The sequence below is a fragment of the Mytilus trossulus genome, chromosome 9 (genome assembly GCF_036588685.1).
Source record: "Mytilus trossulus isolate FHL-02 chromosome 9, PNRI_Mtr1.1.1.hap1, whole genome shotgun sequence".
NCBI lineage: Eukaryota > Metazoa > Mollusca > Bivalvia > Mytilida > Mytilidae > Mytilus > Mytilus trossulus.
The window spans coordinates 65,083,271-65,155,359 of NC_086381.1; the positions used below are offsets into that span (position 1 = coordinate 65,083,271).

The 72,089-nt window shown below is 31.9% G+C and overlaps 3 protein-coding genes across 4 annotated transcripts; all 3 read right to left on the bottom strand.

Moving 5' to 3' along the window:
* Positions 1-22,572: 22,572 nt before the first annotated feature.
* Positions 22,573-28,802, bottom strand: LOC134684856 (toll-like receptor 4). Its single transcript, XM_063544167.1, has 2 exons — positions 28,775-28,802; positions 22,573-27,411 (listed from the first exon to the last, which is right to left on the bottom strand). The coding sequence occupies exons 1-2, from the start codon at positions 28,800-28,802 to the stop codon at positions 24,839-24,841; spliced, it is 2,601 nt and encodes an 866-aa protein (XP_063400237.1). The 3' UTR covers positions 22,573-24,838.
* A 6,951-nt stretch (positions 28,803-35,753) lies between these two features.
* On the bottom strand, positions 35,754-49,075 carry LOC134683248 (toll-like receptor 4). 2 transcript variants are annotated; one of them, XM_063542423.1, is made up of 2 exons: positions 48,970-49,075; positions 35,754-39,099 (listed from the first exon to the last, which is right to left on the bottom strand). In XM_063542423.1, exon 2 carries the CDS (start codon positions 39,077-39,079, stop codon positions 36,521-36,523), a length of 2,559 nt encoding a protein of 852 aa, XP_063398493.1. In that variant the 5' UTR covers positions 39,080-39,099; positions 48,970-49,075; the 3' UTR covers positions 35,754-36,520. The 2 variants fall into 2 exon arrangements, with proteins under 2 accessions (XP_063398493.1, XP_063398492.1); XM_063542422.1 differs by lacking the exon at positions 48,970-49,075 and adding an exon at positions 41,112-41,210.
* A 2,282-nt stretch (positions 49,076-51,357) lies between these two features.
* LOC134684139 (leucine-rich repeat and transmembrane domain-containing protein 2-like) lies at positions 51,358-54,996 on the bottom strand. Its single transcript, XM_063543421.1, has 2 exons — positions 54,866-54,996; positions 51,358-54,204 (listed from the first exon to the last, which is right to left on the bottom strand). Exons 1-2 carry the CDS (start codon positions 54,867-54,869, stop codon positions 53,651-53,653), a joined length of 558 nt encoding a protein of 185 aa, XP_063399491.1. The 5' UTR covers positions 54,870-54,996; the 3' UTR covers positions 51,358-53,650.
* Between the last annotated feature and the right edge of the window lie 17,093 nt (positions 54,997-72,089).

Here is a 72,089-nt window from a genome sequence, read left to right on the forward strand (position 1 = left end):
GAGGGTTACACTGCCTTCAGATATGATCTTTTTTGTCTTTCCATCAAGGGCTTGAATTAAATCTTTTAGGCACTATAAAAAATAAGCGTTTGTTTTCACATCACGACATTTTAATGACTTTTCCTTGAGCTGCTTTGTTCTCGAAAAAAAGGAAAAGATGTGGTAAAATTACCAATGAGATAACCCTCCACAAGAGACCAACTGTAAGTTCAGCTGCTCTTAGAATTACATGATACAGTTGTTAAAGTTTTAGCAAAACATCAAGACAAAGAACAGGAACGTTATAAGGTAAATAAAAACAAATTAACGAAAATTCAGTATATCGTATTGTTTATGCAGGTTTTTTAATTAATAGATATAGGAATATGTGGTGTGAGTGCCAATGAGACAACTCTCCATCCAAATAACAATTTAAAAAGTAAACCATTATAGGTTAAAGTACGGCCTTCAACACGGAGCCTTGGCTCACACCGAACAACAAGCTATAAAGGGCCCCAAAATTACTAGTGTAAACCCATTCAAACGGGAAAACCAACGGTCTAATCTATATAAACAAAACGAGAAACGAGAAACACGTATATATTACATAAACAAACGACAACTACTGTACATCAGATTCCTGACTTAGGACAGGTGCAAACATTTGCAGCGGGATTAAACGTTTTAATGGATCCAAACCTTCTCCATTTTTCTAAAACAATAGCATAACATCACAACATAGAAAAAACATACGATAAAATATCAATTGGCAGACTGAACTCAATCAAAAAACGTATGATTACACAATTAAGCATATTCTGAATATGCTCGCGATCAACTTAAAACTTGTATCTATCAGCTTTTTATCCATTGGATCATACTTGAAATATGAAATACCATTATGTTATGACTGTTCATGACGTCTGTACACAAACTAATTTGAATATATACTATTTGGTATTTTAGGCCCGGAGATAAAGATTGACTTATAGGTTGTAAAACATATTCAACTAGCTCCAAGTTACTGCAGGTACTTCGATCTAGGTACTACATGTAGTGCCTATGACTTTCGTATCAGTTGTTAATTAGGTGCCTTAAACAGATCCTTTTGAGTTAAGCTTTTTGCCAATGTCTTTTTTATCTTATTTTCCATGTTCTGATGCCAAAGATCGGTATCGAAATACATGTAGTAGGAAGGTTCAACACTCACAAATATGTATAACCCCTCATGTGTTTGTCATAAATCAGGATCATATAGTTGATTGTTTGTCAATGTTTTAGTACAGACATATTTGTAAATTGCTTTATTGTTAATTAGTTTGTAAGTTTTCTTGCTTTAACTTATATACATTTAAGGTCATGAACCGTTGTAGTTTACTAATAAGTTTTTCTTATTGTTGCAGGTATTACAGTTGAGTGTAATTGCTGGGATCCACTTTAATTTAAATCGTATTGACAATTCTCTCATTGACAACCATATATGCAGACAACATATCTATATTCATACAAAAAACACTCTAAACAATTCAAACATTAACTACGTTTTATATACATGATTATGAGATATGGTTTACATGTTTATATGTATTACCGACACAATAAGTACATGTGACTTTTGTGCGTATATCCTGTTTACGATTACATAGATAAAGAGAAAATATGTTATCCAATAAAACTTTCGAAAATTTGAAAAAAAATTACACGTTGACAAAGGATCTAGTATTCTTTAAAAATATTCCTTGCATTTTATGTTTGTAAATTAATAAAAGAAAATGCACTTTTTGTTTAGTGGAAGACTTCACTTAGTACTCTCATAACAATAGAATGTTAAGTTTAAAAAACAACATGGAAAAGTCTCATACAGACCTTTGATACTCAAAGATGTAAAGGCATTTTGTCTCTGTTAAATGACAAATCAATAATCATTAAAAAATAATAAAGTTGTTATTTCAGTCCAGGACAATTACCTCTTGACACATGGGTTCTACTGCGCATGTGAATTCATTTCTTTCATTAAATTCAAGCACAGGTGCGTGGAATTTACTACGATATATTACAGTTTCTACAATCGGATCTTCACAAAAATGCCAGACATACAGGTGGATTATTCAGTGGATTATTGTTCTAACTTTACTTTATTAAATGTTAAATTAAACTTATTTGCTTCAATTATCATATGTTCCAGACTACAAGTATTACAAGTAGTATAATACAAGTCATTTCACATAATTACTGTTACTTACATAATAAGTTTCATAAAAAATACAGAATATTAAACAGTATGTTTTATTTATATACCAATTAAAAACATACATCCAAATATCTTACATGTCTATAACACAATAAAATAGTCACAATAAAATACATGTACCCTAGTCTTCGTACTCTACACATTGGTACAAAAATAAACCAATGTAAACAGATATTGAACGAGTCTGAGAAAGATAACTCAAACTTGTCACACGATGTAAGTAGATAATACTATCGTATTTCTTTTTTATATCATATACAACTTTATGTTTGGTAGGATTATTTTAATAGTTATAACAAATGTTTCTTTTAACCATGATGTTGTTTTCTATATTTTCATGATATACATACAAATGTAAGACTTCCGATAGTATAAAACATGGAAAGGTCATTGTTTTTACTCAGGTATACCGGGCGTCTGTATAACCAAATTGTCATTCTGATAAAACGAGATTAATTTGTTTTTGTAAGTAAACCAACAGAGTAAAGATGACTGTATCGTATTTGGCACAACTTTTTGGAATTTTGGGTCCTCCATGCTCTTCAACTTTGTATTTGTTTGGCTTTCAAACTATTTTGATCTGAGCGTCACTGATGAGTCTTATGTAGACGAAACTCGCGTCTGGCGTATAAAATTATAATCCTGGTACATTTGATAACTATTTACACCACTGGGTCGATGCCACTGCTGGTGGACGTTGTTTCGTCCCCGAGAGTATCACCAGCCCAGTAGTCAGCACTTCGGTGTTGACATGAATATCAATTATATGGTCATTTTTATAAATTTTCTGTGTACAAAACTTTGAATTTTTCGAAAAACTAAGGATTTTCTTACCCCAGGAGTAAATAACCTTAGTCGTATTTGGCACAACTTTTTGGAATTTTGAGTCCTCAATGCTCTTCAACTATGTAATTGTTTGGCTTTCAAACTATTTTGATCTGAGCGTCACTGATGAGTCTAATGTAGACGAAACTCGCGTCTGGCGTATAAAATTATAATCCTGGTACTTTTGATAACTATTTACACCACTGGGTCGATGCCACTGCTGGTGGACGTTTTGTTCCCGAGGGTATCACCAGCCCAGTAGTCAGCACTTCGGTTTTGACATGAATATCAATTATATGGTCATTTTTATAAATTTTCTGTGTACAAAACTTTGAATTTTTCGAAAAACTAAGGATTTTCTTACCCCAGGAGTAGATAACCTTAGCCGTATTTGGCACAACTTTTTGGAATTTTGGGTCCTCAATGCTTTTCAACTTTGTATTTGTTTGGCTTTCAAACTATTTTGATCTGAGCGTCACTGATGAGTCTTATGTAGACGAAACGCGCGTCTGGCGTATACAATTATAAATCCTGGTACTTTTGATAACTATTATAGAAAAAAAAAATCATAGATTACAAGGGTTAATTATATAACACTTGGGTAGCCAATTTCCACGTTGTATAATCTAATATTTGATTTCAAATCACAGCCAACGCATGTTGTTTAGTTTGTTTAGATTGTTTGACATTTTTTGGTTGTCTTCGAACTATTAACGGAAATCTTTAAAATTCATATTTTCCTGTTTTTCATCTATTTGTGAAATTTGATATCTGATTTCTATCAGTTACTTTTTTTGGAGAGAGGGGGTGGTGTGGATGTGAAAGCGAGAAGGATTAATGCATAAAGTTTTTTCCGTCAAAAATCAATAAACATTCGACAAATTGATCTGTGTTTGACTGTTTAATCTTTCTCCAATATATTTTACCGTGTGAAATAGTATTTTTTGTTATGTTGGTCCATTTTTGTGTCATCGATGTATTTAGTACGTTTTCCTTAACATACAACTCACTCGGCTTTCTTATAACTATACTTTAACACAGAGGTTTCACGTTGTTCGAAGCTTATGCGTTTATTCCATTTATTTTGTTATTTTCAATTTGGACGTTTCTCGATGAATAAGAGTGATAATTATAATAATGTAGACTTGTGTCTATCTGTTATATGATATGATTTGCTGTTTCTGCTTTAATTCTGTTATTTGTGTGCTGTTCCATTGACGAACAATGCGTTCTATCGTATTATCCAGAAGTCTAAGATTATGAAAATCACATGTTCTTTATCATTTAAAAAATATAATTAGTGGAGCCAAGTAAAAACAAAATAATATTCAATACAAACTAGATGATTCTAATTTATCATTTTATTCCACGACGCATCCGAAAATTCGTTCGTTGAAATACTATAATGACCACGTTCACTTTTATGGACAGGTGTTTTGCTGAAAAACAAAACGTAATAAAGATAAAACTCAATATATTAACCCACATAATTAAAGTACTTTTAAATGAAATAAAATACCATGTGTACAAAGGGAAATGAAATTTCAATGTACCAAAATGCTTGGGCAACATAACCAAACTGAAATGTAATGATACAACAAAAGATGTTTATATAAATAAAAATAATTCAAAAACTACATTATTGATGATCAACTTGACGAATGCCACATGCTGATGGGGATCTGCCTACCCTGCAGAAGCACATGATATCATTAATAGTTTTTGATAGAGTTGATATTGATCAGTTCTAAATATTTTGTAGACTTTTATTGGTTTTTTTTGTTGTTTGAGTTCACCATGTGTCTGTCGTATGTCGCCTGTTGTGTGTCTTTTGTCGTCGTCATATGTTGTTGTCTTTGACAATTATGTTCTCTGAAACTACTAGGCAAAGTTTAATAAAACTTTAATAGAATCATCATTCTGGGTATCTAGTTTAAAATATTTGTCTAATAACTTTGTCTGGCAACTAAAATCTTGGATATAGCTTAAAATTGAAAATAGTGATAAAATGCAAGTTTGGTTATTTATCTTGATACCATTTTAATAAGAGAAAATCTGACTAGAGAAACAGTGCAGAATGTTTGGATCTACCTTCTCTAAGTCTTATCATTACTTATAAAAGAGGGACGAAAGATACCAAAGGGATAGTCAAACTTATAAATCTAAAACAAACTGACAACGCCATGGCTAAAAATGAAAAAGACAAACAGAAAAACAATAGTACACATGACACAACATAGAAAACTAAAGAATAAACAACACAAACATTACCAAAAACTAGGGGTGATCTCAGATGCTCCGGAAGGGTTAGCAGATCTTGCTCCACATGTGGCAACCGTCGTGTTGCTTATGTTATAAAGGAGCAAGTGTCCTTATGAGACCATAACAATAAGCTTGAAATTAAGACGTTACAAATCTCGAGTGTGCAATAATAGATTTAGTTTTAAAAAATAATCAAAAGATTTGATGTGTTATAGATCTAGATAATATGTAAAAAAGATCACATTTTATTCAATCGTCTTTTAACATCTTTCATCAAAAGAGCCGAAAGAAAGTACTAAAATATTAAACATTTGCAAGCAACCTACAGCTAAAGTGTAGCTGGGTATTTAGTTTTTTTCGTTACAAATACAAAGTTAAGTAACTGGTGCGTGCTTCAATGAATTGTTGAACCTTTTCTTATTGTTTTTTTTTCTATTTTTCCGTATTTGATTTTTCTTTGAGTTCGTTATTTTTTGATTTTTTTTTGGCAAATAATATTTTTAAAAGAAATAGAACAAAAGGAATAGTTAAAATCCGGTTTCCAGGGCCACTTTATGAATGCATATCCAATTTTAATTTGTTCAAACATTCATTTATAGTCGCCGTCACGTAAAATTGGCACCATGATTTTCGTCAAAATTTTCTTGAATATCGACCGCGTTTACTCGAGATCATGTTTTTCAATTAGCGGAATAAAAATCCTATCCAAATATATACTACTGTCCTACATGTTATTGTGTTTGCACTGTATAATCCTGACCTTCACATTTTTCAAGATTGTTTTCATTGTAAAACCGCCATCTTGGTTTCTATGAGGATCCCTTTCTACATAACATTCGTTACTCTCCGGTAATATCATTGTCATTGATGATACGATTTCCCGCGCTTTTTACATAAAGATGACGCACAGCTCCGAGAGACACAAGAAAATTGAGAGCACGTGGACTCCACGGCAACACTTCCGGTAATAACAATGTCGGATTCCACCATACAAAATAATCTTAGATTTTGTGAAGGTCAGGATTATACAGTGCAAACACAATAAAAGGTAGGACAGTAATATATATTTGGATTGGATTTTTATCCCGCTAATAGACCACTTTCGAGTTCATCCGTCACCGGAAAAAACTCGTCAATTATACGCGCCTTTATCATCGTCATTTGTGCGTTTAGGTGCGTCGTCACTTCCTTCCAATGTTGAGCGAGTGGTTGGAAAACTATAATTCTATATTGTACGAATTATTCGACAAATTGAATTTTCAAAATTGACAATCAACACTGCTGTCATTAGGGAAATGTCAGTAAGTACTTACAGAGCAACCATTATTTCTAGTTTATCCTGCACAAAGACGATCACTAAGACGCTTGATGAACGTAAATAGTGCAGGGATACAGGCGAGCCCCTCGATCTGGTAAATGACGTCATAAAGGCGTGTATAATTGACGAGTTTTTGCCGGTGACGGATGAACTCGAAAGTGGTCTATTGAAAAACATAATCTCGAGTAAACGCGGTCGATATTTAAGAAAATTTTGACAAAAAACATGGTGCCAATTTTACGTGACGGCGACTATAAATATTAAACGCATTACATCTTTTGTATGAGAATGATGCAGACTTTTGGAAAACAACACAAAAACAATATATCCAAGAATATGCAAGTGTTCCTCATTAATCGAAACAGCAATACCAACAACAATAAGTAAATGAATATATACATGATATAGATATAGACATTAAATATAAAATCTAAACATCAAGACAAGATCTATTAATAAATCAACTTTCCTTCATCTACAGTTGACACCTTCTTGCAGTGTTTGTCCTGTAATAACGAAAACGGTCAGTAAGACAAGACCGCATATATCACATTTTTAGTTGTCTTCCTTAATAACTTATTGCCCTTACACTGATAATATTGTCCTTTCTTTTGTTTTGGACAGAAACTACAAGAGATAGAGATAAACTATAAGGGAAAGAGAAAAAATATATGAGAAAGAGAGAAAGTATAAATAGATGAATGACAATGAAAACAAAAGAGATTTAAGTCATGATTTATATTCTAGTCGACAATGTTCGAAAGTGTCCAATGTTCACGATGAAATTCGCTTACGTAAATTATCTCATCAAAGATACCAGAATAGATAGAGCAAAACTGTAAAAGATATAGAGAAACTATAAGAGAAAGAGGGAAACTACAAGAAATAGAGATAAACTATAAGCGAAAGAGAAAAACTATAAGAGAAAGAGAAAAACTATAAGAGAAAGAGAGAAAGTATAACGATGAATGACAATGATTACAAAAAAAAATTTTTAGTCATGCTTTATATTCTAGTCAACAATATTTGAAGAGTTCATTGTTGATGATTAATCTGGCTTACATGAGCGAGACAGCCTTCTTAGAGCAACACGTTTACGTGAGCGACACAGTCTTTTTCGAGCAACTCGTTTACGTGAGCGACACTGCCTTTTGAAGCATTTCTGAATTTTTTTGGTGCAATTTTTTCAGCATCTCGTAAATTTTTGAAAACTTTAAATTTTCTTTAAAGAGGCAAATTTTACTTTCACCAGTATAGTTTTTACCAACTAAATAAGAAAATGGTTTGAAAGTGTAAATCGGTTATAGATATATAACTATCTCTAAGAATTGAGAATGAATAATTTACTTTTATAAAGGCGGACTACTTGAAAGGTAAATTTAAACTCAGTCATCGAAGACAGAATGATAAGGCACTGACATTTAAAACAACTCAGTAATCGAAAAAAAAATGTCAATGCCCTAGCGATAAAAAACAACTGAGTAATCGAAGAGAGAATGTCAAGACCCTGGCAATAAAAAACGAAACGACAACCAACAGTAAAAAAAACACACAGTTTTAAAGAAAGCCACCCAATACAAAGGGTGAGCTCATGTTCTCTAAATCTGGACCCTTCGTGCTTTTTATATTACATTAGTTAACATTTTAGGATAAGTCTTGTCCATTAAAGGGAAACTTCGCAAAAAAATCAAAAATTGATAATATGTCCATTCTGTATAAAAATGCTCAAATTTATAGATATTAAAGTTTTATTCCGCTAAATAAGAGATCACCATCGATTTTAAATTTTGAGTATCAGTTCTCTGCTCTCCGCCATCTTGTCACCTTCTCCGATGAAAAATCCCGATATGTCTATAAACCACAAAGGAACAAAACTACAGTAATCGATGTAGTCGTAATTGCGTGTCGATATCTTGTCGATCGTACGGTTGTTTTATCTGACTGACTAACTTGAAACGGAAAATGGTCTTATATTTTTAAATAACCATATAGTCTGTTATTTTTAAACTGATAATATTGTAATTAGTTAAAAAGTCAAAGTTCAAATCATAAATAAGTGTTCCGTGGAAATTGTTTTCGAAAATCTAATTCGTTCATAATTCTTTCAAGTAATAAACTTTATTTAAATAAATTCGGATCTTCCCTCATCTGATCACCAGCATGGCTAAAGGTATTACTCCCAAAGGTATTGGAAGGGGTGTAAGGTGACACGTCCAGGTATTCAAACGATTTCCTGTCCGGCGGGCTTGCAAGTTCATGCATCGTTTCACTTCTGTAGGTATTGATCAGTGTACACGACCGTTACTTATAACTTTCCATTTTGAACTATCAGGTGCATGTATAATATACATTTTTGTCTTGCGTGTACGAAAGTGATATAATATACTAGTCATTAATGAACTCATACGCTTGTTTATAAATAACATTTCTGGTGTAAAGAATATTATTTATAAAAAAAAAATAATACAAATAAAAAAATTGAAGAAATACAAATCTATTTACATATTTTTCCTAGGGTTAATTTGGGAAATTGTAATATATCCTCGTTGTCAATTGTTTAGGACAGATTGGAACATACCAGAATTATTGATTTAAAAAAAATGTGCGCACTTGTCGACGATTCGTGTATACATACGCCTGGGTAGAAAGTTACGGAACTATAGTCAGTAGCGCAATTTAAAATATGTATACATGTATACATTGAACATAATAAAGAAACATACATTTTGTGTAAATTGTGGTAAAAGTTTTGTAAATAGACTAGTCTACGTATGCCAACAGTATGTAAACGAATTCGATAGACTATTGTATACCAAAAGAAGAAGAAGAAAAAAAAAAAAGAAACAATTTGATTTAAATACAGGTCAATTTATAACTTGCTTTGGTTCATCGAAGTTAAGAACATAGTAAACTCACAGATTTATATATCAATTAGATTGTTCACGAATAAAGGACGAAATTCGTCATCATCACAATTGTTCCAACATTCATGTAAAATACATGCAACTGGACGTACACTAATAATCCCCAAGGGATGTGAATATTTTCTAGGAAAACTATTGAGTATCAATTTCGGGATTTATTTTCTTTCTTGATATTCAATGACAGCAATTTAAAGAATAAACTGCTTGTCGGAAATTTGTCCGCTTTAGGGGTATTCTTGCAAGTTGAACAGACTTATAATAACATTCAAAAATAGGGAAAGATAACATTAAATTCGTTGTCTTTTAATTTTAAACATCGTTGGTCAAATAGGTATTTAAGTATATATATACGTTGGGAGACAACAATTATTATAGTAGTCTCAGATTTTTATAAGAACGTTCCCGATTATGAATAAATTTGGTTGACGTTTTTCACACTTGAAAAGAATATCTATTCGTAATTTTTTGATTCCATTCCAATACAAAAGTATTTTTTTCTTTATTCGTACATATTATATTCCCCTTCGGTAGAGTTATCTTCAGATAGTTTCATATATTAATTAATACATGGCTTTCAAAAGTCTAAATGTAAGTGTTCTCGTACATTTTTTCGCCTAATAAAGACAAATAAAAATGATTTAGTAAAGCTATTTCTAATTTCTAAGTTCCCCTTTTTTGTGAGACATAATCAAGGACAAGACTTGTATATCATTTCATTCTGACATCTGAATTAAGTTTCCCGTCTTGAACCGAAAATTGTGTATTTCTTAGTTAATTAACTTATTTGAATTCAAATAAATAATTGCACCAAATATAATTAAATAATTCCACGGCGACCAATTTTTATTTGTCACCAACTTGAATATGTATTTTTAATGTGTGTATTAAATGCTCCCACTGATCCAAATAGACAGTCACACCTGGCAAGGTGTGTCCTAGAGGCGTGGTTAAATACCGAAGTGCAAATAACAATTTACCTTTCAACAAGCCATCTACGAGTATTGCCACAGAACCGTGAATACACACATCGTATAAACCTAGTCATAGCAGAGATAGTAAAAGGTCAATAATAATACACCAACATATTGTCTTTGCAGATTATTGTACTTTAATTTGTTCACCTTATCAAGGATTTTGTGACCTTATCAGTCCGAAAATGCATTTATTAAAAATAAATTTATAACTTTTTGTGTTGTCTACAAAAATAATTCGAATATATACGTTTAACATAGATAATTTATCTCACGAATGAGTACAATTGAACGTCTGTGCGTTTTATCTTCTTATTATCGGATGGTTATTAGATAAAGCATAAGTCATCGGCGCGCTTACGATTACGTTAAAATATGATTAAAAACCAAGATTTTTAATGATTGTATTTTAAATCCCGGCATGCAAAAATCAGGAGAAAACGTCACGACCTACAGGAAGTAGTTGATATTTTTTCATTAATTATTGAATTTCTCCTTTACTACTGCACATATAGCGATAAAACTTTGTGAATATATATATTATGTCATAATGAACATATTTAAACCATAAGTAAAAAATCGTGAATTTTCCCTTTAAACACGATGATGATAAGTCTCATTTTTTTAGCATACTGTTAATCAGTCTTATCAATTAAATGTACTGATGATCAGTCTCATTTATCGAACACACTGAGTATTAGTCTTATTCAGTAAACAAACTTAATGTGGTCCTTTATTGAGGATATATACCGTCGTTTCCTCAAAGATACCCTTGATCAAAGTATAACTACATATCCAAGAATTAAAAATAAACAAATCAGTTATATAGTATGTTTTATTTCAATATCTTTCATCATGTTTATGATTTAGGGTACTTTCATTAAATCCGATTGATTGGAAAAAAGCAAAATAATATTACTCTAAGACTCTTTTTAGGTTATACATAATTACATGTGTAACGGTAAACAAGTGACTTAGGTTCAATAGGATACAACAAGTATTCAGTTATATCAAAAGGTTTTTCAAATGTAATGTTTCTACTAACCCTTGGTAATTCACAAATAAATACATTCTCGATACTACAGGCATCATCATCTCACACAAATATTATTTTTATATGTTTGATTTGTATATCAATACAGTGGTTGTTTTGAAAAGGAGAAGATGATAAAAAAAAAGGGGAAATCAAGTTTTTATTTTGATAAAAATGATGAATAACGTATAAAAACAACTATGCAGCGCTTAATTGATTTTGTTGATGAGAAAAGTATGTCAAAGGTAAAAGATAAGAACAAACATAAATGAGCTAAAAAAAAACTATAATGTATGAAGGATAAAACATTTTTCTTTTGGTATTTGTAAACAAGTTATTTTTTAAATTTGTTTTTGTCTCATCTAAATTTATTTTGTCAATACAGTATTACCTTAGTTTGCAAGTAATAAACTCTCGAACTTAAATCAAACAGCTTTTTGGTTATCAAGTCTTGTTCGAAATGGAGTTTAGACTTTGCATACATATTTTTGTTTCGTGTTCACTGTCTGAATGTTTCCATAATTCATTTTATCCTGGTCATATTACATCGTTCTTCCAATCGATCATTCACTTCATTATCTTAAAAGAGAGACAAAAGGTACAAGAGGGACAGTCAAACTCATTGATCACAAATAAACTGACAACACCATGATCAAAACGTAAAAGACAAACAATAGTACACAAGACACAACATAGAGAACTAAAAGCTTAACAACACAAACCCCACGAAAAAAATTGGGTGATCTAAGGTGCTCCAGAAGGGTAAGCAGATCCTGCTCCACATGTGGCACCTGTTATGTTGAATTATGAATAAACAATTGGCTGCTTCATAATCTAAAGCATCATGAGTAATTTTATTGTTCGTACCCCAAAATGAAAATAACGTTACGTAATTGGTTGAATTTCTATTTAAAACTAATTACAACGTTTTGGTGTACGCTTTTGAAAATATTACCAAGAATACATTAGATTCTGAAACGGTCAATGTATCTATAGTCAGTTAGAAGGTGAATATCTAAGTAAGAACACTTTTAAATGTTTTACTAAATATAAAAGGAAACATGATCAGTTATTTAAATATAATTGTATGAAATTTCACGCAGTCAGTTAACAACTACCTGCTAACTTGTATTATGTTTTTGATCCGTGAGATTGGACACGTTTTCTTATTCAATAATGTATAACTTGTTCAATACGGAAGTTAACAAAATAATGTGAATAATTTCACATTTCGATAAGTTGTTTATAAATTTCATCTGCTTTGTATCCAATTTCCATTATCTTAATGATTGAGTCTTGTGGTACATATATACCATTGAGAATAGAAATGGGGAATGTGTCAAAGTGACAACAACCCGACCATAAAAGCAGACAACAGTCGAAGGTCATCATTGGGTCTTCCATGTAGCAAGGAACTCCCGCACCCGGAGGAGTCCTTCAGCTGGTCACTAAACAAATATGCATACTAGGTCAGTGATAATGAACGTCATACAACACTCCGGGTCATGAACTTAATACTAAACTCCAAGCATTCGGAGTAAAAACATGAATGAAGGTTTAGATTGTGTGAATGTGGAGGGTACTGGTACCGTTCATTTATTATTTTTCAACAGTTTAGAATTTTCTATATTCTTTATATGTTGCTCTATTATTCTCTTTTCTGTTAACTCCATATATGCTCTCATGCCGAATTTATAGATCTATATTTATATAATCTATGTTTAATAATAAAAAAAAATATTTTGTCGAATTTGAATGAATGCTTATATTAAACAATCAAAACCACTTACATTGGGAGGAGTTTAACACCGATCAAAACGTTTACCTTAAACTTACAACAACTTTTGATAGTGCAATCAAGCGATAATACCAGCAAACATCTAGATAAAAGTATTCCTTCGTTTTCGTACAAATACGGCTTGTGTATTTTTATAATTTATCAAATAGAAAAAAAGAATGGTTTTTATCATTCTTACATATATTGATTTATTTTGGAGAAGCAATTTTGTTCGATTATGTTTGTTTTGAATTGACAATAAGTGTCGATTGAAAACAAACTTTACCATGTTTACGACAACTTTCGGATTGTGAATCTTTTATTTTATATCTGACTTTCATAGTAGAGGGTTGCTGCTTACAAATAGTTATTTGACCAAGAGTTCCAAGCGAGGAAGATGAAATAATCCCTTCGTCAATTTTAGAGACGACATCACAAGAAGGTTGATCGTTATCAAATGTCTGTTCACAGATTACGACGAAAATCACTGCCCTTTAGCCGAATGTATGAAAGTACTCAACTGTATCTGAGGGAACAACAGTAGTCACCTGTATCTAAGTGTATTAAAGTACTCCACTTTATCTGAGTGTACAAAAGTTCTCACCTGTATCTGGGCGTATGAAAGTACTCAACCAAATATGAGTGAACAAAAATAGTCAACTGTTTCTGGGCATATGAAAGTACTCAATTGCATCTGAGTGTACAAAAGTAGTCACCTATATCTGGGTGTATGAAAGTACTCAACTGTATCTGAGTGTAAAAAAGTAGTAATCTGTTTCTAATTGTATTAAAGTACTCCACTTAATCAGAGTGTACAAAAGTTCTCACCTGTATATGATAGTATGGAATTACTCAAATGAATCTGAGTGTACAAAAGCAGTCACCTTTATCTGGGCGTATGAAAGTACTCAACTGTATTTGAGTGTAAACTAGAGGCTCTCAAGAGCCTGTGTCGCTCACCTGTTACTGTATTTACTGATGTCGGTCATCTTGGTTGGTAGGTGGGGTCATTAGACACTTTTTTTAAATAGATACCCTAGTAATGATTGTGGCCAAGTTTGTTTAAATTTGGCCCATAGATTCAGAAAAGATGATTTTTGTACAAGTTACAAAAATGACGAAAAGTTGTTCAATATTGACTATAAAGGGCAATAACTCCAAAAGGGGTCCTCTAACAATTTTGATCATGCTGACTTATTTGTAGATCTTACTTTGCTGAACAGTATTGCTGTTTACAGTTTATCTCTATCTATAATAGTATTCAAGATAATAACCAAAAACTGCAAAATTTCCTTAAAATTAACAATTTTAGGGCAGCAACCCAACAACGAGTTGTTGGATTCATCTGAAAATTTGTGAGGGGAAAGATCTTATTCTAATGGACATTTAAATCTTGAACGATTTGCCCTAAATGTCTTAGTTTCAAAGATATAATTCAAAAACTGCATTTTACCGCTATGTTCTAATTTTAGCCATGTCTGCCATTTTGTTTGGTAGGCGGGGTCATAGGACACATTTTTTAAACTATATACCACAATGATAATTGTGGCCAAGTTTGGTTAAATTTGGCCATGTAGTTTCAGAGAAGAAGATTTTTGTACAAGTAACAAAAAATGACGAAAAGTTGTTAAAAATTGGCTATAAAGGGCAATAACTCCTTAAGGGGTTGACTGACAATTTTGGTCATGTTGACTTATTTGTAGGTCTTACTTTGCTGAGCATTATTGCTGTTACAGTTTATCTCTATCTATAATAGTATTCAAGATAATAGCCAAAAACTGCAAAATTTCCTTAAAATAACCAATTCAGGGGCAGCAACCCAACAACAGGTTGTCCCATTCGTCTGAAAATTTCAGGGCAGATAGATCTTGACCTGATCAACAATTTTACCCCATGTCAGATTTGCTCTAAATGTTTTGGTTTTAAAGATATAAGCCAAAATATACATTTTACCCCTGTGTTCTATTTTTAGCCATGGCGGCCATCTTGGTTGGATGGCCAGGTCACCGGACACATTTTTAAAACTAAATACCCCAAGGATGATTGTGGCCAAGTTTGGTTAAATTTGGCCATGTAGTTTCAGAGAAGAAGATTTTTGTACAAGTAACAAAAAATGACGAAAAGTTGTTAAAAATTGACTATAAAGGGCAATAACTCCTTAAGCGGTTGACTGACAATTTTGGTCATGTTGACTTATTTGTAGGTCTTACTTTGCTGAGCATTATTGCTGTTACAGTTTATCTCTATCTATAATAGTATTCAAGATAATAGCCAAAAACTGCAAAATTTCCTTAAAATAACCAATTCAGGGGCAGCAACCCAACAACAAGTTGTCCCATTCGTCTGAAAATTTCAGGGCAGATAGATCTTGACCTGATCAACAATTTTACCCCATGTCAGATTTGCTCTAAATGTTTTGGTTTTAAAGATATAAGCCAAAATATACATTTTACCCCTGTGTTCTATTTTTAGCCATGGCGGCCATCTTGGTTTGATGGCCAGGTCACCGGACACATTTTTAAAACTAAATACCCCAAGGATGATTGTGGCCAAGTTTGGTTAAATTTGGCCCAGTAGTTTCAGAGAAGAAGATTTTTGTACAAGTAACAAAAAATGACGAAAAGTTGTTAAAAATTGACTATAAAGGACAATAACTCCTTAAGGGGTTGATTGACAATTTTGGTCATGTTGACTTATTTGTAGGTCTTACTTTGCTGAGCATTATTGTTGTTACAGTTTATCTCTATCTATAATAGTATTCAAGATAATAGCCAAAAACTGCAAAATTTCCTTAAAATAACCAATTCAGGGGCAGCAACCCAACAACAAGTTGTCCCATTCGTCTGAAAATTTCAGGGCAGATAGATCTTGACCTGATCAACAATTTTACCCCATGTCAGATTTGCTCTAAATGTTTTGGTTTTAAAGATATAAGCCAAAATATACATTTTACCCCTGTGTTCTATTTTTAGCCATGGCGGCCATCTTGGTTGGATGGCCAGGTCACCGGACACATTTTTAAAACTAAATACCCCAAGGATGATTTTGGCCAAGTTTGGTTAAATTTGGCCCAGTAGTTTCAGAGAAGAAGATTTTTGTACAAGTAACAAAAAATGACGAAAAGTTGTTAAAAATTGACTATAAAGGGCAATAACTCCTTAAGGGGTTGACTGACAATTTTGGTCATGTTGACTTATTTGTAGGTCTTACTTTGCTGAGCATTATTGCTGTTACAGTTTATCTCTATCTATAATAGTATTCAAGATAATAGCCAAAAACTGCAAAATTTCCTTAAAATAACCAATTCAGGGGCAGCAACCCAACAACAAGTTGTCCCATTCGTCTGAAAATTTCAGGGCAGATAGATCTTGACCTGATCAACAATTTTACCCCATGTCAGATTTGCTCTAAATGTTTTGGTTTTAAAGATATAAGCCAAAATATACATTTTACCCCTGTGTTCTATTTTTAGCCATGGCGGCCATCTTGGTTGGATGGCCAGGTCACCGGACACATTTTTAAAACTAGATACCCCAAGGATGATTGTGGCCAAGTTTGGTTAAATTTGGCCCAGTAGTTTCAGAGGAGAAGATTTTTGTAAAAGTTTACGGACGACGGACGACAGACGACGGACGCAGGACGACGGACGACGGACGCCAAGTGATGAGAAAAGCTCACTTGACCTTTCAGGTCAGGTGAGCTAAAAAAGTAGTAATCTGTATCTAATTGTATTAAAGTACTCCACTTTATCAGTGTATACAAAAGTACTCACCTGTATATGGGCGTATGTTATTACTCAAATGTATCTGAGTGTACAAAAGTAGTCACCTATATCGGTGTTTATTAAAGTACTAAATTATATATGAGTGTAAAAAAAGTACTCAACTCTATATGAGTGTAAAAATGTACTCACCTGTATCGGGATGTGTACAAGTACGTATATATACCCGACCACGTCCGTTGCTTTTCCTTTTTGAATGGTTTAACACTAGCAATGTTCTTGTTCTTTTATAGCGTGGTGTTCGCTGTAAGCCAAGGCTCCGTGTTTAAAGACCTACTTTGATATATAATGGTTTACTTTAAACAAATTATTACTTTGATGGAAAGTTGTCTCATCTTCTTATATCTATAAATCTTTAACCTTTCCCCTTATGAATAACTGCTTTCCAGTCCTCCAACTGAACGATCTATATTTATGAATATAGAAAAAATATATACACATTTCTGACGTCAAAAGACATTTACATCTTATTTATTTGTGTTCTAAACATTTTTTTTAGTAGTCATTGAAGAAATGAATTTAAAACAAGCGATACGGATTGTTATTTTGCACTAAGAAAAGTTCGCGTATTTATACGATCGGTTACTAGCCAAAAACGGAAGTCAAATCTCTGTGGCAACAATACATCGGAATACCCTCACGATCATCGCGATGTAAAAGAGCGTCTACGCGGCGAGCTGATTATGTTCATAGATATATCAATTAACCAACGGGAAAAGTCTTTGATATCCAAAAAGAACTGTTTTCCTTCCCAATATCTCTATGTTAATAATAAAGTCATTTTCTGTTTGACAAGATTTTTGATTTTCGTTTTATCTGACGTGGTCCAATTTATAGTCTGAGGCTACTCAGTTGGTGTCTTCAAAGTTCGGGATATCATCATTTGTACATTTTAATTTGTTTGAATTATTGATTTTACCATTTGACTATTTATTGTGATTTGGAGCTGTATTGGATTGGATTGTTTGAATGAATGTTTCTTTTAAGTAATGATATTTTTGTCTATTTCGATATTACCAAGGTGGATAGGGTATAGCAGTGTGACCAGAATATTATAATCTAATAGGTCGGTAGACGTATTTGCAACCGCATTTGAATTCCATCATTGCACCATCACTTCAAATAGAATTATGAAAAATAGGATGTGGTATGATTGCCAATGAGACAACTGTCCACGAGAGACCAAAATACCACACAAACATTAACAACTATAGGTCACCGTACACGGCCTTCAATAATGAGCAAAGCCCGTACCACATAGTCAGCTTTAAACGGCCCCGATAAGACAATGTAATACAATTCAAACGAGAAAACTAACGGCCTGATATATATATAAAAAAAATGAACGAAAAACAAATATGTAACACATAAACAAACGACAACAATTGAATAACAGGCTCCTGACTTCGGACAGGCACATACACAAATAATGTCGTGGGGTTAAACATGTTAGTTCGTCGGTTAAGCTATGTGATTGAAAACAATAGACTGCACAGATTATTAACACTTTCAACTATCAATAGGGTCAAGAAACATGTTTGAAATGATAAGTTCATGTATGCGTAATTTTGTTACAGTTGCTAAATTTTAGTGATATTGATTCTAAAACATTAAACTGGTCATGATCTACGTTAAAACTTTGTGAATTATATTTGCAGCTTTCTTGATATGCATTGTGACGTGTACTCGTATTCATTTTATATTAGAAAAGTATCGCATTCATACATTTTTTATATTAAAAAATCATCGCTATGGTATAAGATAAATATAGCATTGATGTCATAAAATATAGCAGTTTCCTTGACTTATAGGTGATTTTGGCTTAGCAAACAATTGAATTCATCTCAATTGCATTCCACTGAATTTGCTACATGATATTTATAGAATGTGTACATCTGCAAATGATAAATCATGCATTTATGTTTCCTTTATTCAACAATTCAATTTTCTCGTTTAAAAACACCTTGCTTGTTATTACATAAAATAATTCATGGAAATTACACACCAGACGTATGTCGTGTTAAATGTCACCCTGTTTTAAGAAAACAGTCATTACTTTATACCGAGAAATCTGCCTTTCTTCGTACAAATGCTAACATTCGTCTGAAATTTCCCACAATGCAACTCGTTGATATAAGACAATATCGCTCGTTGATATAAGAAAAGTTTTTTATCGAATCGCTTATCCATAGACTGGTAAAGGCCATTTGTTTACCTATTGTAATTGTTCTTTTTTATAACAGAACATGTTCACTGGTTTGAAAGTGATAACCGTATCTGGAATTACGAATATCCCAATATGGCGACGGCAGATATAGGTAAAATCTTCACAGTCATTTTTCTCAAATGTAGCATGTTCTCATTCTTTAATACCATAATGCCGATTATCTTTTTTCCGAGTTACGACTATCATTCCGAATTTTTCAACGGCACTTTTCAAAGAGCTCAAATTATTCCAGTGCACCGTCACGATTCAAATATGATGTAATTATATAGAAAAACCTTGCAGCTGAGTAACTATTGACAAAAACATGTTTTATTTGAGAAAATTGACTGTACAGATTTTACCTCTATCTGACGTCGCCATATTGGGATAGTCGTTATTCCATTTACGGTTATCACTGACTGGCATGAAAATACGGATTTTTTGTGTTATTAAAATTTGCTGTTACAAAATGATAGAAATTATTATAAATTAAGGAATGTATCTCCCTCGTGCAAAACTCTGATTTCTTTCATGGATTTGGCTATACATTTTTTTGACCTTTTGCATTATAGCTCTTCATCTTTTATATAAGCTTTGGATTTCAAATATTTTGGCCACGAGCATCACTGAAGATACATGTATTGTCGAAATGCGCATCTGGTGCAAGAAAATTAGTATCGTTAATTTTATTTATATCAGTGATTTAAGAGTAAGGTTATATATTTTTTTCTAAAACCATACGGTTATGTAAAATGGTTACGACTACGACTCTTGGTATTTATTTATAAAGTTGTCTTATCGCCGAAGAACATATCAAGTTTCAATAATTTAAAAACAAATTATAACGTCTCAATGTAGGCTTATTGTATGCAAAGAGTGCAGTTAGTTGTATTGTAATTCATTTCAAAATGTGAAGGCTTTGTTGAATTTAAATGAAAGAATAACAAAATCGGATGAACGATACAACGCAATCTTTTCAATTGACAACCTGTTATGTTTTGAACCGAGTTTATTCACGCGTTATATCGGTATCCAGATCTTATATATTTATAACCTGTTCAAGGACAAAGTTTAAAGTCATTTTGTACTCATTTCTGTTTTCACATAAAAGAGATGTATAAGTGGCTTTATAAATATTTAAGATACCAAAAGAATAGAATCATGAATCATGATATATACGCGAACATTTTGATGATTTTTACTCATTATTACCAAAAACATTTTGTTTATCATGCTTTGTCTTATATTTTTTGTTTACTCCTTATTCAAAACTCATCATTGTCCTGTCTCTTGTTCATATAAAGCATGTCTGCTTTAATTTAAACACAAAAAAGTTCTTTAATTCTATTGAATTCTATTTGTAGATCATGTTTATTGTACTACACTGGTTTCATTTATTATGTTGATACCGCTTTTTGCTGATTATAAAAATATTGCAATTTTGTCTATAAAACTGTAATTAGTTGAATATTTAAATGCAATGTTAATTTGAAGATGTACTTAGTTGAAATTAAAAAATCTATAATCCAGAATGGATATAATAAGTTGAAAGAGCATTAGTAAAGGAACAACATAAGATAAAAATTGTGATATGTTATTGAGCATCTTTTTGAGATATTTGATTTATTTTTTTTATTAATTGCAGGAACAGGGTAACTCGGTCTCTTTCCTCAGTCAGGATCTGATGGTCAGTAGTTTGTTGATGTGTTTCATAAGTGTTTCTCGTTTCTCTGTTGGTTTTTTCGTTTGAATGGTTTTACACTAGTCTTGTAATTTTTTGGTCCTTTATGGCTTGCTGTTCGGTGCACGTGTGAGCTCCATGGGGAAACCGTACCTGGGCCTATAATGGTTGACTTTTTATAAATCGTGAATTGAATGCAGAGTTCTCTCATTAACACTCATACCACATGTTTCTATATCTTTTTAACCTCATATTTGTATTGGAATTATTTTAATCTCAAATAAAATTTGGTAAAATACTTTTATGAGTTATTGATGTCTTATATAAAAAGAAAATGGGCAAAACATCTTACCCTGTATTAATGGAGAAAAAAACAAGGAGTCAAAACCTCGGACACATTTCCCAAACCTCACTTATGTACATCCTTAAAACGAACACATTTGTTACTTTATTTTACCAACGCACTGTCCTTTTAAACAATCTCATGTCTCTTCTTTCTTTTGTGATTTTTTAACTTAAAGGAGGGATAAAGGTAAAAACAGACGAAGATAGTATAAAGGAACATTGCTACTGACTACACAAGAAATTGGTTTATCTATTCTATATATCTATAACTGTGAAGCTAGCATACCATAATCAATGAGGCATTGTTTCATACATCTTCCTACTCACCTGAGACCCTACCTCTCCTTTGTCTGAAGGAATTTTACTTAGAATTGCTTCAATCCAAGAATAACTTTCATGGTTGAGTGTGCTTACACGTATCAATGCAATATACAGTTATATAATATAATGTTAAAGACAAGGCAGTTGTTATCTTATAGTTCGTTTTTCTGTGTGTTGCATTGTCCTTTTCGTTTTTTTTGCACTTCAGTGTTTCTGTTGTTTCGTTGTTTTATATTAGTTAATGTGTTTATTTCAGTGTCAGTTTGTAACTCGGATTTGTTTTCTCTCGATCGATTTCTAACTTTTGAACAGCGGTATACTACTCTATACATTTAAGATTTAGACCTTTGACGTTCAACATTTCGTACGGCTAACATGGTGTTTTTTCAAATCCGATGGGTTTTTGTTTTGGTTTTGCATCTCTCGTTGATCCATCAAAAAAGCCAAACAGTTAATTTGAAAATGAGAAAATATTGTATGATTGCAAATGAGACACATATCCACCAAAGTTCAAATTAATTCGTTGAAGCAATTATTTGCTAAACACTATAAAGCGTAGTCGGTTATAAAAAGCCATTACATGAGAAATATGAAAAATTCTAAATTTTCTAAAATCTAAAAACAATTAAGAAAAGTTAACTTGCAATGTTTGTTGACGGTAAATGTTATGCGAAAGCAACTGAACACAAATGTAACCTAACTTATTTTCAATGTCGTTTTTTTATTAGCTTTGCCTGAATATACAAATAATCTCTCCAAACTAGACAGAAATCACCTAGATCTCATCAAGCCTTTCTTGAAGGATGATACACCGCACCATTGAATTAAGAAGGTATGAAAGTCAAACAAAAACACAAATCTATGTTATATTTTATATGTAACATGAGCACACATGATAATAAGATAATGTTACAGATAATATGAATTTGGTGAAAATGTTTTTTTAACATCTCTAACATTAGGAAATACGGAAAACTTTTTTTTCAAGGCAATTGATGTTAACCGTTTAGCTAGCAGAAATAAATGTCTTAACATTTTATGTTATCTAGTTCAGTTGTACACCAATAAGAAGGTGCAAGTCATTTAAAGTAGCTTATATCAAGCAACTTATGAATTATCCATGTTTACTTATTCAAAAGGCTAGTCTAAGTAGATAGGAGTAGTACTTATTAAACACAGTATATAAAAAATATGGTAAACACCATCTATTCTAAATAAAGATAACGAAAAGTCTAGGTTATTTACAAAATGTAGGTCTTGAGTTCAAGTTGTCAGCTTTGAATATTTAAAGACAACGGAAATGCATATGATAAGTGTTTTCCGGATCCACTTGCATACATTTCAAACTTTACAGAATATGTAATATGAAAAATATTCTCGATTGTATAACACTATTGTAAGTGGCAAAAATTCCCAAAGTAGAATAAATTACAAGTGACGCCTCAACTTTTTATTTCTATTATCCTCCATTTTAATGTTGTTTCGTTATTCTCCGATTATATTTAATGCGTTTCCCTCAGTCTTAGTTTGTTATCCCGATTTTGTTTTTTGTCCATTGATTAATGAGTTTGGAACAGCGGTATACTACTGTTGCCTTTATTTATCCTACTAATTTTAAATTTAAACTTTATATTTTATCTTTTTCAAAAACAATTGCTATTGCTTTAATATGACAAAGTATGACAAAATATATTAGATTATCCCATTATCGATTAACATGTTAACTAACAACTGTTCCATTATTCGTCGGATTAAATACGCATTAAGATTATTCCTTCGTTACTCAAAAATATCCTTTGTATTGGTATGGTATTACTGTTTTTTTATTCTATACCTGAATTAAACTGAAGGAATAGTTATAAGGTAAATGTTAAACAAAACAGCTTTAAGTAAATGATCATAAAACAAAAATAAAAACACCAACTGTTCAAGGTCATTCATACCTTCTACAGTTATAGCTGGTGACAATTGTTTTCAAAAATGGTAACATATCTTTAAAAGAAAACATACCGACTTTTAACTGCTAACTTACTTTAGTAAGATGTAACGAATTTTGCTGGTTTAGGGTAAAAGAACTTATTAAAATTTACCACACTGTGTTTTTTTGGAAAAAAAAGGCTTCAGACGGAAAATCGAAAATAGGGATATCTTTGATACAAAACGATTGAACGATACTGGTACAGCTCTAAAGTTCTACTGTCTAAGAAAAGTACATGTAATTAAACAAAAGTGTTGGTTTTCTTGATATTGTTAACATAAAAATATACAAAATAAGACGATAATAAAGCAATAAAAACAAAACAAATCTTTGCATTGTACCTATTTTGAATATCATTGGAGCAAGAAAAAAAATTAACAATCAAGATAATAAGCGATTCGAAAAATCAAAACAAAAGTATGCTAACATTAAAATTACAAATTCTAGAAAATACGCTTTTCCTTTTATATTATCATCATTTAACGCATGGCTCTTTTTTATAATTAAAACGTTCACACTTTTCTCCCAATTTTCAAAGACCTGTTCTATAAGGTCTATCTAACGTGAAGACTGCTTGTCAATAGTGTAGGCATAGGTAGGTATGTGCATATTTCGACCGGGCATTGATAGAAACTTATACATTATCCATTGCTATACAAAAATCAATAAAACAATACCAATAAACGGACATTTCTAATTTGTAATCCAGCGTTAGTAGATCATTCTGTAAGTATATTGTTACTATACTAAGATTTGTCTAGTATGTAGCATAGCAGGTGGTTCACGTGATATACCAACTTATGTTAAGATCTGCCTTATTGTTGTGAACAAATGATATCATCATGTACAACCTATATAAATGATGGAGAAAAACGAAAGTTTGGTTAGTCTCTGATTCTAATTTAAACTCTACGCGGAACTTTAGAGCACTCAATATAGTACGTGTTATATACATATATTTGGTTAGTATAGCGAAATTATAACACACATGGTTTACTTTCTAGAAATAGAAATTCGTACTTCATATTTGCTAAAGCAATGATAGTAGATCTAGTTCAGAAGAACTTATAATCTTATTACATATTATTGACAAAACATTTAATGTAACACACTTAAAAGCCAAATGCATGCTGGAAGTCCGTGTATATAATTAACTATACGTATTGTCAAATAGAGGACATATTTACTAGTAGGATTCGATTGCCTTTTGAAGCTGTTCCCAAAAGACAACATCGCCGTACTCATCATTTGGATACTCAATATATGATTGACAATGAACCAGTTCCAGTATTTTAAGTGGAAGATCGCAAGCAGACATTTTCTCGTAAAATACTAGGAAAAGGATGTTCTCACAATTGCGTTCATAGATACTCTCCATTTTAGCCATATTATATTCGAACATACACCAGTACGAAGCTAAATAACTTGCAGACATTATGACAATAGTTTTTCGGCTGTTATGAATTGCGGATGTGATATTAGTAGCAATGTCATTTCCGGGTAGAAAATTCCGCCTATGCAAGCACAACTGAATGTTACCGTTTTTCTCTAGATTATTGAGAAGATTATGGTGGACAAATGTATCATCCTCATTTGCATATGACACGAAAGCATCATACATGTATAGTCGTTCATCTTTGTTGTCGGAATTATGTTCGGGGTCCCTCCATTTGACCTTGACCATGTAGTAAAGATAGCGTAGTTTCCATCTGTATCGGTAAATCATACCACCACAAAGTATAAAGATAAACATCAATATTCCCGTCGTTACTCCAATTATTAAACTTTCATATGACATACATTCCTTTTGCAGTGTTTCGTAAACTTCTCTAGGGTTTCGAAAAAGACTGAGTGTGTTTGTTGATGTTTTACATTCGTATTTTTCCAAACGGAGAAAATTAGTCGGTGTGTTTACTATCCATTTGACGAAAGACAGAGAATCACAATTGCAAACAAGATTATTTCCACTAAGATCAATAGTGAGATTGTTATTCTCTTTGGCAACCGAGTCCAACTCATTCATGGCATACTGACTCAGAATTGATATTCTATTATTCTTTACATTCAAAAACATGAGCTTTCTCATATGAGATATTTTAAAGTTGATGTCATCAATCATATTTTCACTGAGGTCTAATCTTTCCAAATTGTGTTGCTCTTTAAATAAAAGATTTGGTATATTTGCTATTTTATTTTTTGAAAGATTAATGTACTCGACATTGTAGAGGTTCTGAAATAATTCTCCGTCGACATCCGTAGGTAGAACGAGACCTAATAGATTGTTTTGAAGCAGTAAGCATCTTAAATTAATGAAATCTTGATTGAAAAAAATCTTTGAAATATTAGAACAAAAGTTTGCTGAAAGGTCTAAATCAGTCAATTTTCTTATATTCGTTACTGGACCTGTCCATGTATGCAAGACATTATCACTTAGACTTAAATAGTTTAACTCATTTGCCTTGAAACCTATGTTGGGTATTTCAGAGTTCAGGTTGTTAGACTTACATATAAATTTTTTCAGCTTTTCGGGCACAGGAAAAAATGTAGATTTCTTTTTCCACTTTTCAAAAAATGGACGTTCATAAAAAAACAAGTTGTTAATTGAATTAATTGTAACAGTCTCTTCTGTAAGAGGACATTCCTCTATATAAGAGTTAAACACATTATGAGGAGAAAAATTATCCGAAATTTCTAGTGATGTAATTGGCAGATCCTTCAATTCAATCACATATTCTCCAAAAGAAAACATGTTGTCGCCTAAATCCGCACTTGTTAAGGACGGAGGCAAATATTTTACTGTACCGGATTCTATTCTCTGAATACGGTTTCCAGCGGCCTCAAATCTAACAAGTGATGTGTTTTTTAAACTCCAAATATGAGAGGTATTCAGTACTGTAGGCATTCCGAAAATACTGTGAATATTGTTTACTTTAAGGATTTTAACTGCCGAGTGTTGCAAATCAGTGGTTATATTTTCAAGCGTTTCGAATCTCAAACATGTATTTAAAGACACATCAAGTTCGGATATATTTCTTAATATCTTAAACGTTCCTTTAAAAATATGTTGTATTTTGCATTTGGATATATTTAAATGAGTTATTTGAGGCAAGTACAAAAATGTTTTCTCTGTTAATATAGGCATTTTGCAATTTCCTGTAATACCAGATAGATCTATACCTGTTAGTCTTTTTAAATTTGAAAATTTCTCATCGAGAATTGCAATTTTGTCTGCAATATAATCTATTGACAGTAATTCGAGGGACCGAAGTTTCCATAAGTCTGGCACAAATGAGGTGATGACATTTCTTTTTATATTCAAGCTTTTCAAGTTCTCCAGAAAATAAAAAGCTGAAAGTTCAAACGACTTGTTTTCATATTTCAAATCATTGTTGCCTAGATTCAACGAAATCAAATTTTGGAGTCCTTTGAACGAGGTCTTTCTTAAATAGCTTATTCTATTAAAAGACAAATCCAAAGTCTTTAGTTTAGAACTGTCTTTGAAAATCCCATCTTCTATTCTACTGATATTATTGTTTTGGAGAAACAAATTTTGAAGATTGTGTGGTAGCTTAGGTATACGAAGTAGATCTTTTCCTGAACAATCTGCTATTATATTTTGTGAACGAGGAACGTTTTGGCATCGACAAGAACTAGCGAAGTGACATGCTTTCCATTCCTGTATCTCATGGGGTATTACATGTTTGCACCTAGTTACTAATACACAGACAGGAACTAGGATGTAAGGAAGGTTGATATTCCCTGCAGAGAAAATATACAGTTATTATATTTCAGACTTACTTAGAAATGAAATGGAATTGGCCGTTTCAGATTATAATGGACTATGGGTACTATGATTGTTCGTACCCCAAAATAAAAATAACGTCACGACATTGGTTGAATTGTTTGTACGTTTTCAGCCAATTACGACGTAGTGGTGTACATTTTTGAAAATATTACTACGTATGCATTAGATTCTGAAATGGCGGATTGCTCAATGATGGGAAATAATCTGAAAACTAATTCAATGAAAAAAGGAAGATAAACTAAATCGTTCATAGAATTTGTGCTAATTAGATAATGTTCCACCTTGCTGTTGTTGGATTATGTATTATTTCAGTTAATATACCTCATTAAAGATACAAGGCTTATAGTTGGTTACCAGAGACGTGCGGTTCGTCTGTATAACCTCATTGGTAGCAAAATCGGATACAAAGTTGAAGAGCACAAGAAATCAAAATTTCGAAAAGTTGTGCCTTATACGAATATAGAAATATATGAAAGTGTTAGAATATCCACATATTTTGAAAAAATCGACATTTTTTAAACTCTGGACTTAAGGAAAAAGAACACACTAATGATATTTCAAATAAATTAAGTGTTGACAACTTGGCAGATGGCGATGAAACGTTCACCAGAAGTGACATCTAACCAATTTCGTTCTGAAGTGTTTTTGATCTATGTCCTAGAACATTGTCTGTTGCTGTCAGATCTTTAATAAGCGACGTTAATTTTATTTTAATCTTTTTTTCTAGAATTGGTGCCATTTACAGCTTGATCAACTGTATTATTTACATCTAGTTAATAGTATGTCATCTCTTGACCTCTAGATATCCTTTGTCATTGGGTTGCTATCTCAAGATTACACTTCATTTCCATTCATTTCGTAGATGTCGACATGCCATCTTTAATTGCAGTTGTCAAACCTAATAGCGCGGGTTTATGCAGTTGTGAAGCAAATATACAAAGACAACCTAAATGTCAAAACCAAATTAATTAAATTCGTATTTGGACAATACAAATAATATTTAGAACCGACAGTCATTGACAAGGTATTAAACTATAAAGACAAAAACATTCATTTCAAAATTAGATTAAATGTGTTTTATGCACTGTACTTTTTTTGTGGCCGAGCACATTTGATTTGACTAACTCCTGCATAACCGAGTATCTTTGTGCTGCGTTATTATCGCTGTGTCCAGTTAAATAGTTTTTAGGGTATTAACCTTTACCAAATTGTTTCGTGTGTTTCCTTGATGCGGAGTTAAACTTATTATGCAAGTTCTAACCTGAATGTAAGTATATTTAAGTACTCACTTGCATCTAAGTGAATGAAGGTACTCACCTGTATCTGAGAATATGACAGTACTCATTTGTATCTGAATGCTACTTGAGTTTACCGTTTTTAATATTGATCTCAATTGAATAAAGTTTCAGCATTGAATACCACCATTAATTAAATTCAATTGTTTCATACGAAATTAGTTAAGTCTTTCTCACCATGATGAGATTTTCTAAAAATAAACAAATAAATACTTACACATGATACCAGTATCCAAAGAATAACAAAATAATACGAACACTTCTATAGTTATATAAAGTTACCAAACCCGGAACAAGATGTTTAACTTGATATATTATATAAAATGATTGGTCATGAATTTTCCACAGTTCAAAGTTCACAAACACTGCGTAAATAATGCGCATTTAAAACGTTATTTATAATTTAATAATGAATTTAGGTTATAGTCTTCTAATATCTAAGTGGAGTCATTTGAGATGACTACATCTAATTTACATAGAAGTAATAAACAATTAATTATCTTTTCTCTTGTTCTAAACTGCACAATTGATATTGAAAACATAGAAAAAGTGTCAATATCTCAAATTTCATGATGCAGTAACACAATCAGAACATGTTTTATAGTTTTTGATTAGGAACGCAAATTGATACACTATCACTGCTTTGTATGGCAATATGACTCGCTGTAACACTAGTAGTCTGTATTTATCAGGTAATAAAAAGGTTATCAAAGGTACCAGGATTATAATCTAATACGCCAGACGCGCGTTTCGTCTACATTAGACTCACCAGTAACGCTCATATCAAAATAGTTATAAAGCCAAATGTTTTGCTGATATGATAACACATCTATGCAAGTATGACCTATACAAACTTAGTAGACAATTGTTTTTATCTTATTGAAGACAGTAAATTTACCTGAAGATGTATTTTGTCGTTCGGTTGCTGTATCATTACGCAAACCATATGTATCTTCTTAGTCGTATATATAGAAATCAGTTTTCCGCCTCCATTCTTAGTTGTCGAAATTGAATCGCTCTGGTTTAACTAGCTGTGATTTTTTTTTTACAAAATCAAGACAAATAACGTCGTCAAAATTAAAAACAACTACTCTCAATAACAAGCAAAACTCATTTTGAAAGAAGTCAATCGGATGCATCGTGAACTATGCACATCTCAATATGCATGTATCGCCAGCTGGTAAGCTTCTGCGAAAAGATACAAAGGCAGAAATTATCAAAAGAAAAAAAAATGAAGCTGTTGGTAGTTGGACAGTTACTTTTTATATAACTTGTACAAAAGATGGTCAAGTCAGGGATAGGGCGTGTGAACGTGAATTGATTTGGAAATAAAACAATTTGAACCCTTACTCATCTCTCTGTCCATTAGGAGAACGTCTTGTTTAATCGTCAACGTATTTATCAATCATTGTTATTTCTACAGCAATAAATGGCCCTTAAATACCCCTGTTCTACAGTTTCAAAAATGTAAAGTCACTGGGAATTAAAAAAAAATGAAGTTTACTAGGGTCATTTCATTTTATATTTTGATCGTTATGCTTTTTTATTCTTTTTTGATACAGTCAAAAAGACGTGCAGAATGGGTTCAATAGTCCAATAGCAAAAAAATCCAACAGTTTTTTTGTTTCATTCTGTAATTACAGAGCCTGTAATTGGATATAGTTGTTGTCTGATACATACATTCCCTGTAGTTATTGTTTTATAATTTACAGCAAAGCCGTTGATTAACTTGTTATAATGTGGGTTTTTTTTCATTGATCATGACGGAACCTTTTAAAGTGTACCTTTTGTTATTGATTTTGTTAATTTTAAAAGGCCAGTCAGTGATGTAAAGATGATTTTACCTACTTTCATTGGGGTTTTTTCAATTGTTCTCAGATTTCCAATCATCATTCACAATTTAAATTGAAATAATCTGAAAACATTATCTCAGTGTATGAAAGGATGCGTTTAGTTGAATTACTATACATTTCAACATGTGAATGCATTGTTGAATTAAACTCAAAAATCTGCAGGTAATTAACCACGAATAAAGTCCTTATTCTAGATATAATTTGTGTTTAAGTTGTATAATTTGGTGTTTTGTTTTCCTTTTTCTGTGGGGAAGGATGATTTATAAATTTTTAACGGCATTCATTAAGTTTTCAACCCAGGTTCAACCAACTATTTTCAAACAAAAATTCAATGCCTTATTAAAGTGAAAAAACTAATTTTTTTTCATCGGTGCCGTTCGTTAATATAGTGGAGCATCGATTCTGTTAGATTTTGAGGTCTTCTTCGCTTTTGAATTTACCATCACGGTTTGAATTTTTGTAATACTTTTCAATCATTTGCAGAATTTTAAGTCCGTTTTTCTTTAATTCTTTTTACTTTAAAATCAATCAAAATTATGTTTTCAAACGTGCTTGTTGTCACAATTTGTTGTTGTTTTATCAGGAGTGCAGCAAAGTCATTCTGTTCCAATAATTACCCCATTTTCACCTAAAATAATAGATATGTGATTAATAATCATGCAATCTTAATCAGCACAAATAGCCTAAACGGATTTTCGAGATTAAAAAGACAAATCTCTTTATGATTAGGATCATTGAAAATCAAACTGATGTATTGAATTCCGGCCCGTGTTTGATTAAATTGGTTGTCAACTCATTATTCATTTGTTAATTCAGGAAGGGGTTTAATAATTTCTTTGAAATGTTGGTATACTGTTGGGCAAAGATAACAAAATAACCCGGTCTACCAACGTTCGTCCAATATTTGATAAGTTGTTGTTTTTTAAACGTCCAGTGGCAATTAGTTCATGTATATTAAGGATGAAAACAAATTGAGTTTAAATATAAGAGGTAGGTTCTGTTATAGAGGCGTCCGGGATAAGGGTCGGAGAAATTAAGTATGCCACGAGAAATGAGGGTAAATTAGATAAAGACAGAAATGTAGCCTTGAAACTGGTCACCAACGAAAGTTTAACTGCTGTTTGAGGGGAGACCAATGGTGACCATACTTATATTTTATTCAGCAGTCACCCTTAGGGAGTTGATATTTGTGTATAAGTTTGGAACGTACCAGTCGACTATAATACATTTGTCAACAATTATTTTTATATGATACCTTTTTTGGCATTCGGTTGTGTACCAGTTTGTACAACATACCTACATGCCATTGAAGTTTTGAATTTCAGAAATGTCACATCTGTATAGAATTTGTCGCCACATAAGATAGTCAGCAGTGGTTTGGTGTAAAAAAAAAATTGACGAAGCATTTTGTGTTAACTGCAGAGAACACCATTTTTAATCAAACGGTACCAGGAAGCACAAAATGAAACCAACTGTTGATTATTAGAAATCAGCTTGATCAAAATTCAAAAGGCAAATTTTGTGCTTACCATTATTAGATATATCAGATAGTGTGTAAATCCACAACCAACTTCGATTCTAGAACATAAATTTCAACTACCAGGAACACATGTTGGTGCGAAGTACAGACACATCGTATCGGTCACCATTATATCTAAAGTATCGATTAAGTCGTTTATCGTAAATACATCATTTGAATCAGTATGTGTGTCCCACGTGCGGAGTGCGCGGGTGATACAAATGAAGTAAAGAAAAATTCATAGTGCACAGTTTTCAGTCTCTTCTGTAACATGTTTTTTTACTCTGGATTCAATATTTGTGGATGCAAATTGAGGCGGATCATGGGATGATTGTTATTTCGTGGATATGTGATACATGTCTATTAAATTATATGTCGTTGATTATTTTATTCAAAGTAAACTTAACCCAAGAAGTTTATGAATATTGTTAACAAAAATAATGTTTTTTTTTCATTTTTTGCCAGGGCACTGTAAATTTCTTCCACTTATAAGTTTTAAAATTCTCTTGGCTTTAATTCTGTGGTTTATATGTTTTAAACGGACTAGTATATTATTCATTTATGTGTTTCTCTGTGATTTTTCGTCAGCTTAAAGTATTGCACTAAACTGACAATCGACAATATATATATATTTGATACAAAATGATCGATTGCTATTCAATTTCATTTTTTATTTGATCTTTGAACCTCGATGGCATGACCATATTCCGAACTGGCATTAGTTTGCATTTACACATAATCTTCAGCTACTGAGAAAGATAAATATAGCAATACCAATAAAGGTACTTGACTAATTTATTGTAACAAAATAGTAGGTGAAGATTTAACTAGTTTGTATCATAACATGCTACCAACGGGTTAGAAGTCTCGTTCGAATATCTGCCTAATAGTTTTGAACGAATGAAGATCATCTTAATATACCAACATAAATAATGGAAAAAAACTAAAATAATTGTTAATCTTTTATTCAAATTTTAACTCTGTATATCACGGTATGTATCTAGCTTTATATACATGTATGTGGTTAGTATGACGAAAGTGAAGCACAGATGGTTTACTGACATGAAAAGTAAATCAAGTATTTATATTTTCTAAAGCAATAGATTATTTTTATCAGACGCAGTAATAATATTTACATATTGTCTCTAAACAAAACATCCAATTAAACACAAATGAAAACCCAAATGCATACCGGAAGTCCGTGTACATAATTAAAGATACATGACGTTAAATAGAGCACACATTCACTAGTAAAATTTGATTGCCCTTATAAGCTGTTCATAAAAGACAACGTCACCGACCTCATCATTTAGATACTCACTATATAATTATAAAGAACAAGTTTCAGTATTTGAAGTAGAAGATCGCAAGCAGACGTACTACACAATAATAAATAAAAAGAAAAGATGTCAATAAATGTTTCTATTTCTTTAGTTACTATATAACATCAGCTATTTTCGATGTAGGGTTGACAGTCTTATTTACAAAACAATTAAGCAAATTGTGATAAGTATATATTACATATGTTACCCCGATTTTGTTTTTTGTCCATGTATTTATGAGTTTTGAACAGCGGTATACTACTGTTGCCTTTATTTACATCAATGGTACCGCACCCAACACGCATTTAATGTCTGTTGGGTGCTGCTTGAGGAGAAACTATTTGATAATCAACCGTTTAGGAGCTAATAAAGCCAAGTCGCCATTTTAGAATTCTGGTAAATATTTCCAAAAGTGTACACCAAAACGTGTTGATTGGTTTAAAACGTGATAATAAAATAGAAATTAAACCAATGTCGTTACGTAGTTTTTATTTTAGTGTACGAACAATGAGATGAATCATAGTCCTCTAGATACTGAAAATGCAAGAATTACGTAGTCCCTTACGTATTTTTAAATCAAGACAGATAATTATAGCTGTGCATGAGGAGCTCATATTCCTTATATGTATAACCTCTATAATCACAAAATATCCGTTCTCAAATGCGAGTTCCAAAGTACTGGCTTCCGGGAAAATAGACTTTGTACCCTGCAGAAAACATGTAGATCACAGTCTATCAAAATAAGTCAGTACAAACATCGGGAAGTTGGAAAATATTTGTTTAATCCAATACTGTAAGTTATAAAAGAGGGACGAAAGATACCAAAGGGACAGTCAAATGATGTCAACAAGTCCTCGAGTATTTTTCATGTTTTTAATAGACCTAAACATTGTTAGGAGTTTTAATAGACACCAGCTACACATTGTTGTGTGTTTTAATGATTCATCAAGGTTTATTAAAATAAATTAATTCTGACATAAACGAGCAATATATAATGGAATTCATAATTAATCGAAATACAATTGAAAGTTTTTTTAAAGATGTATTACCATCTTATCTTAATCCTATACCTGTATATAAAGTTTTCACAATTCATTATCAGCATCTAAAGCATAATATTTTGTTTTTGTTCAAGGAAATGGACTTTACACTTTACATACATATATTTTTTTATTTTACTGTGCACTATCTGAATGTTTGCAAAGATTTATCTCACCCTGGTCAAAAGCACAATATTATTTCATTCATCTAACCAATCATTCACTTCATTATCTTAAATTCTGAATAAACAGTTGTTTCATAGACAGTTTGACGATAAATATCTAAGTGAGTGCATTTTAAATAGTTTTACTAAATGTAAAAGGAAACATGATCAGTTATTTAAATATAATTTGTATGAAATTACACGAAATCTGTTAACACCTTGCTGACTTGTATTGTGTTTTAGATCTGCGAGATTGGACACGTTTTCAATTTCAATAATGCATCACCCGTTCAATGCGGAAGATAACCGAAATAATGTGAATAGTTTTCCATTTCGATATGTTGTTTATAAATTTCATCTGCTTCATATCCGATTTCCATTATCCTAATGATTGATTCTGGTGATATATAAATAATAGTATTCGAGGTAAAAACATGCATGAAGCTCTAGATTGAGTGAATGTTGAGGGTACTGGTATCGTTCATTTATTTTTTTCAACAGTTTAAACTGCTCTACTATTCCTTTTCTGTAAACTCCATATATGCTCTCATGCATAATTTATAGAATTATATTTGTTATGCCTATAAATTAAAAGTATTTTGTCAATGCTTACCCGAATATCAATGAATTATAACATAAATCAACCAAAACCACTTTCATTGGGAGGAATTTCACAACGATCAGTTTTATCTAAAACTTCCCGAAGTGCTGACTACTGTAAAACAAATCTATGAATTATTTGTAAAAGCATGATATGCCTTTTCTTTTATTTTTCAATGTCGATTTTTTTATGAAAGACTTGTCTAAGTATTGTCCATATAACAAAATGTGCTGTTAAAAATCAACAACCTACAAACCCCTTATCCATCTTCCTCTTTAACATATTTAAAAGATGGATTTTTTAAGAAGATTGTTTTGTTAGCAGCCAAAATTTGCATCATTTCATGTTTAAATATTTTTACTTTTGAGTAAAGTTGCAATCCAACGAATTTTGGAACAAGTCATCTTCTAAGTATAATAAAATGCCAGCCAACTGAAATTGTTTTAACTTAAATACTTACTCCTTATCTTTATGATGTACGTATTTGAAATAAAAAAAAATCTAAATCAAAATTGATTTTATAAGTCAAAACTATTTAGTTAAGGAACACAATAAGCTAAAAATATTAAAATGTGTCAGTAGTACACTCAGTTGGAACTTAATTTGTAGACAACGAACTTCAATGGATCAAAGGGGGATTCCTGTGATGCAGGGCTAATAACACATATTTCTAAAATTAACTAACAAGATATATAATAGTGTATCATCAAAAATCACAACATCGAATAATTTTCAACCTTATTTGTATTACCTACTAATTTTGCATATAGCCAATAAATAAAATATTTTATCTTTTCAAACATTATTGAAATATGACTTGTCTTTTGAACTTTGAAAACAAAGAAATGTATAGAGTGAGAACTTTCAGAATATTCATAGTTTTGAAACAGTGAATACATGTATCATCAAATCGAAATAACATATATGACGGAGAAAAAAATCAAATTTGGTTACTCTCTTATTCAACTTTCAACTGTACTCGATTGTTTAAAAGCAATGGGTAAATTACGTTTTATATAGTATTTACATATACATGATACATTTTGTAAGCACAGTGAATTTTTAACGGTTGACTTACTGAAAAAGGGAATTTGTAATACATTTTTGATTAAGCAATTATAGTTAATCTATTTCAGAAGAAGCTATATTCTTATTTACATATTATTTAAACAAAACAAGTTATGCAACACACCTAATAAGCTAAATGGATGCCGGAGGTCCTTGCATATAATTCAAGATATGTGGCGCCAAATAGAGGATATATATCTACTAATAAGATTTGATTGCCTTTTGAAGCTGTTCCCAAAAAACGACATCGCCGTACTCATCATTTGGATACTCAATATATGATTGACAATGAACTAGTTCTAGTATTTTAAGTGGAAGATCGCAAGCAGACATTTGCTCGTAAAATACCAGGAAAAGGATGTTCTCACAATCGCGTTCATAGATACTCTCCATTTTAGCCATATTATATTCGAACATACACCAGTACGAAGCTAAATAATTTGCAGACATTATGACAATAGTTTTCCGGCTGTTATGAATTGCGGATGTAATATTGGTGGCGATGTCATTACCAGGTAGGAAATTACGCCTATGCAAGCACAACTGAATTCCACCATTTTTTTCCAGATTATTGAGAAGTTTATGGTGGACAAATGTGTCATCCTCATTTGCATATGACACGAACGCATCATACATGTATTGTCGTTCATCTTTGTCGTCTAAACGAGTTTCGGGGTCATGCCATTTGACTTTGACCATGTAGTAAAGATAGCGTAGTTTCCATCTATATCTGTACACCATACCACAACAAAGTATAAAAATAAACATCAAAATTCCTGTCGTTAATCCAATTATTAAGCCTTCATATGACATACATTCCTTTTGTATTGTTTTAAAAACTTCTCTAGGGTTTTGCAAAAGAATGATGTTGTTTTGTGATGTTTTACATTCGTATTCTTCCCGATGATGAAGAAGGGTTGGTGTATGAATCATCCATTTGACGAAAGACTGAGAATCACAATTACATACAAGATTATTTTCTGCAAGGTCAATAGTAAGATTTTTATTAGTTTTGGCAATCGAGTCCAACTCGATCATGGCATATTGACTTAATGCAGATATTATATTATTCCGTAAATTCAAAGACGTGAGTTTTTTCATATGAGAGAGTTCAAAGTTAATATCCTTAATCATGTTTCCACTGAGGTCCAATCTTTCTAAATTGTGTTGCCTTCGAAATAACATTTTTGGTATATTCGTTATTTTATTTTTAGAAAGATTGATGTACACGACGTTATGGAGGTTCTGAAATATTTCTCCGTTGACATCCGTTGGTAAAACAAGTCCTAGAAGATTATTTTGTAGCAGTAAACATCTTAAATTGATGAAATCTGAACTAAAGAATGTTTTTGAAACATTAGAACAAAAGTTTACCGAAAGGTCCAAATGTGTCAGCTTTTTTACATTCGTTATTGGACCGGTCCATGTATGCAAGATATTATCACTCAAATCTATATTTTCTATTTTATTTTCAGTAAAACTCAAGTTTGGTAGTTCAAATTTTACGTTGCTAGACCTCAGCGAAACCTTTATCAGATTCCTTGGCATTGGAAAAACAAACTTACCAGATCTATTTTTAAACAGTTCCAAAATTGGGAGTACTGTATATAACCAATTGGTTTCAGAATTGACGGTAATATCTTCTTCCTTAATAGGACATTTTTCTACATAGGATGAGAATATATCATAAGGAGAAGTATTGTCAGACATTTCCAGTGATGCAATTGGCATATTTGTTAGATCAATCAGATATTTACCTGCAGAAAGCATGTTCTTCCTTATATCTACACTTTTAAATGTTTCGGGTAAATATTTAATTGCTCCGGATTCTATTGTCTGGATACGGTTCCCGGCGGCTTCCAGTCTAACAATTGACGTATTCTGTAAACTCCAAATGTGAGAAGTTTTCAGGACTGTAGTCTTTTCCAAAAGACCATGAATATAGTTAACTTTCAAGATTTCAATAGCCGAATGTTGCAAATCGGTGGTAATATTTTCAAGCGCTTCGAATCGTAAACATGTGTTTAAAGAAACGTCAATTTCCAATATATTTCTCAATAACTTAAACGTTCCTTTGAAAAGATATTGTATTTTGCATTTGGATAAGTTCAAATGAGTTATTTGATGCAAGAACAAGAAGGTTTTCTCTGTTAGTATAGTCAATTTGCAATTACCAGTTAAGCCAGATAGATCTACTCTTTTAAGGTTTTTAAGATAGCTAAATTTCTCATCGAGAATTGCAATTTTGTCTGCAATATAATCTATTGACAGCGATTCTAGTGATCGTAATTTCCATAAATCTGGCACGAATGATGTACGGATATTTCTTTTCAAATTCAAGTGTTTTAAGTTCTCCAGGAAATGAAAGGCTGAATATTCAAACGACCAGTTTTCAAATTTCAAATCATTGTTGCTAAGATTTAAAGAGAGTAAATTTGAGAGTCCTTTGAACGAGTTTTTTCGTATTTGACTTATCTTATTAAAAGACAAATCCAAAGTCGTCATTAAAGAGTTTCCTACGAAAATCCCATCTTGTATTATACTGATATTATTATTTCGGAGAGATAACTCTTGAATATTGCTTGGAAACACAGGTATACGAAGTAGATCTTTGCCTGAACAATCTGCGATAAGATTTCGTGAACCAGGAACGTCTTTGCATAGACAGCAACTGTCGAATTGACATGCTTTCCATTCTTTAATATCATGGAGGATTGCATGTTTGCAACTGCTTAGTAAAACAAAAGCGGTAACTAACATGTAAGGATGGTTGATGTTCCCTGCAGAGATAATATGCAGTTTATATGCAGTCAATTTCAAACTTACAAATGTACTAAGAAAGATGCACTGTTAACAAAAAACATGCAATTGCTTAAGCATGTTACGTAGGGAAATACGAATACTAATTTCCTAAAAGTAAGCAATATAAACTAAATTATTCATAAAATTAATGCAAATCACAGTTCGCAAAATTGTTGAACTCGGTGACTGAAGAATGATTCCTTTTTCAGTCGTAAAAAGATAACATTTTGTAAAAATGTCAATGGTAATCAATAGAAAAAAGGTCATAACTGTTGAATATATGAGTTTGAGGTGTATGCTCCAATATAGTAAGGTAGGAAGTTTTTGCTTATGAGATGATTTCCCAATTTGTTGTAAATTGTATTTTATTTCAGTTATGATTTTAAAAATACCTCATCATAGATATATACCAGGCTAATATAGACCAATTTCAACTTACCTACTTTTGACTCCAAAATTTTGCCTTTTTTCGACAGAATACATTTTTCTGTGGCGGAAAAAGCAAGAGCCACATAAATTAGTAATGTCGAGAGTTTAATCGCTACAAGTTTGAGGGTTTAATGCTGTAGATGCATGATATAATCATCGGAAAACAGTAAACATTCCACAGAATCTGCGAAGATTATATATTTGATTTTACCTCTTTGTGTCGCTCGTTGTTGACCGAGTATCAAGATGTCCTACCACAGAGTAGTCAATCTGTCGAAAAAATATAGAATCCGGCCGTCAAAGGTCGGTAATATGAAAATGGTATATTGGTTACTCGGGACGTGCGTTTCGTCTGAATCAGATTCATCAGCTGCACTCGAATCAATTGTAGCGAAATAGGATACAAAGTGAAGAGCTGAAATATCCATCAGTCTTAAACGACCAAGAAACTATATGCCAAAGATTAGAAAAATCTGTTCTAAATGGGTTCATAATCTCGTTAAAGCCAAATACCACAAATTAAATGGCTGACCAATGATGACCTATAGCTTCGTTATTATCATTGAGCTTTATAAGTATTACCTATTTGATTTGTGCATATTGTTGACGAGGTGTCAAACTCATTTTGAACGGAAATGAGGAATGTATCAAAGAGACAACCCGACTAAAAATAAATCAGCGGGGACCACCAATGAATCTTTAGTACAATGAGAAAATCCCGCACCCAGGACATGCTTCAGTTCCCTCAAACAAAAATATATACTAGTTCAGTGATATAAAACGACATAATAAACTCCGAAATAGTAAAATCAAAAATCATACAAGACTAACAAAGGCTAGAGTCTTCAGACTTGGGAAGGGCGCAAAAATGTTGCAGTTTTAAACATGTTTTTGAGATCTAAACCCTCCACATATACCTCTAGCCAAAATAGAAAAATATAAACGTGCCCACTTGTATCTGAGTGTATGAATGTTCTCACCTGTATCCGGGTGTATGAACGTACTCACCTGTATCTGAGTGTATAAAAGTACTCACTTGTATCAAGGTGTATAAGAGTACTCACCTAGCTGTATATGAATGTATGAAAGTATTCAACTCTAGATGAGTGTATTAAAGTATTCAACTGCATCTGAGTGTATTAAAGTACTCACCTGTATCCGGGTGTATGAACGTACTCACCTGTATCTTGGTGTATAGAAATACTATCCTGTATCTGAGTGTATGAAATTACTAACTTGTATCTGAGTGTATGAAAGTACTTACCTTTATCTGAGGGTATGCAAGTACTCAACTGTATCTGAGTTGTATGAGATAACTCACTTCTATCTGAGTGTATGTAAGTACTCATTTGTATCTGAGTGTATGAAAGTACTTACCTTTATCTGAGGGTATGCAAGTACTCAACTGTATCTGAGTTGTATGAGATAACTCACTTCTATCTGAGTGTATGTAATTACTTATTTGTATCTGAGTGTATGAAAGTACTCACTTCTATCTGATTGTATAAAACTAATTCATTCTTTCTCAATATGATATGATTTGGTAAAAATATATACTTACACATCTTTTTAGCATCCAAAGAAAAAATCAAATAAAGACGCACAATGCTATAGTTAGTATAAAGTTACCAAACCCGGAACAAGATGTTGTAACTTAATATGTATATGAAATGATTGGTCATGAATTTTCCACAGTTTAAAGTTCACGAACACTGTTAAATAATGCGTATATAAAACGTTATTTATAATCTAAAAATAAAAATAAGTTGAAGGCTTCTCATATTAAGTGGCGTTATTTACGACGACTTGAGATGACTGCATCTGATTTACATAGAGGTAATAAGTAATGAATTATCGTTTCTCTATTCTAAACAAAACAATTGCTATTGAAAAATAGGAATAGTGCCATTATCTAAAATTTCATGATGCAGTAACATCATCAGGATCGGATCTAAGTGTCTATTTTGTTGGCAAATTGATACATTTCGACTGCTTTGTATGGCAATATGGATCGCTGTATTACTAGTAGCCTTTTTATTCGGGTTAAATGACCAAAACCTGAATGCTTCTGCTTTTACAAAAGATAGGAAGGAAGAAAGTATCAAAAGAGAAAAATGTAACGTTTTGGAGCTTGACTGTAACTAGTCATATTACTGTGTGCTTTACTTGCAAAAAAATGTCTTGTTACGTAAAGGGCGTATGAACGTGAACAGATTTAGAAATACAACAATTTGAAACCTTACTCGTCTGTCTGGCCATTTGGAGAACGGCTTGTTAAATCATCAAAGTATTTCTCGAAAACTTGTTTTTTCTAGAGTTATAAACGGCCCTTAAATACCCCTATCCCACGCTTTAAAAAATATAAAGGCACTAGAAAAAATTCAAATTAGAAATGAAGTTTTAAGGACATAATATTACCAGGACCCTTTCATTTTGTATATTGTTTACTTGATTGTTATGTTTATTGATTTTGATACAGCTGAAAATGCGTACAGAATGGGTCAATTAGTCCGACAACAAAATGATCCAAAAGCTCTTTGTTTCATTGGTTTAACAAGTCATTCTATAAATGCGTTTCCAATGTCAAGAGCCTGCAATTTGGTATGGTTTTTTGTCGGATACATATGTTTCCTGTTGTTATTGTTTTTGAATTTACTGCAAATTCGTTGGTTTACTCGTTGTTTTCACAATTATTATCATGATGGAACTTTTTCAAGTGTATCGTATGGTATTGTTCTTTTTATGTTTTTAAGGCCAGTCAGTGATGTAAAGATGATTTTACCTACGTTCCTTGGTTTTTTTTTCAATTGTTCTCATATTGCCAATCATCATTCAAAATTTAAACAGAAATAATTCGATTTAAAGGGCTTGACTGTTAAATCACGTTATCAGAGGAAGACAAGACTTGCTACAGTTCATGCACAGGTCAATGTAACGCGCATGTCTTAATTCGATTACACGGCATATCAATTTTACCAGCTAAAGCACTCCTCACAATATTTTGAATGCATGGTCTGCTAGGAAGTAACTATATATATCTAAGGTCAGATTGTTGAGTTTATTGTACGCATAATTAATGTAAATACTTATCTTAATAATTTTTCAATTTCAACTGATTATTGCTTAATTAATTTCAAATCGGTCACATTCAATTTGGTAATTTATAAATTATTGGACAATTTACTAATGCAAAGGTTTATTTATAGTATACAAATCTTTGTCTAAAGTTTTTATAATACGAGCGAATTTATTTTAATTTATTTTTATGATTGTATAATACATTTTTGATTCGCATAATTTTTAATTCCAGTTATATTGATATTTTTGTACCTTTTTATCGAGGTATTAAATATGAAAACTAGGTTCCAGGTATTTTTATTCAATTTACATCTCGTAATGCAGATTAAAATGGTAATAATCCATTATCAGGTATGTTTAACTATTATTTAATAATGGGGTTGTCTTGTGAGACATTAACACCATCAAATGCAATAAATTAATTTATGGTACCATTTATTGTTCTTTAGCGTGTTTAAGACAGCAGTAAATCGTAAATTATATTTCAAAGGTCAGCATCCGTTTAAAGAAACTAGTTGATAAAATTTGACACGGCAGCTACAGTAATGTCTTTATAACCGATTTTTTTTCAGTCAGCCAAATTGCGTTGCACATATACAGCGACATATAATACAATATGTCTCTGATATTTATATTTAATATTTATTTCAAATAATATTCATTCATATTTTGAAGTAATGTCTTTATAACCGATTGTTTTTTCGGTTATCCAAATTTCATTGCACACATTTTGATATTTATTTAGTGTATACAATCAAGGATTTGTATAGTCGTATATTATTTTTATATTTGTTCATATTGACATTTATTGTAAGAGTTTATGATGCCTGAGAAGTAAAGGCGATAAAAGAGGTGTTATAATTGGGGTAAAAAAACCGGCTTTAGCCACCTGTGAGGTCAAAATAGCTACGCATCGGAAACAGAAACTGAAAATGTGTTATCTAGGATTATTTCATTCATCAGCAGGACCATTTTTATGTATGTCAGTCAGAGAAGTGGCAGTATATAGTTATCAAAAGTACCAGGATTATAAGTATGCCTTATCTAAATACATCAATAAAAAGGTACTTCTTTTATTCTTTAATTTTAATGTATCTAATTCAGTACATGACATTGTTAGCTTTAGCATTGATTTGAGTAGTAACATTTCGAGCATAATAAGAAAACAATTCTAAATGGCGGATACTATATTGATCCGGATTGCTTTTTACTATGAAAGACCATACCACGAATAAGAATAAGATTGATTTAGTTAATTGGTTTCTTATCTATATATCTCACCCCGATTAGAAAACATTTCAATATTGATATATTTTATAATTACACTGAGAAGGTATAGTCCCGCAAGTAATTTTATATTCAGTGCATATTTTTAGTATGTGTATATATCACGAAGGAATTTTTACATTTTTCTCATTGTATCACTCTGACCACAAGTATACCTAAATTTGATTTATTTTCAACGCATCTTTATAAAAGAGAGAATTATTTCACTAATTTCAGAAACTAAATCTGCACTACTTGTGCGAAATATATATATATATATATAAAAAAATAAATGGTATCTCGCAGCTATATAAAAATTCATCAACAAAATATCAATGATATCGTAAGTTAACTGATGCATTTTATATCAGATATTTATTTGACAACCAATTTGAATTAGGCAAGAGAGCAAAGAAGACTTGGAGCTAGCAGGGTTCAGGTCATAAGTTAGAAACGAGCTGTTTCGGTTAAGGAAAGCAATTTCACAGTCTTGTAATTGGGAACCAGTTGTTTTAGATCTATGGATATTATTCATGTACCATGATCACAACAAATCATTCATGCCCTGTCTGTATTATGTATAAATAATGTGATCAAAACTAAGGTCTTGCAAAGGGTAAACCGTCATTAATCACAAAGCTTTTTTGCGCACGTTTTAATCGTGCCCAGAAAAAATAAAATGCTACATGTAATGGACAAGATAATCAAATGTTGATTTTCAAATATTTACATAAGCTGAAAATAGTATTGTCATGTGTTTGCCGTTCAAGTCACGAATCTTTATTGTTTTTTCTGGGTTTGTTTAAACTAGCTTTATTGGATTTTTCATATGAGTGGAACTAGTAGCTATTAATCCGGGATCCACTTGCGCATTTTTAACTTTAAAGTTTCCATTAGCCTCAAATTTTTGAAAATTGATCAGCAAGGCAAGATATTTTTACTACTTTACTTGGAAAAAGGCTTCGTTGTTTTGTGTCTGTCATATTTGTTTTTCGTAAACTGATTTGTTATAAATTAGGCCGTTAGTTTTCTCGATTGAAATGTTTTATATTTTCCATGTCGGGACCTCTAATAGCAGACTATACGGTATGGGTTTTTCTCATTGTTGAAAGCCGTAAGGTTGACTATATTTGCTTACATTTACTTCATTTGTACTTTCAAGTGGATAGTTGTCTCACTGGCAATTATAATCTTTTAATTAACACTAATAACGAATAGAGCAGAAATAGTATACACTTCTTCAAGTTACGTTTACAAACTTTATTACCAGATGCGTAGATCTCTGATAAAATTATCGTCTGAAAATTGTTGATATAAATTTACAACTTTAGCGAGTTTTTGTCTGGGTTAATGGTTTTCTTTAATCTGATGTATATCATTACAGAGGTCAAGAAAAGTTCAAATAAGTTAGGTGATGAATTGATTTTATTGCTTTGTAGTTTAGATATTAAAGTTGCGTATATATCTCAGACTATAAAATTGCTAATTAGTACGATTTTGTTATCTGAAAGAGAAACAACGTAATTGGGTTAAATACTGTGAACAGTTATACATGGAATTTTATGTATATACGTTTATTAGAGAATACTAGTTTTTGTAAGCAGTCATAACTGATTTGGCATAATAATCGTTGTCGAACGCCATACTCATGATATGCAATAAAACAAAAACAAAACAAAACAAAACAAAAACAAAACAAAACAAAACAAAACAAAAACAAAACAAAAAACAAAAACAAAATTAAACAAACAAAACAAAATATTACACGATACCAGTTTTAATGCCGTATTGACGAGCGCCCCTAAGACGGCTAATTTTCCATCGGCTATTTTTAGAGTCAAATTTTGGGGTTCTTAACTGCACCTCAGTTTTAAAAGTTTTTGTCTGGGCAACACGATTTATTAACTAGTTTGAATTGACTTTGAACATGCTTTCAGTAACTGCGAGTACTCTTAGGTGGGTACTTGATGTCTTTAGTCTATTTGTTAGTTGTGTATTGTGTTTTGTGTCTAGCTAATGAGTCAAACCTACCTCAACTTTGTTTTATTTTGTGTTGTAAACCGATGTCCCCGGTTACGGTAGGGATTAATTCTCACAAACTTGTCGTGTGTCGCAGTCTTTTATACTTGTTGTACGTTTAAAATGATTTATACTTAAATATGGCTTTGTTTTCTTGTTTGCCGGGACCCTTTGTTGCTATTATACTGTATGGACTATGTTTAATTGGTGAATGCTGTACGGTGGTATATAGCTGTTTACGACCACGCTATTAAGTTTAAAAACAGTTCATGTCAGATCTTCTAGTTATATATTTTCTGATAGTAAAAGTAGAATTCAGCCAATGGTAATATAAAAAGTATCAACCATATATCTGATTACAAACATTCATATAACAGTTGGCAAGTCAAATATTTTTATCTGTTATCATATCAATTTTATTTATGTTTCTATATTGTAAATTACCAATCTAGAGCTGATTATTGATTGATTGTCAATTTAAGATATTTCATGTTTCCAAAAGCGTGCTTGGAAAGTTGGGTTTTCAATCACCAGAACTTCGTTGTTGCTCGGAAGTTTGTAGTTACTTATGGTTGTGTTCTCATACATTTTCGTATCACAATTTTTTAGCAAGGTCAAAGTGTTATGGGACACTTTAAGTAAAGAGATAAACTAATCGTATGCTCATTTTTGAAGGGCCCTGCAATATTTAGTAATCCACTAAAATGAACATGACATCGGACAACCGTTCTGTACAATAGGTCCTAACTTATAAGCGATATTAATTTTCTCCAAGATTTGTAACCGTAGTCAAATTTGCTTTGTTCAAATGTTACCACGATTGCAATACAAGCACAATATTCCAAATAAGTGATTGAACCAAACTACAGTGAGAAGGAATATGTTATTTGTCAGATTTGAAAGCTATCTAATTTTATACAAGTTACAAGTTACAATTTTAATTTATGCTATTTATTATCTATTTTCATCTATTTATTGTCTATCAAACGGCGAACTAGGTTATTGGCTTCGGGAATCTGTTAGCTAGTAGTTACTGCGGTCAGATTCTTGTTATTACACAATATAACAATCAGAGTTATCTATTAAATCGACTCTCAATATATGGTACTGGTTGGCGGTAACAAGTTCCAAAACATTCTTTGTGAAATGAGTGTTTTTGAACTTGTTTAGTGGCGGACTTTATAGGCTGCACCAGTACCGATGAACTTGATTTATCACTGAATTATCATTTTATTTAGAACATTAATCCATGTTATCTTTATTTTCACCTCAAACGAAATTTCTCATGTTGATTTTGGACATCTGTTGCCAGGGTTCAATTCAGCACCCTATTATTTCAAAATTTTCATTTCACTTTAGTTTTTATTTGAATTTTGAATTTTATTTATCTATTTTATTTGCATTTTATTTACGGTTGCCCAAAGACCCTTTGTTTGTGGGTTGGTAACCGACAGAAGCCATGATCTTACTTCGCCAATAAAATATATTTTGACTTTAATAACGTCTTCTCTCTTATAATTCGATTTAAAGGGCTTGACCGTTAAATCACGTTATCAGAGGAAGACAAGACTTGCTACAGTTCATGCACAGGTCAATGTAACGCGCATGTCTTAATTCGATTACACGGCATATCAATTTTACCAGCTAAAGCACTCCTCACAATATTTTGAATGCATGGTCTGCTAGGAAGTAACTATATATATCTAAGGTCAGATTGTTGAGTTTATTGTACGCATAATTAATGTAAACCCACCCATCCCTCCTCTTATATTTTTTCGATACTGCTGTTTTATGTCTTATTTTACAGATTTCTGCTTGTTTTTAACCTCAACATAGAACTCCTGTCACGGCTTCTGGATTTACAACACTTCGCCAGTCTATGAACACAATTAACCACATTATGCCGTCCATCTGACGAGTGATAACGGATTAACAGTCATAGTGAACCGATAAATAATGTTATGACAGTCTTTTAGAAGAGTTCATCACTAGGGCGGACTTTATAGGCTGCACCAGTACCGATGAACTTGATTTATCACTGAATTATTATTTTATTTAGAACATTAATCCATGTTATCTTTATTTTCACCTCAAACGAAATTTCTCATGTTGATTTTGGACATCTGTTGCCAGGTTCAATTCAGCACCCTATTATTTCAAAACGTTCATTTCATTTTAGTTTTTATTTGAATTTTGAATTTTATTTATCTATTTTATTTGCATTTTATTTACGGTTGCCCAAAGACCCTTTGTTTGTGGGTTGGTAACCGACAGAAGCCATGATCTTACTTCGCCAATAAAATATATTTTGACTTTAATAACGTCTTCTCTCTTATAATCTTAAAACAATACATCAGTGTAGATTAGTTGTGGTTAGTTGAATTACTATACATTTCAAGATATGAATGTATTGTTGAATATAACTGAAAGATCTGCAGGCGATTAACCACGAATAAAGTCCGTATTCTATATATAATTTGTGTTTATCTGGGGAGAGGAATTGATTGATAAATGTGTAACGGCGTTCATTTATTTTTCAACCCAGGTTCAACCCACAATTTCCAAAAAAAAAATACCAATACCTTGCTAAAGGTAAAAGACGATTGTTTTTCATCCGTGCCGTCCGTTAGTAAAGTGGACCGTCGATTTTGTTAGATTTTGTTGACTTCTCCTATTTTGAATTTGACATGACGATCTGTAATTTGTGTATACTTTACAATAATTTGCAGGGTTTTAAGTCCGTTTTCCTTTGATTTTTGACTTTTTCATCAATCACAATAATATTATGTTTTTAAACGTGTTATGTAGTCACAATTTGTAGTTGTTTTCTTAAACGTGCATCAAAGTCATTCTGTTTCCATAATAACCCCATATTGACCTTAAATTATAGATCTGTAACTACTAAAAATGCTATCTAAAATCAGCAAAAAATAGCCTAAACAGAGTTTTGAGATTAAAAACACAAAATTCTGTCTGATTTGGATCAGTAAAAATCAAACCTAGGTATTGAATACCGGCCCGTGTTACACATTTAAGCATATACTTGTATATCTCACCTGGTATTACTATTGGTTAAATTGGTTGTAAAGTGTCTTATTTTACATTCGAGATAAAGACGTCGTTCATATTCAATTACAAGTAATCCATTTGCATTGCAACTATTTTCTTCTAAATCACCAAAATAAGATCTGTTTTAAAACGGTTTTAAGTTTTGCGTTAGATCGGTATTTAAATCTAATATATATTACCTGTTCAAGGACGAAGTGTAAAGTCATTTTGTAATAATTGTTGTTTCCACATCAATGGATTTTTATACATATTTATGATATCAACAGAACAGAAATCTTAATCATAACATGCACGAATTCATGTCTTATGTATTTTATAACCCAATTTTTCTTCGTTCTTTATTTCTTTGCACATTGCCTTTTTTCTTTATTTCTTTATTGTTTTTTTGTTTTGTTTTATATCGTTACTCCGTCAAGTCATTATTCCTTTTGTAGCATACACAAATATTTCTGCTGTAATAAAACACATAAACGGGGCGGAGTTGTATAGTTAAATTAAAATTATAAGTCACGGAAAAATAAAATAAAAAATATACAGAATTTGCATTTATCACCGATTGGTTATAGTTGGGTATTTGCAAACAATTTACACATCGTGAAATATGTGCTTAGATTCAGTGTGTAAATAAAAATACTACAAAAAGATTCACGAAAGTAAAAGAGAAAAATAAAAACAATTCCAATTTATTGAGGGTTACATTTCTGGAAAGGGTTTGATAATTTCATTGAAACGTTGGTATAATGTTTGAAGAAGATAACAAAATAAACCGGTCTACCAACATTCGTCCAATATTTGTGATTGATTGTTGGTTGCTAAACGTCCTGTGGCAAATAGTTCATACATATTCAGGACGAGAACAAATTGAAAATAGATATGATAGGTAGGTTCTGTAATAGAGACGTCCAGGATTAGTTTTGGAGAAATTTAGAATGCCACGAGACATTAGAGATATTGGATAGAGATATAAATGTAGCCTTGCAACTGGTCACCTACAATACCACAAATAGTTGTTGAAAGGGTTATTAAACGAACTTGGCACTCTCTTAACAAGAGGCATCGGATTTAACGTACCCATTCTGATAGTAAGTGGATGCACATTTGTACATCCCACACGGCCAAACTAAAGCCACACTTGGGCGAAGGTTTTACGGCTGTTTGGTTGAAGACCAATGGTGACCATACTTTAATTCATCAGTCACCCTTTGGAAGTCGATATTTGTGTATCAGTTTGGAACGTACCTTCGCCACATTAGACAGTCATCAGTGGTTTGGTGTTTAAAATTTGACGAATGATCGTGTGTTGACTAAAGGGAACACCGCTGTTAAGCAAAAGGTACCAGAAAGCACAATATTAAACCAACTGTTGATTATTAAAAATCACCGTGATAAGAAATCAATAGGCCAAATATGTGCTTACCATTAAAAGATATATCAGATAGTTTGCCAATGTACAACCAACCTCGATTCTAAAACATAAATTTCAACTACCACTAAAACATGTTGGAGCTTAGTACAGACACAGACACATCGTATCGGTCACCATAATATATAAAGTATCGTTTTCAGTCGTTCTTCGTTAACAAATCTTTTGAATCAGTATGTGTGTCACACGCGCGGGGTGCGTGGATAATACAAATGAAGAAATGAAGACAGTATACCGCTCATTCTTCAGTTTCTTCTGTTGCAATGCGGTCTACTCTAGATGCATTTCTTTGGTGGATACAAAATGATGTGGGTTATGGAATTATTGTTAATTATTTCGTGGATACGTGATACAAGTCTATAAAATTATATTTCGTTGATTATTTAATGTTAACTTAAACCCAACAAATCCATGAATATCGTTGTCAAAAATGATGTTGATTTTTTCAATTTTTTGCCATGGCACTGTAAAAAAAATTTCACTTATGAGTTTGAAAATTCTCTTGGCTTCTTATTCTGCGGTTTATATGTTTTAAATGGACTAATATATTATTCCTTTATGCGTTTCTCTGTGATGTTTTGTCAACTAAAGATATCACACTAAACAGACATTCTAGAAAATGGATATACATGTATTTCATACTAAATGATCGATTGCTATTCAAATCATTATTTATTTGTTCTTTGAACCTCGATGGTATATCAACATTCCGATCTGGCATTAGTGTGCATTTACACATGATCTTCAACTACTGAGAACGATCAATTTAACAATACCAATAAAGGTCCTTATCTTATTTATTGACAAAAGTTAGTAGATTAAGATTTAACTAGTTTGTATCATAACAGGGTACCAACGTGATATAAATCACGTTCGAATATCTGCCTAATAGTTTTGAACAAATGAAGATCATCTTATTTTACTAACATAAATGATGGGGAAAAAAACTAAATATTTGCTAATCTTTTATTCAAATTAAAACTCTTTCAAGCACGGTATGTTTTTAGTTTTATATACATGTATGTGGTTAGTATGGCAAAATTGTAACACAAATGGTTAACTGACATGAAAAGGAAATCATTAATTTATTTTTATCATATTTAGATATTGTCTCTAAACAAAACATCTAATTAAACACAAATAAAAACTCAAAGAAGACCGGAAGTCCTTGTACATAATTAACGATACATGGCGTTAAATAGAGGACATATTCACTAGTAAGATTTGATTGCCCTTATAAGCTGTTCCCAAAAGACAACGTCACCGTACTCATCATTTGGATACTCAATATATGATTGACAATGAACCAGTTCCGATATTTGAAGTGGAAGATCACAAGCAGAAATTTGCTCGTAAAATACTAGGAAAAGAATGTTCTCACAATTACGTTCATATATACTCTCCATTTTAGCCATATTATATTCGAACATACACCAGTACGAAGCTAAATAGTTTGAAGACATTATGACAATTGTTTTGCGGCTATTATGAATTGCGGATGTTATGTTCGTGGCGATGTCATTACCAGGAAGGAAATTACGCCTATGCAAGCACAATTGAACCCCACCATTTTTCTCTAATTTGTGAAGAAGTGTTTTGTGGACAAATGTATGATCTTCGTTGGCATATGACACGAACGCATCATACATATATAGTTTTTCATCTTTGTTGACGGATTTATGTTCGGGGTCATGCCATTTCACTTTGACCATGTAGTAAAAATAGCGTACTTTCCATCTATATCTGTAAACAATACCACCACAAAGTATAAAAATAAACGTTAAAATAACTGTCGTTACTCCAATTATTAAACCTTCATATGACATACATTCCTTTTGTATTGTTTCGTAAATTTCGCTTGGGTTTCGAAGAAGACTGATCGAGTTTTGTGATGTCTTACACTCGTATTCTTCACGATTATGAAGATAAGTAGGTGTGTGAATTATCCATTTGACGAAAGACAGAGAATCACAATTGCATACAAGATTATTTCCACTAAGATCAACGGTTAGATTTGTGTTCATATTGGCTATTGAGTCCAATCCGTTGATGGCATATTTACTCAGCATAGATATTCTATTTTTTCTTAAATTCAAAAACATGAGCTTTTTCATATGAGAAATTTTAAATTTATATCATCAATAATATTTTCAATGAGGTCTAATCTTTCTAGATGTGCTTGCTTTTTAAATAACAGATATGGTATATTTGATATTTTATTTTTTGAGAGATTAATGTGAACTACGTTCTGAAGATTCTGCAATATTTCTCCATAGACATCCATTGGTAGAATGAGTCCCAACAGATTATTTTGTAGTAATAAATATCTTAAGTTGATAAAATCTTCGCTGAAAAATATCTTTGAAACATTAGAACAAAAATTCGACGATAAGTCTAATACTGTCATGTTATTTACATTTGTTATAGGGCCTGTCCATGTGTGCAAGATATTGTCACTAAAATTAAGATTTGTTAATTCATTCGTAATAAATCCGAATTTTGGTATTTCAAATTTCAATTTGCTTGACGTAAGTGATATTTTTCTTAGTTTTCTTGGTACTGGCAGTCGGGCAACAAAATGATCAAATTTTTTTTAATGGAAATCAAAGCGTGAACGTAAATTGGACAACCAGTTATTTTCGGAATTCATTGTAAAAGTATCTGATTGAGAATCACATGTCTCTATGTAGCTTGTGAGAACATTATGTGAAAAGGAAATTTCTGAAATATCTAAAGATGTTATTGGTAGTCTAACTAAATCAAAAAGATATTTGCCGAAGGAAAAAGCGTTGTCCCTTACATTCACACTTTCAAATGATTTCGGAAAGTACTTCGCGGCCCCATATTCTACTCTTTGAATACGGTTTCCAGCGGCTTCAAATCTAGCAAGAGATGTGTTTCTTAAATTCCGAATGTGGGAAGTCTTCAGTAGTGTGCTCATTTCGTAAGTACTATGAATGTAGTTTACTTTAAGAATTTTGATTGCGGTATATTGTAAATCTGTGGTTATATTTTCAAGCCCCGCGAACCTCAAACAAGTATAAAAAGAGACATCAAGCTCCGAAATATTTTTCAAACTTTCAAAAGTTCCTTTGTAGATATATTGTATTTTGCATTTAGACAGATTGATATGGGTTAATTGAGAAAGAGACAAGAAGGTTGCCTCTGTAAGTATGTGCATTGTGCAATTACCAGTAGAACCGGATAGATCTAAGCTTCTTAAGTGTTTCAAATGTATAAAATTGTCAGAAAGAACTGCAATTTTGTCCGATACATAATCTATTGACAGTAATTCTAATGTCCGAAGTCTCCATAAATCTGGCAAGAATAAAAGTGTGGAAATTGTTTTTCATATTCAAAATCTGCAAGTTCTCCAAAACATGAAAGGCAGAACTTTCAAACGACATTTTTTCATATTTCAAATTGTTGGCACTGAGATCTAACGAAAGTAAATTTTTGAGTCCTTTAAATGTTTTTTTGCGTATTTTACTTAGTCTATTGAAAGACAGATCCAAAAACTTCAATAAATAATTTCCTTCGAAAATCCCATCTTGTATTGTACTGATTGCATTATTTTGCAGCGATAAATCTTGAAGATTGTTTTGTAATCTAGGTATACGAAGTAGATTCTTGTTGGAACAATCCGCTACAAGTTCTTCTGAATCATGAATATTTTTGCAAATACATGAACTAGCGAACTGACATTCTGTCCATTCCTTCATCTCACAGACTTTGTTGTTGTCACAACTAGCTTGGAGTATAAAAGCAGCAACCAGGAAATACGAACGTTTGATGGCCCCTGCAGAGAAAATATGCATAATTATGATGTTCAATTGACTTAAATAAATGTGATGCGTTAATAATGAATGAATTGATATGCGTTACGAAAGAAAATAAGCTAGAAAATATTTGAATGCAAATTTTTAAGCTAAACTAGTTAATTTTTGTAGTAAATATCGTTAGCTTTTTGTCTTGTATGCCTTCTGAGCTTAGGTATATTATCGTATATTTTTATATATTACTTTCCATTTCGCTTTGATTTTGTAATTCATCTTTTTTATCAAAATTGCTCATCAAAGATTCAAGCCTAGCTTTGTTATTCTCTGTTCAATTTATTCTCACGATTTTTCTTGTTCCGTGACATTAAGAGCATGTCAAAAACATAGTCACTTATCATTAATTTGTTGCAAACAAAATTTGACTTCTAGATGTCTTATCTTCTTAGGAATGTTGTTTCAAGAACATGTTTCTCTTGTTTCCATTTAGTATAGAAATTTAGCCAAACTCCATCGTAGTTGTAGAGATTAAGACAGCTATGAACGAATCATTCCTTTACAATTTAACATGTTTTAAATGTTCATTTTGTACAGAGTTATCTCCCTGTATTGTTGTCTACCACCATATTTAAGGTTGGCATATTACGAGTTTGTTTTTAATCAGATAGCATATATTGTACTTACACATTGTCAGGTTTACTGAAAATACCAACAAGAAAGAAAATTCAACAAACGATTCCGTGGAAAGAATAAAGTGACTAAACTCGGAAGTACTAATCCATATGAAAATAAACTGTTTAAAAAGTCCAACTTTGTAAGGGTTAGAATGTCGAACCACACCATTATTTTATTTATTATTATTACTTTTACTGTTGAGTCTGTTTTTGTTATATCAACTTTACGTAAGTCTTCATTTATGTATGCCGTCATACGACAAAATTATTTTTATGTCTACCTGTGCGAATTTCAAACGCGCATTTTTAAACCAGTAATGAAACCTTCTATCATTATGGGTAGACTTTACATAGATAAATTCAGCCGTATAAGAAAAGCAAAATGAGAATGTTAAATTAATGTATGTCTTTTTGTGCTTCTTTGTTACATTTGTTGTTTATGTAGAGATATTAAGATGATAACACAATATTGACTGTTGTACCCCTATTTTTGACATTTTTACTCTTTGAGTATGTTTGTTTTGTTCATGCATCGTTGACAATTTAATGGAATTTGATGCGACTGTCATATAAGTGAGAGGTTTAGCTAGCTATAAAACCAGGTTCAATCCACCATTTTCTACATTAGAAAATGCCTGTACCAAGTCAGGAATATGACAGTTGTAACCCATTCGTTTGATGTGTTTGGACTTTTGATTTTGCCCTTTGATTTTTGATTTTCCTTTTTGAATTTTCCTCGGAGTTCGGTATTTTTGTGTTTTTACTTTTTACTACAACCAAGTCGATGTCAAGTTTCTTCCTAGAAGAAACTTTACTGCTGGTGGATTTTCCCCCGAGGGCATCATTAACTTGGTAGCTTTATGCATGATGAATACAAATAATACTAAGAACAAACCGGCTGGGACGTCGCCCGGGTTACCAAGGTCCCCTTTTGCTACACGGAACACTGTAGCATTTGATTTGTGTGTTCCACGGAATATCCTCCGGGATACCCCTGATTTGACGTACGTTCAGCCAGAAGGTAATTACTACTTTAAAAATTCAGATACTTTTCATAAATTAAAGCCATGTTCCGTTAATATTTTCGACTGTTTGAAAACACCTGCTACAAGTGAATCAACACCTATCATTTCGTCTTGTAAACACAAAAAAAGGAAAAAGGAGTACGTGTAAGACATGTGATATGTTAATCACGACTCCTGATTTCACCAGTAACTTAACAAGAAAAACGTATTATACAAAATCTTTCGAACCTCTGGACTGTTCCACGGACAATGTAGTGTACGGAATCGAATGTACTTTGTGTGGACTACTTTATGTTGGTGAAACTCGACAAACTTTACGTAAAAGGATGAATCAACACCGGTCTGATAATAAAGATCCGCAATTCAGGGTTCTTTATAACCACTTTAATCAATCGGACCATGACCCTTCGTTATCTATGAAAGTACGGATCATCGAGAAAATTTATCACCACACAAATAGTGCAGTACTTAGTACTCCTTTCCGAAAAGATAGAGAAAATTTCTGGATAAGGGAACTGGGTACTGCAATGCCATATGGGTGCAATGATAATGTCAAAGGAGTAGGAAATTTGTCAAGTCCAGCCTGCAGTGATGTTAATGTAATGAGTTTATTTAATACTACCTTACGAAACCAACGTAGTCATGGACAAAAACGTTACCATCGACCTAATGTAAAAAAGTCTTCCATATCTAGATCGGCCTCTGGAAGCTTTGATGACCTTCTTTCTCATCTGCATCATCCGTTAGGGTTACATTACATTAGAACTATTCTTTTTTCACTGCCGGTTAATTTTCTAAAATGTTTGAGAGATTATGCACTTGACAAAGGAGGTACTAATACATTTTCTCCAATATACAGACTTGTCAGTATAATTTGTGATGTAGCTCTTTTCCGTCTCTTTAAACCAGTAAGATCGGAACCTTTACGTGAGGAAAAGAGAAAATTCCTTCCTGTTCACTTTAACAATAGAGGAATTGATGCAATCAACATCAGCAACGTTCTACATAACAAGGAGGTAACATCTAAAATTCCTATTTATTTTCAAAATCAGTCTGTTCCTATTGTATCCTACAGTTACACCAAAACCATTGCACCCAAAATATTTAACTATAAACAAGCATTACATGACCTTGATTTAGAACAATACCTAAAAAAACCTCTGACATGTGATTGTTCCAACTCGCCTTACAATTACAGCCCCTCTGGCCATGTTATTACTGGGGATCTAAACATAATTCAACATGATAATCTCCGAAAGGTGATTTCTCGTGGTCCTAAGTTTAGAGAACCCAAACACATCAATTGGAACCATAACTTCAAAATAATTATGGATTCCATTGAGAACTACGCCAGAGCATGGGCTAAGCGAGAAGAAGTTCAACTGGACACTTTGTCAGAATGGGTCAAAACAATCAGGTCTCTGATAAAACGTCGCATTCATAAGTTGAAAAACTGTGTGAATGATCGACCTAAGTCCATTTTCAGTGACAAAGAGGCTGTGAAATGTCTATCATCTCTTCAAGATAAGTATGTTGTTGTTCCTGCGGACAAAGCTTCAAATAATATTGTCTTTGTATGTAAATCGTATTACTACGAGTGTCTTATAAAAGAATTAGGAATAAATGAACACTCAGGTAATCCCACATACAAAAACATATCATTTGACAAGGATGAGATTTTGGCGAATCATAAGTCCTTCATGGCTTCTATGACCATTGCATTGAACGACAAATCGGAGGACTTACCTTGTTTGTATTGGATACCTAAACTTCACAAAATTCCGTACAAACAACGGTACATTGCCGGCTCATCTGCTTGTTCTACTAAAGAATTGTCCATTAGACTGACTAAAATTCTGTCCGCAGTTAAAGAGGGTCTTCAGATATACTGTGAAACTGTTTACTCTCGTAGTGGTATTAACCATATGTGGATTCTGAAAAACTCTAAAGAACTTCTTGATAATTTTAAATCTCGGTCTTTTTCTGAAATTAGTTCTATTAAAACTTTTGATTTTTCAACCTTGTATACAACCATTCCCCATGTGAAATTGAAAAACCGTCTAAAAGAAATAATCCACAATGCTTTTCATCATAAAAATGGTAGCATACGCTATAAATTTATCACTTTGGGATACCATAAGGCATATTTTGTTAATAAGGAACAAAAGGGTAAAACATACTACACAGAGGAACAAGTGATCAGTATGCTGGAGTTTCTTATTGACAACATATTTGTTGAATTTGGAGGTAGACTTTTTCAACAAATTGTCGGCATTCCTATGGGAACGAACTGTGCGCCTCTCCTTGCTGACCTCTTCTTATTTTCATATGAATCGGAGTTCCTTCAGACACTTGTCAAAAACAAGAAGATCAAAGAAGCCAGGTTATTTAACTTCACTTTCAGATATATTGATGATGTTCTTTCCATTAACAATCCAAAACTTTTCTGATTGGATTCCATTAATATACCCACCAGAACTAGAAATTAAAGAGACCACAGACACGGCTTCCTCCGCCTCATTTTTAGACTTATACCTCGAATTTGACATACACAGTCATCTCAGTACCAGAATCTATGACAAACGAGACGATTTTAATTTTGAAATTATCAATTTCCCCCACCTTAGTAGTAATATACCAACTTCACCTGCATATGGAATATACATTTCCCAACTTATTAGGTATTCAAGAGCTTGCAGCTCCTATTCAGACTTTGTAAAACGTCACCAGTGTCTGAGCAGAAAGTTGATGAACCAGGGGTATGTCAAAGAACGTCTCGTCCTTTTTCTAAAAAAGTTCATCGGAAGATACCCAGAACTTGTTGATAAATAGTCCGTATCAACTTCACAAATAATACAAGATGGTCTTGAAGGATAGATTTTGCGTACTGACGTTTGTTATCATCTTAATTACGTATTATAGAATTCTTTTATAAGTCTTTTTTAGATAATCATTTGAAGTGACTCAGTGGTTATGTAAAACCACATACTTTGAACGGCAAAATTATTTCATTGATTGATATTACTTTTACTTAAGGATCTTGAATACTATGAATGACAAAACTATTTTATTCAATAATACTACTTTTTCTGTTTAGTCTGTTTTTCATGATATACATTTGACGTGAAACTGTACTTATGTATCCCGTCATACTTTGAACCACACCATTATTTTATTTATTATTATTACTTTTACTGTTAAGTCTGGTTTTTGGTATATCTACTTTACGTGAGTCTGTATTTATGTATGCCGACATACGACAAAATTATTTTTTATGTCTACCTGTGCGAATTTCAAACGCGCTGTTTTACACCAGTAATGAAAACCTTCTATCATTTATGGGTAGACTTTACATAGATAAATTCAGCCGTATTTGACGTGAAACTGTTCTTATGTATCCCGTCATACTTTGAACCACACCATTATTTTATTTATTATTATTACTTTTACTGTTGAGTCTGTTTTTGTTATATCAACTTTACGTAAGTCTTCATTTATGTATGCCGTCATACGACAAAATTATTTTTATGTCTACCTGTGCGAATTTCAAACGCGCATTTTTAAACCAGTAATGAAACCTTCTATCATTATGGGTAGACTTTACATAGATAAATTCAGCCGTATAAGAAAAGCAAAATGAGAATGTTAAATTAATGTATGCCTTTTTGTGCTTCTTTGTTACATTTGTTGTTTATGTAGAGATATTAAGATGATAACACAATATTGACTGTTGTACCCCTATTTTTGACATTTTTACTCTTTGAGAATGTTTGTTTTGTTCATGCATCGTTGACAATTTAATGGAATTTGATGCGACTGTCATATAAGTGAGAGGTTTAGCTAGCTATAAAACCAGGTTCAATCCACCATTTTCTACATTAGAAAATGCCTGTACCAAGTCAGGAATATGACAGTTGTTACCAATTCGTTTGATGTGTTTGGACTTTTGATTTTGCCCTTTGATTTTTGATTTTCCTTTTTGAATTTTCCTCGGAGTTCGGTATTTTTGTGTTTTTACTTTTTTCGAATACACAAAGACAGTGTTTACAAAGGGAGTAGGACTATTTATAACATTAAATAAAATGCAGCACACGATTCTATGGAAATTGAAATGCGACTACACCCGGAAGAAGATATTGATATAAAACGTCAATTAAAAAAACCCAAAATCGTAGGAGTTTAAATGTTGCATACAATTGCAAAGAAGGTGTAAATAAAAGAAGTATGATTACAAAGGCTACTAATAAAAGAATGAAATCCAACACACGATATATTCTATACAAAGTTTAACATTGTGTAAAACGAATAAACCCGGTTGAAAATATGGATTTAGACACCAAATCAAATAATCATCACAAAATAGGAGGACTAACAGTTCCAAGTATGCAGAATAACGTACAAAAAGGATGAATCAACAAGTTGTAAATGAATAAAAACGGACGAAATGTACAATTGAACTATATAATGACTAGTTAATAGTTTTTTTACCTAGATATATTTTATTGTTAGGATACATTTTCAATTAGACCAAGATATGCTTTAAGTCATATAGACATAAGTCACTATGCTTGCTCCAATCGTAGTTGTAGAGATAAAATTGCTGAAGTTTAAATACTTGTAAACAAATTTTACAATGACAATATTAAGAAATGATTCAACAGAAACTTTCTCACCATGGCGATACTGTATTTTCCTGTTTCAAAACATAAAAAAATAGCAAAGTATCAAATAGAATAACTCTGGTTAGCCAAACTATTATATGTTATAATGTGTTATACTTTCACGACGTATGGTCTACATAAAGGGTAAATAATCTTAAACCTAGACAGGCCATTATTATAACATATAACTTGTTTTGTTTGGAATCTTTTTATATGATTATGAATTGTAAATAGACGCTGAGATGAGACGTATTGCGCCTATACAGTTCGTTATCTATTTAACTCATTGAATAAGTACTTTTCCTTAGCCATAGAAGATCTATGTTATACGTTGTTTGTCGTTGATTTTCGTTTGTCGTATATTATTTTTCTCAATTTTATAATAGATCATGCGGTTTAATCTTTATTCGCTTGAATTGACACGAAACAAAAAATTGTAATTCTTATTTTGGAATATCATTATCTTTGAAAAAAAGGACAGCACTGCAGGATTTCCTTTCAAAGTAACACTTAATCAGCCAAGAATTATCACATACAATTATCAATCGCTATAACATTTTATAATTATATAACGCTCTTTTGATTGGATACTATTTTTTTTACAATAGACAAATTTTAATTTGATTAAGGGATCAAGGATTTGTATTTCACAATTGCGTAATGGATCGTGTACAATGTTACAATATTCCAATACCTAAATGTGTAGAAAAATATTTCAACTGGTCATACGCCCAAATTTTATTATATCGATAATCCCTTCATTAACTTCCTCATCTCAAATAGCATGAATACAGGATAATGTGTTCACTTATATTCAGTTAAAAGATAAATATGTAGCGAGGTAACATTTGTATTTTCTTCCAAAGAAATATAAAATGAAACATGATCAGTCATTTATCTGTATAAAATAACCTTAAATCCGTAAGAAAATCACCTGTCTTGTATAATTTTTAAGTTTCGCCACTCTTTTCAATATAAATTATACATTTCGTGACTTTAATTAATTCAAGAACGAAGTTGACAGCAATAATTAAATTTTTGTTAATAGTTTTGGTGTCATGGTGTTATAAAACATATATCTGTATAATAAATTTTTACAATTCTCATCATTGATTCTGATGCTATACGAATTTATAAGAAGCAGAAACTCTGGAATAAAAACATACATGAGGGTATAAATGGGCGGAGGGGATGGGTCTATCTAAATTAGAATGATTACACTTACAACATTGCATTTTGTCAAACCATTTTCTATGATTTCTGCATATAAATTGATACAAGCAAATATGGCTAAGTCTAATTTTGCATTAAAGCCATAAAGATAACTCTATTCAAAACACAAAATACCAGATACTCATCTTCAGATCTATAGAAGTTATTTTGCAAGATATATTCAATGTGAGAAAGCCGTCTAGAAACAGAAAAAAAATAGAACGACATAATTCACTCACGCTCAGAACAGTTTAAGCTAAATGTTTTAGTAAATGATACTTTAAAAGAAAGGTACAAACACAATTTTTTCAAAATTAATTACGGAAAAGTAAAAATATATAAAATATATAAACAAGTACTATTTCTGTATCATAAGTGTTTCATGAAGAGTTTTAATTTCCCATTAAACATATGAATTGCTGACATCCGGTTAATTTATAAATCTCTAACATTGACATTTTAACATCACATTTCTCGTGTGATAAAAGTCGACAAATATAAATTGTTTTACAGAAAAATCCAGTAGGCATGTAAAAGTATGACATTTTTGTTATTGGAAGATATTATTGCATCTCTAATTTTCCAAATTCAAAACAATATAAGGGAAATTTTTCAAGAATTTACAAATAAAGCCCCTGATCTACACCCACTTGTTTCTGCTTAATTGACATAATATGTTTAGTTTAACCTTGTGTCATAAAGCTTGACCGAACAGTTGCATGTCCTTTGCTCACCGGGATGTCCATGATAGGTTGGTCAAAATAGAAAAGTGGCTGAATAATTTCATGTAAAAAATCTATCAGAATCATTTTATTTTTTACTTTGCATGTGAGAAAATTCTATCATTTTGATAGAATAGATTGCAAATTACTATGTTTTACCAGCCGATAAACAGTTTAGAATATTTGCATACCAGTTTCAATCGACAAGACTCTCATTTCTCTTGAATATACACAGAAAGGTTGCCATCGTTAAAATAAGGCCTTTTTATAATTGAAATTTGGGGCCGTTAACATGTTATAAGAGACAGGTGTTTGGCTGATGCTAATAAAATCACAACAGTTTAATTTCCTACACTTTTTGCCGGAATAGCTATTCTCTTGTTTAGATTATTAGAAGAAACTAAATGCACTAAACAAATTGCGAATTCAATTTGTCAAAGACTGATCCCCCCCCCCCCCATTCTGTTTATAACTAAAATTTATAAAATTAATAACTTTAAACGAGCCTCATTTTAAAATGCAAATCTACTTGTGTTAGAAGCTTTAACAGACAAAGTCTACAGAAAACAGATGGAAGAACAAAAGACAAATATTTAAAACAGCAAGTTATTCAAATACAATTTCACATGTACATTCTGAAGTTACATAACCATGATAACATATGGTTTAAAAAAATATTATCTGGCATCCCTTAAATACAGTCGGCCTATACCCGTAGCAACAGTATACGTATACATGCATTTGTAAACACAAGTGTATTTGTCAAACGTTAACATGTTCGATAAGCAAGTTTGTTGCGTCAAATCCAACACGGACTCATTAGCAGGATTGAATAGCCCTTTTAAGCTGTTCCCAAAAGACAACATCTCCGTACTCATCATTTGGGTACTCAATGTAAGATTGACAGTGAACCAGCTCGAGTATTTGAAGTGGCAGGTCGCAAGTTGAAATTTGCTTGTAAAGTACTAGAAAAAGAATGTTTTCACAATCGCGCTCATATATACCCTCCATCCTCGCCATATTATATTCAAACATACACCAGTATGAAGCTAAATAATATGGAGACATTATAACCATTGTTTTACGGCTATTGTGAATTGCGGAATACCGATGTGATATTTGTGGCGATATCATTCCCAGGTAAGAAGTTCCGCTTGTGCAAACATAACTGAATTCCACCATCTTTCTCTAATCTATGAAGAAGTGTATTATGGACAAATGTTTGATCTTCGTCGGCATATGAAACGAAAACATCATACATATACACTCTCTCATCTTTATTGTCGGATTCCTTGTCGGTTTGATGCCATTTGACCTTGACCATGTAGTATAAATAGCGTAGTTTCCATCTAAATCTGTAACTGATTCCACCAAAAAGAATAGAAATGAAAATCAATATTCCTGTCGTAATTCCAATTATTATCCCTTCATATGACATACATTCCTTTTGAAGCGTTTTAAAAATTTCTGTAGGGTTGTGAAGTATGATTGTGTCATTTGACATTTTACATTCATATGTGTTTCGTCGATAAAGATGTGTAGGTGTGGTTACCATCCATTTGACGAAAGATAATGAACCGCAGTTACATACAAGATTATTGCCACCAAGATCAACGGTGAAATTTGCATTCCTTTTGGCGACTAAGTCAAACTCTTTCATGGCAAATTGACCCAGTTTAAATATCTTATTATTCTTAACATTTACAAACATAAGCTTTTTCATATGCGAAATTTTAAAGTTGATATCTTCCATCAGGTTTTCACTCAGGTCTAATCTTTTTAAATTCTGTTGATTTCTAAAAAACATTTTTGGTATATTTGCTATTCTGTTTTTCGAAAGATTAATATAATCCACGCTGTGAAGATTTCTCAAAATTTCACCGTTTATGTCCTTTGGTAAAACGAGTCCTAAGAGGTTGTCTCGTAGAATTATCTTTTTCAGATTTTTGAAATCTTCACTAAAAAATCTCTTTGAAACATTAGAACAAAAGTTCGAAGAAAGATCTAAAGAGATAAGATTTTCAACATTCTTAACCGGTCCTGTCCATGTATGCAAGACATTGTCACTGAAACTAGCTCTTTTAATGTTATTTTTCTTAAAACCGAAACTTGGTATTTCATATTTCAGTGCACTGGATCTCAATATAAATGTATTTAGTTTTTCTGGTACCCGAACTTTGAAATTATTTTGATCGGGGTTCCATTGCCTGTAGGCGGACATTATTGAAAATAACCAATTGTCATCGTAAATCAGTGTTTCAGTGTCTTTTCGAGGTATACATTTCTCTAAGTAGCCTGTGAGCACATTGTGGGCAGAAAAAGAATCAGAAACATCAAGGAATGTTATATTTAGACCAAATACATCAAGCATATATTTGCCAATAGAAAAAACGTTGTCTCTAAAAGAAGCACTTTTGGCGGACGTTGGAAAATATTTTAATGCGCCATATTCTATTCTCTGAATACGATTTCCATCGGCTTCGAATCTTTCTAGAGAGGTATTTCTCAAATTGAATATATGAGAGATTTTCAGTATTGTACTCATTTCGAACATACCATGAATATAGTTTACTTTCAGTGTTTTAATATCCGACTGTTGCAAATCTGCAGTGATATTTTCAAGCACTTTGAATCTCAAACATGTATTAAAGGAAATGTCGAGCTCGGATAGATTTCTCATATTCTTAAAAGTTCCTTTGTAAATGAATTGAATATGGCACTTAGATAAAGTTAAATTTGTTATTTGTGGTAAAAAAGAAAAAGTCTCCGGTGTAAGTATATTCATCTTGCAATTACCAGTATGACCAGAAAGATCCAAAATTGTTAAGTGCTTTAAATATGCAAATGTTTTACCAAGATCTGCAAATGTGTCAGAAACAAAATCCATGGATAGCGATTTCAATAATAAAAGTTCAGATAAATCTGGCATAAATGAAGTGTTGAAATTCTTTTTTAAATTCAAATTCCTTAAGTTTTTCAGATAGTAAAAACCTGAAGAGCCAAACCTGTCTTCGTGTTTCAAATCATTGTGGCTGAGATTTAGGGAAACTAAATTGTTTAATCCTTGGAACGAGTTATTCCTTAATTGTTTGATTTTATTAAAAGACAAATCCAAGGACATTCCAATACTTTCTTCAAAAGTCCCATCTTCTATCATACTTATATTGTTATTTCGGAGAGATAACTCCTGAAGATTATTCGTCAGCTTAGGGATAATAGTTAGATCTTTATCAGAACAATCTGCTTTAAAAAGTCCTGAGCTGGGAACTCTACTGCATTCACAATAATTCGCAAACTGGCATGCTTCCTGTTCGAGGACTTTTGAATTTTCGCAACATACTTGTCTCACAAAGGCAACAACAATGCTGTAATAAATGATCCCTGTAGAGAAAATATTCAAATATTTATCAATACAAAAAAAAACATTTACATTACGATATGAAAAAGTATCTGACGATTTCATTGTTAGAAGAACTGTCTAGTTTAATCCTTAAAATTTCCTTTGACACATATTGACTTAATTCAGACAAAATATCTCAAAAGATCTTAAGTTTTGCGATGTCTATACGATAAAACAAAAACTTAGTCAGTCCCTAACTATTCCCAAATACGTTAAGTAGATACTTCATACAAATTTGGTTTTGCCAAGTTGTTGATTGTTTGTCTTTATGCATTTAATTTTTACCATAATATTTTGAATACTTGGGGATGTTGCTCTTAAAAAGCAAAATAACAACCATACTTACACATCCTCAAGCTAATGCTATGAACTGATTTGAACTAACATAATGTATTATTTTTATATTGTGAATAACATGAATATGGCAGCAAGTGATATGTCATCAAATCGCCGGAAGATTCATGTAAAATTAATACGTGTGAAAACATAAAAGTCATGAAAGTGTGGGAACGGAACTGCATGACTTGTTTTGTTTTTTTTGTAAAAATATATTATCAATATGATAACTAATTTTATCACATCTACAAATATTCTAAAGAAAAGCGTCGGATGAGTTTTTTTGCAACTAAAAGCTGATTTCTTAGCTTGCCAAAGAAATTTGAGTGTGGATTATTGAGACCATTTTCCTGGTTTAATATTTGTTTGTATTGTATACCATCAGAAGATATGATGAGAATATTACACTTTTCTTGCCCCACGACGAAAATATTACCTTGTTGTCGACAGTTATACCTCGTAGTGTCTTTAAAATGTCATTATTAAACCCCCATATTGGTGTTCCATCGTAAAAAGAGCAAACTACTTTTTGTTTATCCGGATTGGTAAATAAAAATGTGTCTGCATGCGTTGTGACGTATGAGTACTCAGGTACTACAGTGTTATGTATTGTTGTAACACAGTAGTCTTTACATGATATCACATGCAAATGTTTGTCTTCACCACAGCAGATTAAAGACGTGCCATTGTGTTTGATGCCATAGGGATCACCAGGTAATTCAATGAACTTTTTTACTGTTCTCTTTGTCAAATCAACAACACTGACACCTGTGTATTGTCTTAATTCGTACGTCTTTCCAGTTGATACTGCCACCGTGTTATCATTGATTTCTTCTATATCAAAAGCGCTATATAGATTCGAAGGTAAATTCAATTTTACCGTGGGCGTTTATTGCAACTAACTTTTTGGAGTAAAAAGCGTAGTCTATAAAAATACACTTTTCGTGTAATCGTACATCGCCTTGTCCATGAACACAGTGTGTTTAATGTCTTGTTGAATTCCACTGAAATGTTGTTTATTGACTGCAATCTGTGTTGTGCTGATATCTGAGCATGTCTAGTCTTTTTGCTAGAAATGTCGGTGCATGCAGATGGACATTCCTTAATTATGATTGAACCAACTTTCTTCACTGATCTACATAGGTCTTGTATCTTATCATCTATTGTTAATTGCATATCAACATGATCAACGTTTTCCAGACTTTATTTTCAATCATTGATTTGAGACTACTTTCGTTATTAGTGAGCTTTGACTGAATTTCCCTCATACCAAGTAAAGTTTGTAGATCGGAAACATATTTAGTCATCTTATCGAATTCTGTGCTACAATGTTTACTCTCATGTTCTTGATCTTTGAGAGCAGATATAATTGATTGAATGCGACAGATATCGTATATTTGTTCCAGTTCCTTCATTGTAGATTCTCTCAGTTTGTCCAGATGTTGCATAATCTGCGTGTTTATGTTATTAATTTCCATGGTAATTTTCTTTTTCTGCGTTTGAATTGATTTAGCATTGTTCTCTCTATCGTCTCGAATTCTCTTGATTTTTTCAAGTACATCTTCTAAACTTTGTTCTAAATCTCGAAATAGTTCGGAACTTCTGATTTCTTGAAAATAAATACTTAACCACACGCCAGGCATCAAAGCTAAAGCTATCATTAATAGATTGTTTGTCTTGTTGCTATAAACAAACCTACGATATTTACTCCAGGTGAATTGACCAACTTAAAGTGTAATTACTTTTTGTAAGATATATATCTGACAAAAAGTACAAGATTGTATAGGATAAGTCCGAAAGACTAACATTCTGAGGCCATATCATCGCTGGGCTTCTAAAATGTTGTAAATAACGTCTTTGAGAGGGATGACTTTAGGGCATTTTCCATGCTCCTTTATGCATATTTAACATATTGGAATTTCATGTGTCATACAATATTGTTGGTATTTTTCATTGTGATACATACAGAACTGTTGTATATTGGTTACAAAGGTCGGTAAGGATTGATATTGAGAAATAGGAATGGTTTTGTGACTTCGTGTCCCCTTTGATAAACTATTGTGTTCACTACAATCATTACACAGCGCTTCCTCACATTCCTGACACCAATTCATGGAGCGAGATTTGACATGCCGGAGATCACATATAGCGCAAACTGACGTATTCGTATCCATGTTTCAAGATGAAATCAACTGAAAAACCAACAGAGATTTAGTTTAATGTTTTGATGCATAAGGATGATGAAAAAAGCAATGCCGCCTTACATAGCGTTTAAGCCGGATATTTCTTGAATAAAAGTAGATTAAACAAATATATTTGATATTTGTTTTTTTTATTATTTCAATTGTTTGTGTGATTGTTCATACTTGCTATCAATCTGATCGTTTTGATTCGACAAATTAGTTATAGATAAAGACAATTGAAATAACAATCAGTAAATAAAACCCTTTAATGAAAACTTCAGATGATAACAATATACAAATAAATACGAAACAATATTTATCAAATTATCTTATACGTTCCAAATTCTTATCCCGAAACGAATTATGATATCTTGCAATCTGTGTACATTTATCACGTGTTTATCAGTCTTTTGATGAAAGGTAAAAAATTCTGAGTAGTATTAAATATAAATAGGATAGGAGTACTCAATACCCATAGAAACTCAAACCTCTGTCTGTTAAAACAAATGCGAAATTAACAAAAATCTAACAATAATGTTTACTATATCTACCTATTCTAGATCTGATATGACTATGGTAACTCAAGAAAAAAGATATTATTGACTTTCTTATTTTGATATAAGCAAGCCCGTGCACGTGTTAAATCCTACTGTAGATTTACAAAGTTCATATTTAACCTTTTAATTCGGTCATTGACACTATAGAAACCTATTCTGCTTACTGGTTTATACATTAACAATCAAACTAAAAAAAAATGATCGTTGTTAATACACAGCTTTGTTTATCAACATAACACACGTAATTTCATATAATTAGAAAAATTGATTCATTAAGGATACATGAAGATCATCAATAGCACTTACATTCAATAAAACAAGGAAGTGTGTTAGCGATATTGACCAGTCATACGACTGACGTAGTCACAAGTATAATACAAACAACTATTAGCTTTTTCTAAAAGCTTGTCATGGTAATCTGAGTGTTAGTGATAATATCAGTATTATGCACAATTTGTATCCAGTTCCCATTCGGTTTACCAACTGATGATGCGGGAATAATATAAAAGTATGTTTCTTCATGTTAAAGACAACGCATTATACTAGTTATACATTTTTAATTGAGTATCCGTGAAAATATGCTTTATTAAAATAAACTCATCATAAATTGAAATGAGAATCAAGATATGTGTACACTTTTGAAAGATAGAAAAATATTCACAAAAAAGTCGATTGTGGTAGGTAGATGCAGATTTACGTATTTTTTATTTGTACATAAGCATAATTTCCGCAAAACACAGTTCTAAGGAGGAGTTAAAGAGTTAATTTTGGTTGATCACCAATTCAATACAATATATGTATATACAATGAGAGAGAAAAAACTGACAGAACAGAACAACAAAATAATAATACAACTAACCAATGATATAAAATTTAGCTTTCCATGCATTATACAAATAGTTACAGAGTGGAATTAAAAGTTTAATTGACTAAGGTAATTGTACTATATACTCCAAAAAGTTTTGTTTTGTTCATATAACTCAGTCCAAAATACAGCTTTTTTATGCATATACTCTTTGTTTTCGGCATTCTTTGTCTAACTGTTAATCGTAGAGTTCCGTTACATTGTAACAAAAGTAAGTATTCAATACAAACAGACACAATTTGTAAGTATGAACTGTTTCTCATCTACAGCAAAACAATAATTACAGTACGGTATTCTTCAAAAACGGTTTCATTGATATACTGATCTGTAATGCAGCTTAGTTATATACATATAATAATTGCTCTGGACATTCCGAATACTCAAGGTTCAACTCGTGGATATTTTGAGAATAACACCGAACAGCATTATTTGATACTGGCCGCGGTGCATTCGAACTGTATTCTGGAGCTCGATTTTGGTACATATATGTGTGTGTATATTTCTTGTTTCTATTATCATTTATGAGGGCATGATTTGGTCTCCACCATAAATGAGGGTATACGTATGGATACAGATTAGATACCTGTGGTAACAAGAAAGAATTAAAGGATTAGAAGAAAGAAATGTACCCAACAGAATAGAAAACAAATTAAAAGTGTGACGTTATATAAAGAATACAGAACAATTGGCTGAAATTTAAAGAGAAGAAATGGTCCAATAATCCTCCCCTTAAACCACCATAACAATAACCATTCCATACCCAGCACACACCACCACAAATATGAATTTTTGCATATTTATATATACTTTGATATGTTATGCTCAAAATAGATATAAAAAGATGGTGTATGAATTATCATGATAGTACAATTTAGCAATGAAGGAAAAGGTGTTCCCTATCATCTAAAATTTTAAAAACTTTATACCGGGATGGGGCTGGGTGGGTTGGTTTGGTTGTGAAAATTTTATTTTATATTTTTTTGTAGGGCTGAGCCATTTTTGCACTTTCAATATAACATTTATTGAAATTCAGTACCTAAAAATAAATAAATATTTAAGAAAGAATGACCATCACTTATATACAAATCGGTGAACTTTAAAATGAATTGGTTTGATTCAATATTAATTTGACCATTAAGATTCCGAATAGCATATTTATATATGATATGAATTAGATAATACATACCCCAAATCAATATACATTTATTAAACATGAATGCATTTAAATGTAGACTATTTTATTAAACAATGTTAAAAGGAGGCTCATTTTATCTAAAATCTCTTAAAATTATTACCCATACTTTTAGCACATTCCCAGTGCAAAACAACTAAAGCAAATGCTCCAATGGGCCCCATGGGCTTTACACATTATGCGTACAGCTTAATATCATCGTCAGATTATGAGGGTCTGCAGTGTTTAGACGTACCGGGGTCTTGATAGGGATTCATTATGTCTGTAGTCTATCATTTGTATGCTCTTTTTTTCTCTTCGTCAAATTTTTTGCCTATCATTCTTTATTCCTTGTAAATTACAATCTAGAACCTCATAATTTTTTTTTTCTGTATTTGTTTGGTTACATTCTGTATTTTCATTTTGTCTATTACTTTCTATTCTGTAAACCCTAATTTATAATGGAAGACGATAAACATTTAAGTATAATAAATACCTACTTACATACATACTACATGTTGTTATTTCTCACCTGGAGAAGTTTATTAAATATATTTGGATCCTTCATCAATAATACATTTGTTTATCAAATCTTTAGTTTTTTTATTCATATTTGTTCATGTTTTTGTTTCGAACAAGACAAAACCGTTGTATGTTGAAAAAAATCGCTTACACGTAATTTAAGAGCCTCTATATATATCAAGAAGTAACCTAGCTTTATGTGTTTTGAAAAATGATCATTTAGGAACCAAATTGTGGCTTCTTTGTATTTTTTTTATTAAAATTGAAATTCAATAGATATAGGAAGATGTGGTGTGAGTGCCAATGAGACAACTCTCCATCCAAATAACAATTTAAAAATTAAACCATTATAGGTTAAAGTACGGCCTTCAAGACCGTATTTGTCGAAGTTTAAGGTATTGAGAAATATATTGGAACTTGACGTGTCTCTAAATACATGTTTAGGTTTTGAAACGCTTAAAATATTACAATCGATTTGCAACACTCGGCAATTGAAATCTTGAAAGTAAACTACATTCATGGTATTTTGGAAAAGACCTCTCACATTTGGAATTTACGAAATACGCCAATTGTTAGACTG

Coding starts and splice junctions, on each gene's coding strand:
- LOC134684856 (XM_063544167.1), bottom strand. CDS start 28,802: ATGAGTACTGTCATATTCTCAGATACAG. Junction 27,412..28,774: donor TGTCATATTCTCAGATACAG/GTGAGTACCTTC, acceptor TTTTCTCTGCAG/GGAATATCAACCTTCCTTAC.